Below are 72,089 nucleotides of genomic sequence, written 5' to 3' on the forward strand. Positions count from 1 at the left end.
ATATAACAATAGCTACCTAATGAAATAAAAACGAATCAGTTTTTCTGCCAAGTCTGGAGTTACTCCTGGCCTGACATGGTATCAGACCCAGTTCTTAAAATAGTTGTAACTCCCTTCATTTCTGTTGTTGTCCTCTGTCGTTCTGCCCTGAGCTCTGTCCTCAAACGCCTTTGTCATTCTGCCACACCTGCGCTGCCCTGAATTCACTCAGAATCCAAAATCGTTCCAGCGCCTCTGGGCTCTGTCCATTAACGCATCTGTCCACTGAGCTTTCGATGCCAAAGATCTGTTGTGGCGGTTGAAGGGAAAGCGACTGCTGTTTGAGGGGACTCGAAAAGATGGTGTTGAGAGTGGGATAGAGCCATTGTAACCTGGAAGCCATTGTTATCACTGTATTGCCTGTATTGACAGTGATTCCGTTCCGTGGACGTTTGGGCAGACCCATGAGCTAGGCCGGTGTATTACCCGCCATCCTTACTGGATGCTATATTCTTCCGAGTGACCGCACGATGAACTTGCAGTTCGTGCAACACCATGAAGTAGTACCTTCCGCCATTCAGATCGATCCTTTTGACGGCAACACGCTCATTATTGGAAGTGTCCAGAGCCATGCAGACAGTTCCAAATCCGCCATATCCCAGAACTTCAATAACCTTGTACTTCTCGTCTAATTCGAACAATTTCACTTGCGTCGGACGTATATCTTCTCCACGATATTCCACTTGTACTATGAATTTTCTCTTTCCTGGAGATAAATTCATAAATTGTTCTGTAATTGTTGTGTAAATTGTTCTGAGAGGACCCTCCTTGGGAAATGCAAGCTTCTGAAGGGCTTCTTCAAAGACAGGCTGCAATACGTGGAAGACATTCCTCTGTCTGTCGGAGTTTTCGGCGTAACATGCATCGCCATTGCCGGAGTACATGTGAAGAACTCCCTGCAGATTAATGCCGCCTCTGTGAACAATTTTCACATGTTGTAGAGTGCCCTTATCCATTGCCATTTTTGCAACTTCATCTGAATTGGGTAGCGTTTAACACAAGCGCTCAATTTTTATGTGATATATATATGCGGTGATATATGTTACAGTAGCAGCGTTTAACACAAGCGCTCAATTTTTATGTGATATATATATGCGGTGATATATGTTACAGTAGTAGCGTTTAACACAAGCGCTCAATTTTTATGTGATATATATGCTGTGATATATGGTACGGTGATAGCGTTCAACACAGTGCTCATATTTTACAGTGGCAGCATTTAACACAAGGGCTCAAATTGTTTATGCGGTGATATATATGTGGTGATATATGTTACAGTGGTAGCATGTTATTAGCATTTGTTTCAATAGTCAATAATATATAAATGGCGTAGCAGAATCAGAATCATTCTTTTAAAGCAAAAGTTTTTTTTCTCCACAAAAGCACATTCTTGTTGCCATTAGAAGTATTATTCTATCAACAGAAGTTATTTTTTTTTCACAGAATGCATTCATTCATCTCTATGGTAGGAATAGTTCTCACTGGCAAGGAGAACTATCCTGAATGGTCCCGGATGATAAAACACACCCTCATCTTCAATGAGTTGTGGAAAGGAGTCTGTGTCAGAGAAGGAGAAAATGACCCAGTGCAGCCTACATCAGACAAAGAGCTTGTCATTTGGGAAAACAAGAACAGCAAAGCCTATGCATTAATCACAGCATCTGTAAATGAAGAAGTAAGTCGCAATATTTCATCATATTCAACTGCCTTTGAAGCTTTACAAAAGCTGAAAGAACTCTATGACTCACATTCTGCACTTGAAGTTGTTCAGCTCATGATTAAACTCTTCACTCTTGAACTGAAAAATAATGATCCTCTTGCTCTTGCATCTGAAGTAAAGTATATAATGCATGATATTAAATTCACTAAGGTTGAGCTGGATATCCCTCTTATTGCTTTTCTCAAGGCACTCTATCCTACCTACTCCAATTATCTTGAGTCTTTACAAGCAAATGGAAATCTTAAAGATATAACCTTTGACTCTCTTGTGAAAAAGTTTGCTAAAAGAGAGAAAGCCTTTGGAAAGAAGACAGTCCCTGAATCTTCTGAAGAGAATGTTTTCCTTGCTCATAAAGAAAATCATCCTGCTCAAGATTCTACAAGAGGAAGAGGTGGACGAAGAGGAAGAGGAAGATACTTCAGAGGCAGGGGGGCAGACATTCTCAAGCAGAAGAAGCAGATCTGCATTGCATTCGCTGCAAACGAAATGGATCACATGATGCTTCTACATGCAAGCTACCATGGGACAAAATTGAGCAGAAAAGAAACCAGCAGAAAGGTAAAACTGATGATACAGACAAAGGTAAAGCACCTGAATCTGCTCACTATATTGAGGCACAATGTAACATTGGAGTAAATGAAGATTTTTTTAATGCTTCACTTGCTTCTTCGAAAAATGATTGGTTGCTTGATTCAGGAGCAACCTGTCATATGACTCATAGGAAAGATTTTTTTGAAGATTTCACTGACAATGTTGATGGAGCAGTATACTTTGCAGATCAGTCAAAAATCAAGCCATCAGGGCTTGGCACAATCAGGCTTAAACTGCCTGGTCTTCCAGACTTTCTTCTGGATCATGTTCTATATCTCCCACAGCTCAAGAGAAACTTGCTGTCCTTGGTCCACATCCGCCAGCAAGGTCACTCCATTCATATGTTTGATGGCAAGCTTGAGGTAAGAAAAGCATCTGACCTCTCACTTGTCATGAGGGGAATAGAAGAAGAAAGGCTTCTCAAACTGCAAGGAACCTCTGCTCATGCACAACATTTCTCATATATTTCTCATCATGAAGAAGGTACACTTCCATCAAGTTTATTATGGCATGCTAGATTTGGACATTTAAACTATGACAGTCTCCGCTTATTGAAGAAAAATGGTGTTGCTGGTTTGCCTACAATTCCTAGGAAACATAAGCAATGTGATGCTTGCATTCTAGGAAAGCATAGTAAACAGTCTTTTCATGACTCACATTCAAGAGCACATAGGAAGCTTGAACTTATTCATTCAGATTTATGTGGTCCAATGCCTCTTTCTTCTGCAAATGGAAATAAATATATCATGACATTTATTGATGATTACACCAGAATGTGTTGGGTTTATTTATTGAAGAACAAATCTGATGCTTTTCAAACATTCAAGAATTTTCATAAATGGATTGAAAATGATGCACAATCTCATATTGGGTCTACTCGCACTGATAATGGAAAAGAATATACATCAAATGAATTTGAAAACTATCTTCGCCAACATGGGATTAAACATCAAACAACTGTGCCTTATAATCCCCAACAGAATGGTGTAGCTGAAAGAATGAATAGAACAATCTTGAATATGGTACGATCCATGCTCTTTTTCAAAAATGTAAAGATAATGTTTTGGGCTGATGCTGTTCTATGTGCTGCATATATAAAGAATAGATGTCCATCTAATGCTATAAGAAACAAGACTCCTTATGAATTGTGGTATGGACATGTTCCTTCGGTAAAACATCTCAAGATCTTTGGTTCCACTTGTTATGCTTTGATACCAAAGGTACATAGAAACAAACTTGGTGCTAGAAGTCGTAAGTGTATCTTCCCGGGGTATTCAAACACCTCTAAATCATACACCTCTATGATGAAGTAAATAAAAAGTTTGTTGTATCTAGAGATGTCATTTTTCTGGAATCATCCAAATCTGACAATGTTGTTGAGCGGCAACTTGATCGCTTGGATAGATTCGCAAAAACAAAATCATTTCAAGAATTTGATAATCAGATTCCACATCTTGAAGGGGGGATTCCTATACTAGATCAACATGTGGAATCTTCTTCTGAAGAACAATCTCCCCTGCATGAAACTCCAACAACGGATGATGCTTTAAGTGATGTAATTGATAGAATTGGGAGACTCAATCTTGATTCAGTCCCAACTCAATCAACAGAACAGCCTGGACCATCTCAGAAAGGTCCCCCAAAGTGGCTGACAAAGACACTTGAAAGTGTTCATCCTGATGAAATTGGAAAAACAGGAACCAGAAATTCAAACCGACAAAATGGAGGTGATGTAGATGACTCTAATTCACCTGTTGATATGGATGTTACTTATGATTGTGAATTGAACTTGTCTATAGATTTTGAACCAACTTCCTTCAAAGAAGCTGCTTCTCATAATGAATGGAAAGAAGCGATGAAAAAGGAGTATGATGCCCTCATAAAGAATGGCACTTGGAAGCTGATTGATCCTCCATTTGGAACCAAACCAATTGGCTGCAAGTGGGTCTACAAGAACAAATACAAAGCTGATGGCTCACTTGACAAGCACAAAGCTAGGCTTGTGGCAAAAGGCTTTGCACAGAAGGAAGGGGTCGATTATGAGGAAACTTTTGCCCCCACAGCAAAATGGGCCACCATCCGGACACTCTTTGCACTAGCTGCTCAGAACGGTTGGAAAGTCCATCAAATGGATGTAAAAAATGCATTTGTGAATGGAGATCTAAAAGAGAATGTTTTTATGTCCCAACCTGAAGGATTTGCTGTGAAAGGACATGAACATAAAGTATGCAAACTTGTGAAGTCCTTGTATGGCCTCAAACAAGCACCACGAGCCTGGTATGAAAAACTAACTGAGCATCTTCTGAAACTCAACTTCAATCATTTTGATCTTGATGATGCAACTTTATTTGTCAAGAAAGTTGGAAAAACAGTTGTATATCTTGTGGTATATGTAGATGATCTTTTAATGACAGGGAACAATGAAAGCTATATTGCATCCATAAAGAAAGAATTAGGAAAAAGTTTTGAAATGACTGATTTGGGCTATGTTCATTACTATCTTGGCATTGAAGTAATCGAACATCCAAAATCCATATTTCTTTCTCAAAAGAAATACATTGGAGATTTGTTAAACAGATTTGGCATGACAGAGTGCAATCCTCTTTCTACTCCAATGGAACAAAACTTAAAGCTCACATCTATTGAAGGAAAAGAATTTGAGGATGCAACAAAGTATAGACAGCTTGTAGGAAGTCTCATCTACCTCACTACTACCAGACCAGACATTTCATTTACTGTTGGAATCCTCTCCAGGTTCATGCAAAAGCCTTGTGAGGGACATTGGTCTGCTGCAAAAAGAGTTCTAAGGTACTTGAAGGGAACTCAAGACCTTGGAATCAAGTATACACAGGTGGACGACTTCAGCTTGATTGGATACTCTGATTCAGACTTCGATGGAGACAAAGAAACTGGAGTATCTACTTCAGGATATGCTATGAGTCTTGGATCAGGAGCTATCTCTTGGAGATCACGCAAACAATCAGTTCCAGCAGGTTCCACAACAGAAGCAGAATACGTGGCAGCAGCTGAAGCAACGAAAGAAATTGTGTGGCTCAGGAAATTCTTGAAGATTTGTAGGTAAAACAAGTACAATCAACTCCACTCATGATTGACAACACCTCTGCAATAAAGTTGGCCAAGAACCCAAAGTTCCATGATTGTACAAAGCACATCAATACTAAATATCATCTGATCCGACATCATGTTGAGGCCAAAACAATCCATCTCCGTCATTGTTCCACAAATGAGCAAATTGCAGACATCTTCACCAAAGCGCTTGGAAGAGAAAAGCTTGAAAGATTCAGAACGACGCTTGGACTCACCAACATCCCTTCAGATTAAGGGGGGGAATGTTGACACCTAATCCTCTACGATTGGGTGAATTTGGAATGTGAACAGTCATCAAGAAGATGAACTGATCAGTCACATTCATGTATATAACAATAGCTACCTAATGAAATAAACGAATCAGTTTTTCTGCCAAGTTTGGAGTTACTCCTGGCCTGACAATACGACTACTAGTCTTGGCCTAGCGCATGGAACATGAAGAAGATAATACAAATGTGAGGTTTATAATCACTCCCTATCAACTAGAGAGGAGATCCCTATTCCCACTTGATTTAGGGAATAGATCCTTCCTCCTTCAAAAATATTAAGGAGACTTCATACTCCCTCTAAAGCATATAGAGGAGATTCTTTCACTTCCTTTCAATTTGGAAGTAATAATCACAAGCCTTATATCTTGTCTTCATAAATGTATCAAGTAACAATTATTCATGGGGATAGTTGCATGGCTCCCTCTTTCCTTTGCATCTCATCATGTTGAGCTTCTTTCTTCTAAGATTTTTTGGAACCATTCTTCCTTCAATATTGTGATAGGGTTTAGGCCATCAATCTTGCATATCAATTTCCTGTATATATCATCAATGGAGGCATTATATTGAGCCTTTCAGAAATATAGTTAACCATAACTTCCCTTAAACATGAAAGTGATATTCATGAACATCAGGTTATCCTCTTATATTGCTACCTTTAAATCCCAAGGTGATGATGTGAACACCTTGACTATAAAATTTCCAAAACTATATTCAATCCATATGTTCTCTGAATTGATTTCAACATCCACAGTTGAATTTGCATCATTTGTCATAATGTATTCCTGCAATATCCTTCTAGATAGAAAACTATTTTGTTAAATAGATAACCAATATCAAAATATTAATATCATAATTACCTTATCATGATGGACTTCCCATTAAAGCATCAACTTACTTGAGTTCTTTGATATCAACATCCTTTCACATGGTTCATATACACATGAATATTTCTTCATGCATTTATTTTAGTCAGAGTATCGATGGATCGAACTATATTACCAAGCTACAATATCTTCCTTGGAGTTGTTATTGTTAACTCCCTTTCTTTCTTTTGAAGACTATCTGATGTTGATCAATGTCCTATGCAATGTTGTGAGAGAGTCTTGATCTCTATCCATTCCAAAGTATGTCAAATTCCTTCTTTCAAGCATCATGTAACCATATGGAAGACTTGCCAAGAAAATTCTCACAACCAACTCTTCTTGTATGATTCTTGTAGATATGAACCTTACCCTAGAGAAGATTCAAAATATGCATACCTTTGCTTCCAAACAACTATCTAGCCATCCTTTCTTGAATGAGCCTGCTTCTTATACTTGTTGAAGATAGTTTCTTTATCTAGGATTAGAAAGAATTTCATTATGCCCTTCATACTGCGACTTGACCATATTCATTCCTTCATCATTCAAGAGTATTGTTTCCATACTAGATGGAATATATACTAGTCATGTCATAATGCACCTTTAAGAACCTTCCAAAAATGATGGTTCTTATAGGATCTTGATGATCCTTCTTAGCAAAATGACTACCTCTAACATTATGTTAGAAATTACTTGGATGAATAATATGAAACATGGCCCCAATATTCTCATTCTTTGACAGTTAGATGACTCTTCAAAGCAACTCTAATATTATACCATCACATGCTTCTATCTATGATGCCATGCTTTTACAAAAATTGAGACTTTTCTATAGTATACAACAATGCATGCTACTCAACTTTGTAAATACGAGGAAATACAAATAAAGAAACTTGTAGGGATGAAGCTTCCTTCAATAGTAAATATCCTTGGGATCTTCTCCTTTCAACTTCTTCTCAGGTTCTCCCTTCTCTTTAGCTATGTGAGCTTCACTTCTTTTCTTTCTTTTGTTGTTCTGCTTGTTTGGATAACCCCTCTTAAAGTGGCCATACTCGTTGCATCCAAAACATTGAACCATGGACACATTAGTTTTCTTCTTGGAATTTCCAAACTTCCCCTTCTTCAGCTTCTTGGTCCTAGTAATAAAGGCTTGAGACCTTTCATTTGATTCAGTTTCATCCTTTGCCTTGATCCTATATTCTTCCAAGATACATTGAGCCCATAATTCATCAAAATGTTTAGTATCCTTCGTAGAGTAGATACTAGTTAAAATTGCTTAATACACAAATGGTCATTTCAAAGTTGGAAACATTCTCCCCAAGCCCTTGCAACTAATCTCTTATTTTTTAGATATCCATAAGATAGGTCTCCATGTCTTCATCATTTGATTTCATTATTCTATATAGTTGATTCCTCAAGGAAATCTTTTGACCTAATGTATAACATTACCAACTTATCATACATAGCCTTCTATGTCTTCAAATCAGCAACAAAGGGAACAAGATGATATTTTATGGATTCAACATTGATCCTTTGTGCTCTTACTTTTATTTTTTATTTTTCAAACTCTTGAGTCTCCTCTTTATCTAGTACAACTACATCACGAAGGACATATTCCATGACCTCATTTTCTGTGAGTGCCAAGTCAATCCTCTTCTTCCATGCTAGGAAGTTTTTTGATCTAACAATCTTGTTACTTTCCTTGAAAAATGTAGCCATATGATCTGAAGATTGAGATAGAGAAGAAAAAATAATACTTGATTTTTAACCAAGAGTCCTTCTCCCTAATGATGTCTCCAACTATCTTCATGTTTTCAAGACCTTCAAGCAGACTTCAAAAATGCCCTAGAATGATGACTTCTAGGATGCCATTCAATAATGGTGTCCTTGAATAGCTTCAAAGAGTGAATGATGATCCCAAGATTCTTTGATGCTTCTTATTCTTCAAGATGATGGAGTGTACTACAAGAATTTCAACGAGAACTTGTCCTTCGTCCCTTCAATGATAACTTGAACCTTCTTGAGATGATAAAACCATTGATGTAGTGTCCTTCCTTCAAGGTAAATAAGACTTCTTCTTCTTTCTTTGTGTCCTTTTGAAAATGATTCCCTTAGCAAGAAAACCCTTTGACATGATCTTCCTAGCTGCCTTCTCTTGCTCACCTTATCTTTCCTACCATGTTGGAGAATGCAGTGGGGAAACTATTAATTCAAATTCTAATTAACCTTAATAATTTCTTGGGAAATTTACTTATCTTCTTATGTTTCTTTATTAAATCTTTGCATTAAACAATTATCAAGAACAAAAAACAATAAAGACAATGGACACAATTATTAGGCTCTAAGACAGGGTAAAAACCCCTCCACAGGGAAGACATCTCCTCTTCTTATAGAATTTTTTTCAAATGAGAAAACCAAGACCCAAACCCTAGAACAAATCCTCTTCCAGGCACTAAGTTAGTCCTCCTACAAAACCCTTCCAAGATGACAAAAATCAACTTCTAGTCAACCCTCTTCAAACCTGCTTCAATCACAGGTTTCGACCCTCTATATTAGAAATTCGGACCTGCAGTAACTTCATAATTTCAACCTGCAATTTTTGACATCCTTTTTGTAGAACAAAAACTATAATTCATCCATTTGGGAGAGCATTAGCCCAAAATCAAAGTCTTCCTCCTTTGCTTGGTTTTTCTTCTTCTTTTCCTCGTCTCTTTGCTCTTATTTCGTCCTCCTTCTATTATAGATCAAACTTTTTGTGTGTGTACCAAATGAGGTCGAAGTTCCTTCAATATATATATAGCCTTTACAAGAGGCTGAATAGCCCTCTCTAGGTTGACTTGTCCTTGACTAAGTCGACTTGTGCTTGGAGGACCATCTAGACTCAAAATCATTAACTTTTACATGTTACAACTTGCCCAATAGGGTCTTATAAAATATAACGACTCTCTTTACTCAAGAAAAATATTCTTTTGACATGACAAACTCGGAAGCATAAACAACATGCTTTACCTAGATGGTCATCAAAATGAAGCATGAAACCCATGCTTTAAATAATATTTTTCATTCTTATTTTTCTTGTAACATAAAATACACGTAATGATTTGAGTACATTAACAATTATGAAGATGGCTCTAGTTACATTTTCCAACAGCTAAAAAGCTGCTTCTGGCCCCCCATACCCCCTCGCAGCAGTAGTAGGGGGCAAGCCCCCCCACACAACCCGTTATGGATTTAGATCCAAATGAAGGTAAAACAAGACCTCTGAATTAAGAAGATAAGCAAGCTCCACACCCAACAGAAAAATGTTTTCCTAAAGTTATCTACCCAAGTGTAACTCATAATAAATAAATATTTCATCTTATTAATTATATTTTGATAAGCTTATTCTTGTGGTTGTTATTGTGAATGAGTAATATACTCTTATTTCATAAAATTACAAGGTCGAAAATTAATATTGGCCCAAGAATACGATTTTGTGTTATTTGGTAGTTATTTATATATTGACGAGAGAGATTGTTACAACCGTACATGTCATTTAGAGGGCATAATTATGGCTCCATTTTGTAAATTAATCTTTAAATATGTAAAATTAATATAATTAGCTTTCAAGTACATTGACGTAATTATCCATGCATCAACTATAATAATTCACATATAATAAAAAACTAGGTTTCAAGTTCATGGGTAATCGAGCAGATAATTTTAATTCCAATATTATATTTTTAATTACCTATGTAATTATGTTCATTACAACTTATTTAGGTTACTAGGTATATTATATCCAAGATTTTGAAATAATTGTTCTATATCCTAACTAAAGAGGGTTGACTAGTCCTTAGTAAAAGTTGGCTTTGGCTAGGTTGATTTATAATTTAATGGTGTTACTTATTATAGAGTTAATAATTTCACCTTATATTGAATTTCCTCTTAATTGTCATTCGGTTGAACTAATCAAATCAATGTCCTATCATTTAACTTCATTTTTCTTAATCTCTCTATTACAATAGATATTTCTATTAATACCTATATTAGCTAAGAATTATTATGAACTTAATATCACTTGGCTATATTTTTCTTCAAACATATAGTACTATATTAGCTAAGAATTATTATGAACTTAATATCACTTGGCTATATTTTTCTTCAAACATATAGTTTCTATTTTGGATTGTATAATAACATTAATATCTCTTTATTCAGTTAGATATTGTCATTAATCCTTTTATTAACTGAAAACCATTATGAACTATAAATCACATTATATTTTTTTTGTAAGCTTGGTAGTACTACATATTCATCGTGTCCAACTTCTCACCCCAATCGGGGGATAGCACAAGATTTGAACCTAAGACTTTTGGTTTGGTGAGACTTCATTTCCATGGCCTTTGCCAATTAAACTACCCCAAGTGGACCACATTACAATATTTGAATTCAAACATTATACATTTTATTTTAACTTACATTATTTTATTATTAAATGACTTCATTTAAATTAAAAGTATATTTAGTGATTTCAAAATTACTTATATTTTAAGATATATTTACATTAATTTTATTTAAATTATAGAATTTATATTAGCATAACTTTATAAATTAAATGATAGACATCAATAGGCATGCCATCCATAGTTCCCCTGATGGGTGTATTATGATGGAGGGAGTGGGGTTTGGGGCAAGTGTCACCACCCTTCAGTTAGTACTTGTGCATTGATGAGGAAAGGATGCACATGGCATCTCACATGTACGTGCCTACAATGTTTCAGCTCGCAGAGGTTCTATGAAATGGTAGGGTTGGGTGGTAAATCCTTTTGCGAAGGTTAAGTTTGAAGAGGGGAAAGTCCTACGATGCCATGGAATTGTTTGAATTCAAGCTCTAGTTGTGGTGAGGTTTTGGTGCAATGGGACACATCGATATGGCATGAAGGAAGGAAAGGGAATTCATCAAACTGCTCCAATTTGGGAACTGTTAATGATATTTTTTCCTCTTGGCATGGTTTGGCTAGAAGACGGTGTCTTTTGATCGGAGGTATTTGTTGACATCTGAACTTGGTAATCTCTATGAGATTTTATTGATCTTGTCTTGGTTATATTCAAATTCCTTACCAAGTCGTTTCAAAAGTGTTTGTTTTCTCCGGTTCAGTGTCTTAGTCTCTAGGTGTGGGTTTTGTTCTTGGGGTTGGGGAAATCGTTGGGTTTGTGAAAGTGGTTCCGTGTCAAGCATTGGGTTAGCCTCTTCTCTTGGGAGTGGGTAGCTAGTTTTCTTTATGAAGTGTGGATTGGGTAGTTTTAATTGTGAGGTTGTTCAAGTACAATGGGTTGGGTTTGGTTAATATTTTGTGGGTTGTAGAATGCAAAGGCTTCTAGGGTTTGGGGTGGTGTCATGTGTGCTCAATAGTTAAGGGATAGAGTCTCTGGTAGAGGAATTGTTGTCCTCATTTCTCTCTGATGGTTCTTCATCAAAATTAGGTCATTTTCCTAGTGCTTCTATGACGAGGTTATTTGTTGGTATCTTGGTTTTGTAGTGGAAAGGTCGAGTTTTTTCCTTTTGCAAGAAGAGGCAACCCATGTAGAGAAATTGAGGAACCCTATTGTGACTCTTCGATGTCGCCAAGGCAGAGGGGGAGGAGCAGGAGGGGAGGAGGAGGCAGATCCCATCGCAGGCAGCAAGGGGAAAATATCTTTTACGGTTTACCATGACTCTATGGTGACTTATTTTAATGTTATTCCATTTGAGACTCATGAGAAGATCTGTGAGCTTGAGATAAAAGTTGGGGAAGATAGACAATCCCCATCAGACTCAGAACTACTGGAATACATGTCTAGTTGGGTGCCATACCCTGGGCACACTAGGGGAAGGCATAAACAATATCTAAATTCAGTAGTGTTCCACTGGGAGATGAAGGTGTCACTGGGTTTGGTTTTGAGAGATAAGCAGGTGGAAGAGTATAGTATTTTTTCCTCCTTAGAGGACGTGAAGAGAATGCTAAGGAACCTGAGGTTTGGAGTGGATAAAATTGAGGCTCGACTGATGCATGTGGAGAGTTGTGTAGCATGTGACTCGGATGGTGGGAAGCAATTTGATAAGATTAGCTCTACTACAAGGGTTCTAGCCAATATTTCCTCCTTCAATGTACTCTATTTTTTTTTGAAGTAATATAAAGTATTTTAATTCACAAAAAAAGGGCATGAATCCATAGTATGCATCAAGACACTTAATTCATTTCATGATGCATCTCACATTGTTAAATTTAAATTAAAAAATAAATCATAAAAATTAACTAAATTATAAATTTATTCTAAATCTTTATTATTGTTCTTATTATTTATTATAAAAAGAATTAACACGAGTTAAACTGATATACATTTAGAAAAAAAATATGTAAAAAGAAAAATATAGCAAAGCTAAAATAAATAACAAACATTACTAGATGTAGTGTAGTCTCTATCAATCACACACACACATATAGCCTGTGAAACACGATCTTCAATATTTTTGTACATAATTTTCATATTTGCAACAATAAATCAACTAAATCATAATACTAAATCCTTATACTAGAGAGAAAATAAACAACTATCTATAATAAATCAACTAAATCATAACACTAAATCCTTATACTAGAGAGAAAATAAACAATTATATATAAATATAATACAAATAAAAATAAAAAATTACGATTTAGAAAATGACATTGGATATGTATGTAGTGTTAGGTTGTTAGTTCTGTCGAATCATGTTATTTGTTGCGAGCACTTTTTTTGTGGCAAGAATTGTCAAACAAATAGATACAATACCATTTCCTATAATACAAATAAAAATAAAAAATTACTATTTAGAAGTTGACATTGGATATGTATGTAGTGTTAGGTTTTCATTTATGTTGAATCATGTTATTTGTTGCGAGCACTTTTTATGTGGCAAGAATTGTCAAACAAATAGATACAAGACCATTGAAAAGGTAGTTCAAAGCCCACTTGGAACCCATCTCCTTTGCAACAGTTGTCATGAATTAGTGTTTGTCTGTATAATTCAAAGCAGAATAAGTAGAGGTCAAATCTTCCTATGTTGTACACCCAATAAAAAAAACAATACAAAATAATCTTGTAGAACACTTCACTTGCATTATTTCTACTAATTTAAAATCATAGTCTCCATTTTGGTGCTCAATAATGAATGAAATCCAATTATTTTGGGCACGAGGGTAGAGGTGAACTACAATATTCATCTCATATTGGCAAGGAAACCTAAGAAAAAAGAAAGCTATTCTAGAAAATTGTTTTTAGGATTTTATCAAATTCCAAAATATTTTCAAAATTTAAAATGAAATGAAATTTATTCAAATTTATCATAATTTTTTTGTATCAAATCTCATAAGTGGTATTCTGGTAAATGAATACTATTGGTATAAAAGAGATACATCTCTAGAGTTTTGTAGAGCATCATCTTTACTAGGAGCTACAGTTGCTAATGGTAAGGCCACTCAGATCAATGGGTGGTTTTCTAGGTTCACAAATTCTAACTAGGCACAAATCTGTAATAGTTAGAGTCACACATTGGGCTACACAAATTCTTCCTTGTGCATTTTACCTACTTATACATGACTTATAAGCCTCTGTGTGTTCTTGGCCTAATGGAAAAGAACAATGGTATTCTAACTTGAGGTTATTCCCATGTAGTTAGGTCAATTATGAGATAGTCGATAAAATGTTAGAAAAAAATCAGTTTGGGGAGAAATGCATCAAATAGCTAGGCTAGTAACAAATTTGTAGTGAGTGAATTGATGGATGATGACCAATATTGTTTAATGATACATATTAATTAGAAGTATTAACATGTCAAAATCTAGGTCAATTATGAGATAGTCGATAGAACCTTGGAAAAAACCAGTTCCATCTTTTCATGGAGAGAAATGCATCAAATAGCCAGGGGAGTAAACAAATTTGTACTGAGTGAATTTATGGTTGATGATCAATATTCTTTAATGATACATATTAATTGGAAGTATTAACATGTCAAAATGTAAAGCATGATGGTATACATTGGCCTTGAATACCACCAACATTTCAGAGTTAGGAGAGTTTATTGATAAGATTGAGACAGATGGAGTTAAGGGCTGTAATATGACATCAATTTTTTTGTCAAATAAAATGTTTACAAATTAATTTTTGTAATTATAATGAAAAATGCATTATTTATTTTTAAAGTTTAATATTAAGTTTTGCATAAGTTAAAATTAAACTAATAACAATCAAATTGCTAGTGAATTGCTAAAATTTGCATTACCAAACACTAATAAAAATTTAATGTTATAAATAAAAGCGAAATAAAAACTAAATCTAATAAAAGAAAATTGCATAACTAACTTTATAAAAATCTCAACCTTATATTTTTATTGCTATTATTGAATTAAATCCTACACTTTAATTAATAATTATTAATAATTAAAATAAAATTATAAAAATATTATTTTAAAATAAACAAATTTATCAACCTAATTATATATATTTATAAAACCTAAAGCATGGAGAACCATATCCTTATTTATATATATTTATAAAATAGAAAGAATGGAGAACCATACCCTTATTGGCTATTTGGGGCATATGGAAATGGAGAAATGGAAAAAATTTCAGCTCAAAGGTGGAAACATGCTCTTCTGTAACTGCTTCTATAATAGCTCTATACAGTGCCCTCGACATATCCGGGAAGAACAACAACGGTAATGGAAGGAATTATGACTCAACAATCTACAGGTATGAGAGTGGAAGAAGAACCATGAAAATGACTGCTTCGGCAACACCATGTGCATATTTCGACAGTGCAGCTCGACAAGGAATTTGTGCATGTGGTGTTTACATCAGAACATCAAATAGACAAGCTATAGAAATCTATTGGAATGTTGTTCCGGGGACAAACAACAGAGCTGAAGCAGTGGCTTTAGCGGGTCTTCTCTCCTTCAGCAATTTTCTTGATATTTCGAACTTGCAAATCTATGGAGATTCCAAGGTAATTACGGACCATGTTTTGTCAAAGCAACACATAAAAAACATTCATCTTGCTGGATGGTTGGACAGGATTGCAGCGTTATGGAACAACAGGTGGGACTATTCTATTTCTCATATTGACAGGAACAGAAACAAAAAGGCTGATGCTTTATCTAAAATGGGTCTAACCTCGCCCCAAGGTTTATGGAGAATGCAAATAAAGATGGACAACAATAGCTACCAGATCCAGGATTTCAATTTTCAAGGCATATAGCATTAAAGAATGGTAGAAAATTTAGGTTTTTTTATAAATGTCTTATCCATACATGATAGTTCTAGCAGTGTAGGTACTTCTTCCAAAGTGAGATATGTTTTTAATCTACCGTTTATCATCAAATAATAACATAGACATTATATGTATATCAATCATGAATTATAATACAAATATATAGTTTTTTTCGTGGTAAAAAAATAACATCTATATTATAGATCAATTATAAATCTATTTATCAAAACACTAAACCATTTATAAATCCTTATAATCTTTATGGTTGTGGAGAGAGCTCGCATCATTTAATTTCAATGCATATTAAACATACAAAATGAAGCATTCCTTGACCGCTTTGATCCAGATGTAAACTGTACATGTTTTTTTTTTTATTATATTGAGTTTCAAGGTTGCAAAACTTGAAACTTAAAAAGTTACTACTATATATATAATTCATTTGTGTGAAGTTAGATATTCGTCTTTGAGTTTCTCAATCTTGGATAAGTGAATATTAACAAACATGTTCCATACACATTTAAACACAATCGTAATATATATAAATAAATAAACACATCATATAATTATATTTAAATAAATATTAATCACTCTGTGATAAATTAATTATTGAGGTAAATATTAATCACTATGTGATAAATTAATTATTGAGTTATTTCTTTTTTAATAAGATGGATGATAGATAAATGGAATAAAGATAAATAAAATGAAAAAACAGTCAGCTCGTAGTTAATTTACTGTTTAAGATTTGCTCAATTATTTAATATTTGCATTTAATTTAAAAGATGTGAACAAATAAAAGTAATTATTTGTTGGAAATAGTTTGTTGGAAATAATGCGTCTATGTCATGTGTAAGTTATTATTATGAATTTTTAATTGTAAATTTAGAAATAATCGGTTTCTTATGTGTGAATTTAAAATTTAAAATTTATGTGTGAATTTAGAAATTTAGAAATAATCAGTTTGGATTGTAAACACCATGTCTATTTTTAACATTAAATAAGCTTAGTTTTCGAGTCTATTATTGGACCTACTTTTGGTGCTGCCGATGCTCGGGAAGCAATTACGGGCCCCGAGGCTGGTTGGATTTCAATATAAATAGAGTGCTATTTATTTCTGACTCCTAGCACTTATGAGCGGCGTTGAAGATTTAAATGCAGCTTGAAGTCCGATGTGGGTTTCACGCCCTAGCTTTTAGTGTAATGAAATTTAAAATTTTCCTAGTTTATGTTCGGATAATGATATGCGATTTTACTTATCTTTATGGATAAGTTCGAAAGTTAAAAGCATTTTTATTAAAAGTGTGTAATTTTTTGCGACGACGACGACGACGACGACGACGACGACGACGACGACGACGACGACGACGACGACGACGACGACGACGACGACGACGACGCGACGAGACTTTATTCCTATGTTCAAAAAGCTTGGAGAGAAGCCCCCCGAGCTCACTATAATTTTGACATTGTAAAAGGCTAGGAAGGTCAGTATTGTATTAACCAAGTAGGGGTGTTTGGCTATTAAGAGTAAATAAGAAATTTATTAATTAGTTGTTCAAAGTTTTTTCTTTCAACTTTAGGGGATGAGGATCGGTTGATTTGTATTTTAATTTTTTAATTGAGGGTTTAGATTGGTTCTCAAGGGAATATGCTCAGTATATGCTTAGTCTTAATTCTTATCAACAATTATAGTGTATTAAAGGATTTGTTAGGTTGCATTAATCTTAATAAACCCACCAATTTCTTAGGGATTTGAGATTATTCCAATTCTCATAAATTCTTCCATGATAAATTTGAAAGTTAAAGCATTTTTGCTAAAAGTATGTAATCTTTTGTATTAATTAAGTATGGGTGTTTCACTAGTTAGGTTCACTATTAATGGTTAGATAAGAAATTTGTTAATTAGTTTCGAAAGTTTCTCATTTCAACTTATCTTTATGGATAACTTTGAATTTACTTATCTTTATAGATAACTTCTAAAGTTAAAGCATCTTTGTTAAAAGTATGTAATCTTTTGTATTAACTAAGTGTGTGTGTTTAGCTAGTTGGGTTTGCTATTAATGGTTAGATAGATAAGAAATTTGTTAATTAGTTGCTAAAAGTTTCTTATTTCAACTTTAGGCGGACGAGGATCTTTTTTTTTGTTTTTTTGTTTATTCAATAGAGGGCCTAGATTGATTCTCAAGAGAGTATGCTTAGCATATGCTTAGTCTTAATGCTTATCAATGGTTATAGTGTATTAAAGAGTTTGTTAGGTTCCATTGATTTTAATAAACCTACCAATTTCCTAGGGATTTGAGATTATTCCAATTCTAATAGGTTCCTCCATGATAAGTTCCTCATTATTATTTATAAGATTCATTTATATATAAGCAAATTTTATTTAGCAAAATGGTCCATTAGTTTTAATAAATTTAAAAAATTAGATATGTGCCACGCTCCCCACCAACCAGTTATTCCAATTCTAATAAGTTCTTCCATGATAATTTTGTCATTATTATTTATAACATTCATTTATAATTCAGTTTTTTCGTAAGTTAAAGTTGACCCATAACATTTTTATACATGGTTAATCAAGGAAATGTGAGCATTAGTAAGACATTCCTCGGGTCACAATAGTTTTTTTGGTTATATTTATGAAGTCTTGGCTATATCAACCACATTAATATTTTGAATATCGTTTTTTTAGTTACATGGTTGTTAGAATTTGAATGTCTCACATCTTTTAGAATTTGAATGTCTCACATCTTTGTTCATGTTGTATAAGTTTGAGCCAAGTTCCACCGGTTTTCCAATGTTTTTCTTCCTATGTAATTTTATCTAGCCTCAAAACAAGTTGATACTGCTCGTCCCATAGTGAAGGAAAAATGGATCCCGAAGAGCTAAAGTAGCACATAATGTTTGGATAGCCATAACCGTCATTCAATGAGATGTCATGAACCCACTCTCAGTCATTGTGTATTTTTTTTTATTATAAACAAAGGCAATACCCTATGGCAACACCTTATGTCCTTTATATCACTTACTATTACCTTAACTTCGAACTATCATATTATGTTTAACGCTTGTTGTTTCATCGACTCTAAATGGTTTTATTATTACTAGAGTTGTGAAGCTAAATAAATGTCATAGTCCCCTTTCGATCTAGGTGTATGTTTAATTTTATTGTCACCTTGGATTATGATGTTTTCATTTTTTTTAAGGGTATTGTGCTCCATTTAAATGATGGTGCTAAAGTCTTTCTTGGAATGGTGTAACAAACCAAGGTGGATCACTACCAAGGTATCACTGGGGCTCATGTACCGTACCTTTATGACGCTTGAAATGGCTCGTATAGGTTTGGATTGGTGGAACAATCTGTCGTGGACACGTATACCATGCCCATGTGAAGTGCACCAGGGTGTGTGAGTTCCTCCTGCACGAATGATGGGATGAGAGTCTTGTGGATCGACGGTGGTTGTCTCTCTTCAATAACCCTAACAGCCAATTCCTCCTTGCCAGTTTCAATTTCATTCATCTTTTTCATGGATGGTCCGGCCATTTCGCTTGAAACCATGGCACAAGTTTCCCGAAGAATGGCAGTTGAGCCACTGCCTGAGCCATGGCAACCAAATCAATCCCACCACCGCCAGGTATGTTCGTTCCCAGGTGGTTAGTAATGTTATGGTCAACCCTTATTTCACTAATGGAGCGTTCACTACTTTTCTCATTCTTTTAATTTTTGTTCTCATTCTGAAACTCAATTAAGGGTTTTTAATTTCTATGGTTCACTGCTAGAGAGCATCGTTGCATTTTTAAGGGTTTCTGGTGCACCCCTCTTTGTTCCTATGGGTGCGCCATAATTGTTCCAGCGACTTCATCAGTTCACAAGTAGTATGATTGTTCCAAGTATGTTTTATGGCAGTTCTACCGTAGTCGAATGTGACCCCTAGCAAATTCATGTTGTCTTTCTTTTGTTCCCGGTTCTAAATTTTTTTGCCTAATTGTCATATGTTTTCTGTTATAGTCCTAGGTTTTCATCACCATTCTCTATAAACTTAGGCCCATTTCGATGTACGAGGGATTTTGCCATTCATATGCTAGGGTTTACAGTTATACTTCTCCCTTCAACACGTGAGGCTATGAAATTCTTCCAAATTAAATTTACTTTCCTTGTACATAATCTTTTATGCGTTTTTACTTGTATCAACATATCGTGGCTTGTTGACTTCCTAACACTTCCTCCTTGGTGTTCTAGTGTTCCAATGGTCAAGGAAGCCTACTTTCTTTTTTCTCAAATTGTCTCAAATACAAGTAAACTCTTCTTACCTTTTAACATTGGGTTATTACAATTTGTCCAGTGTCTTCTCTTAGGTATCTTCCTTACCTAATATTTGTGGTTGACTTGTCTTATACGTATTTTCCCTCTCTACTCCTGTGTATAAGCTTTACTTCACGTTCGCTATGTACACCAAGTCGGTTCCCTCCTTCCTAGTTGCCATATAATTTTCTGCCTACCACGGGATATGGGGTCTCGATACCAAGCCTAACTCACCAAATCGGTGTGTAGCTTGGTGACTCATGAAATCTCCTTCTGAAAATGTAGAGTTTGAACATAACTTATTTTTCTCTGTGGATGAGTGAAATCAATTCACCATTGACTTGTTGCATTGATCCAGGAGGATCTTGGAGTATTGATCCAGGTGGATCTCAGAAAAGTACCAGTGGCATGGTAAAAGACTCAAAACTCAAAGTGGAATAATCTGGATAAACTTAGCATTGGATCGAAGTGCCCATCACTCTGATTCCAACGGTGTGAACGACACTCAAATCCGAGTTCATGTGAAGAAGTTAGATCAAGTCAAAGTTCAAGATTGACTTGTCCAGGTGGCAGGAGGAGATGATGTGACAAAAGTCTCATGGAATGGGGGAGTGCCAAATGGCACGCTGCCATTGGCCCCACATATCGCATGTCGCAGCAAGGAGATGAAGCGGCTTAAGGGAAAATCAGCTCTAGGCAAATTGTGATGCGATAATCACATATCACACTTGCAAAAAAATAAAGTGGTTAAGAATCAGCCCCAACAGGATCCCGGTTGTGATTTCGACATCGCACATCACGGATCGGAGGAACAGGTGTTAAGGATCAGCCCTTGGCAGAGCCTATTTGCGATGCAATATATCGCATATCGCAATCGCATAAGGGCAAGTGGATGCGAAGCGGCCTGGTTAGTAATCGTCCATTGCGATAGGACTGCAAGATGTGATGTTTTATACATTGAGATTTATAATCCTGACAGGTCTGTGTTATCACAAAACGTAAGTTGGGTTGATATGCCGATGGTTTAAGCGCCGATTGCGATTGCGATGGTGTCCCCGGATGCGATATGTTATATATTATGTTGTATAAGCCCGACGGGTCCGCTGTATCAGAGGTCGCGTGATATAAGGGTTGCTTTGTACGCCGATGGAACGTCGATTGCGAAGAACCACTGATAGCATCAACCGACGAGTTCAACACGCAATCAAAGAGGTTTCATGCCATATTTAAAAAGGGTTTCACCATACTTGTAAAGGTTTGTTGCATGTATCATTTAGGCCCGAGATCCCTGGTCTTAAGACAATCCCGCATGCCTAACTTGGCCTATGGTTAAAACTGTCCGGGAGTTGAGGAATTGCCGCCATGATTGTATAAAAGACCTTTTAGTGTTGGAAGAAGGCGGGGAGGGCTGATCGATTAATTTAGAATCCATTGTACAACAGACCCTAACCCTGGCCGCAGGTCGGGACCTCGTCTTGAGCAGCAAGGAGGTTCCGAGAAGTTGCAGAAAGCTCGATTATCCAAATTAGGAGCTTGGATAGGTGTTTTTGCACGATTTTTCACTAGGAGTTCAGTGGTACTCTCTGTTTATGAAGCTGGGCTCTCTATTCTTTGTCCATCTTCCAGCGTGAAGGTATAAGGATTGTAAAGGCTCTTTCTTGTACTTTTATCTCTTTTTTTATGTCACTTAATGAATGAAGGCCTCCCCACTATTGAGCAGGACCTGAATGTTAGGATATTCCGACACATAGGATATAGTTAAGTTCAACTTGGTCTAGTATAGAGTTAGGTTAGAGTTAGGTAAAGTGTGTTTCTTTACCGTTGTACATTTTGTAACTTACAATCCGACGGTCACGATATGTAGTGATCCGACGGTTCACTCTCACCTCGGTATTACCGACACTTGATCCGTGGCTTGACACCCGATTGGTCCATGAGTTCTATTTAAAGCGCATGGAGGGTCATTGTTCGGGTAATCCGTGCATGAGAGAAGCTTATGTAAATTTTCATTCTTTGATTAATAAATTGCCTGTAGTACCCACGTTGGGACAGGCCGTGGACTGTTTCCCTCCTTGCACTTTGAGGGTTTTAACCACGTCAAAAATACTGGTGTATTGATTTGAGATCTGGTTGTGAGCGGTGTCCTTTTGGTATTCTTTCTGTGGAACTTACCCTGTAAATTCCTACATGGTATCAGAGCTATTTGAGGGCCGCGTCCGTTGGTGATCCAAATCTGAAGCCGGTAGAACTGCATGCGGCTGTCGTTTCCTAGATCTGCTGTTTCTGACTGCTTTCGGGCCGAGAGGACTGCTCTGTTGCGTTCGGAGCATCTGTTCCAGTGAGGAACCCCTTTCGTTTCACGCGAAAAGGTTTCCGGTAGCCCTAGCTGCGTCATTTTTCAGATCGGGAGGTATACAGTGTTTCTTTTGCAGTTTACTGTTATTTTCTCTCTGCTTATTTCGGTCTCAGTTTATTTAGCCTTTTTTTTTAACCGGATCTATACCTTTCATTTCTGCGTATGCTCTTTGCCCTGCGACTCTGTGCGATCTGGGCAAATCAGAAACAGAAAGGAAGGATTTTTCTCATGCGTATGCTCTTTTCCCTGCACCTTAGTGTGATCTCGGAAAATCAGAAACATTGAGAAAAATATTTAGTTTTTCGGCTAAAGCTAACTTTGAGATTTTTTTTAAAAAATTTCTAGTTTTTTGGCTAAAGCTAACTTCGAGCCGCAAGGTTCGTTTTTCTTTGCATATTCGTGTTGGGTTTTGTGTTTTGTGTTTTGTAGGGAAAAAGAGCTTTCTCAAGGCAAGCACGCAAATCAAGGCCCCCCCCTCTCTCTCTCTCTCTCTCTCTCTCAAATTTTTTGTATAGATCAATTGGTTCAAAGCTATTTTAAGAGAGTAGAGGTCTTGGGTTCAAGTCTCCATTTTGTGGGGGCGGATTTTTTCATTCCCGCACATTCGCGCACTTTGCCGGCAACGTCAACAATTTTTTTTCAAAAAGCCATAACTTCTTCATCCGGAAGCCTTTTTCAGAGCCGTTTTTTTTTAAAACCGCCTATTTTTTCGAGATCTATCCGTTGGAACACTTACTTTCAGCATCTTCAGCTTCAGTTTTTTTTAAAATGGAAAGTCCATGCCAAGTCATTCTTGACAGCACTAACTACTTCCAATGGGTAGAATACATGGAAGATTTACTTAGAAGTAAAGGTCTCTTCAGAATAGCCACAAACCAAGAGAAGAAACCAAAAGATGAAGACAAGGCAGCAAAATGGGAAAATAGACAAGATCAAGCACGTGGTTTGATAGGGATGTCTATTTCTCCTGATCTTAGATTCCACATTGCAGGACTTGAGACTCCTCATGAAGCATTAGAAAAACTTGCTAAAGTTTTTGGGATTAAAAATGAAATTAGAGCCCATCAACTTGAAAATGAGCTGCTTACTTTGGATCCTAATAATTTTTCTTGCATTGAAGATTTCTTGTCCAAATTCAAGACCCTTAGATATCTCTTGGAAGGTGTTAAAGTTAAGAAAGAAGATGGTAACCTTATTTATTCCATCCTTACTAAGTTGGGACCAGCCTACTCTGTATTTGTTTCCACTTTCCATTCTACAAGGGAAGCTTTCATTTGTCAAGGACAAGACTACAAGGCCCCTTCCTTTGACTCCTTTTGTGATTCCTTAATAAGAGAACAAGAAAAACTCTTACACCTTGGTCTTCTTAATCTTGGAAACTCTTCCACGAAAGCGTTAGCCGCCCAGCAGCAACCAAATTCAAAGAATCCTAAGAAGTCATATCCTCAAAAGAATGGTCCTAAACCATCTCAGCCTCAAAATGAAAGATCATTTCAGCAAAATGATAAGACCAATAAAAACAAATGGAAGAAGACTGATAGACATTGTAACTTTTGTAATCGAGATGGCCACTTAGAATCTAAATGCTTTAAGAAGATGGAAGCCTTGGAAGCCGCAATGAAGAAACATAACATCCATGTGGAGCCTACTTCAACTTCAACTTCCGGAATGGCACTTTCTGCATCTCATTGTCAATCATCTCAGTCTGGTTATGCATTAAATGTATCTTCTTCTTCTTCTCATTCTCATGAGTGGCTCATTGATTCTGGAGCCTCTTGTCACATGGCCAAAAACCAAGCCATGTTTTCTTCTTTAAATGATTGTAACACCAAAAATATATATATTGGTGATGATAGATCTCTTAATGTTGTAGGGACTGGAACTGTTCATCTAGACAATGGTCAGTTTAATGATGTATTATGTGTTCCAACCTTATCCTGCAACCTTCTATCTGTCTATCAGATAACTCACTCAGGTGAAGGTAAAATTGTTGAATTTTCACCTCATGATGTTGTAATCAAGGATCTAAAAGATCCTAAACAGATTCTAGCTACTGGTCTTGCTGATGATTCCAAAAGGTTGTATAAGTTTCACAACTTTGGGTCATCCAATCTTCCCTCAGTATTTGTTGCTCATAATGATGAAGTGAGCAAACTTTGGCATGAGCGATTTGGTCACTTAAACTATCGCTCCCTTCAGCATCTATGTAAAGAAAATATGGTGACAGGTCTTCCTATGGTATCTTGCAGAGATGGTGTTTGTTCCGGATGTGTACTCGGAAAACATCATCGGGACAGTTTTGACAAACGTGCCTCTTGGCACGCCTCAGCCCCTTTACAGCTTGTGCACAGTGATTTATGTGGTCCTCTTCCTGTTGCTTCATTCTCTGGCTGCAAGTACTTCTTAACTTTCATTGATGATTTCTCCAGACGCACTTGGGTATACTTCTTAAAACTCAAGAGCGAAGTATTTAACACTTTTTTGGCCTTCAAAGCCTTTGTTGAAAAACAATCTGGACATCAAATTCTTAAGCTAAGAACTGATAATGGTGGAGAATATGTTAAAAACACATTCATCAACTTTTGCACCGAAAATGGAATTCAAATGCAACATACTGTTCCATACACTCCACAACAAAATGGTGTAGCTGAAAGGAAAAATCGCACCTTAAAGGAAATGGCTAATTGTATGCTGCAATCTAAAGGACTCAGTCTTAGTTTTTGGGCCGAAGCAATTAATTGTGCAAATTATATAATCAATCGCACTCCTACTAAGGTTCTAGAGAATATCACTCCAGAAGAAGCTTGGAGTTCCATTAAACCAGATGTAAGTCACTTTCGTGTGTTTGGAAGTGAAGCATGGGCCCATATTCCAGATGAAAAGCATAAAGCTTTAGAACCTAAGAGTGAGAAATGTACTTTTGTTGGATATTCTGAAGATGTAAAAGGTTATAGACTTATTCCATTTAAGTCCAAAAATGTTATCATTAGAAGAGATGTAAAATTTGATGAAAATAAATCGGCCTGCGAGCCTAGTCCGGCGGATGTGCCACCTCTTCCTATCTCTTCTACTTTTGAAAACCTTTCTTCTTCAGATGATGAAAGCGAGGATGATAATCCTCCCCCACCTTCTCAGGATCCTCAACTTCCAAGATGGGTCCGTGCTACTCGGGATGCAGCAGGTGATCTTGCCGGTGATCCTACAGATCAGCGACGTACACGTTCTCAGTTTGAAAGAGCCTCTTCTTTACTGGCTCAAGCTCCAGTAAATCATGATCCTGACACTTTTGCAGAAGCTTCAGGCCATCCACATTGGGAAGCAGCTATGAATGAAGAATATCATTCATTAATGACAAATGATACATGGGATCTTGTTCCTCTACCAAAGGGACGCAAACTTGTTAGATGTAAATGGGTTTACAGAACCAAGTATGGACCAGATGGGAAAGTTGATAAACATAAAGCTCGTCTCGTTGCTAAGGGCTTTTCACAGGTTGAAGGCATTGACTACACTGAAACCTTCTCCCCTGTTGCCAAAATGAACTCTATCCGCCTTGTTCTTTCCCTTGCTGCCTCTTTAAAATGGGAAGTCCATCAGATGGATGTTAAATCTGCCTTCTTGCATGGGGACTTGCAGGAAGAAATCTATATGGAACAACCCATTGGCTTCATACAAACAGACTCCAGCCTTGTTTGTTGACTTAAGAAATCCCTTTATGGCCTCAAGCAAGCTCCTCGGGCTTGGTATGCCAAAATGGATAACTTTCTTTTAGAATCTGGCTTTTCTAGGTGTCATTCTGACAATACTGTCTACACCAAGAAAGTGGGCAACTCTCTTATCATCCTTGTTCTTTATGTTGATGATCTTATTCTTACTGGTAGTGATCCCAACCTTATAAACCATGTGAAGTCCAGCCTTAAAAAGAAATTTGAAATGACAGACTTAGGACATTTACACTATTTTCTCGGTCTTCAAGTCTTGCAATCCCAAGAGGGTATTTTCCTTTCCCAGTCCAAGTATGCTTGTGATATTCTTCGTCATTTTCACATGGAAGACTGTAAGCCAGCCCCTTCTCCCTTTCAGTCTGGAGTCAAACTTTCAGTCTCTTGTACTTCTCCTGAAGTTGATGCTACCTTATACCGTCAACTTGTCGGAAAACTCTTGTATTTAACCCATACTCGTCCTGATCTTTCCTTTGCTGTTGGCCTTGTTGCTCGTTTTATGCAAAACCCCCGTGAAAGTCATTGGAAAGCAGCTAAAAGAATACTTCGTTATGTTCGAGGTACAGTACAGTTTGGGATTCATTACAGTGCCAAAGCAGCTCCTCTGTTAGTTGGTTTCACTGATTCTGATTGGGCTGGTGACCCTGATGATCGGAAGTCTACTGCCGGTTATGTCTTCACTCTTGGTTCAGGACCTATTACATGGGCTTGTAAGAAACAGGCTGCCATTTCTCTTTCGTCAGCAGAAGCAGAGTATCGTGGTGCCGTGGAAGCTAGTAAGGAAGCCTTGTGGCTTCGTCAGATCCTATCAGAGTTTGGCTTTGAGCAGCAGCATCCAACCACACTTTGGTGTGATAATCAAAGTGCCATTCAGCTATGCAAAGATCCAGTCCAGCATCAGCGCAGCAAACACATTGAACTACACATGCACTTCATCAGAAAGCTCATTCATGACCATGTTCTTGAAGTGCAATATTGTCCAACAGATGATCAGGTTGCAGACATCTTCACAAAGGCTCTCACAGAGGCGAAGTTCACTAAACTTCGATATATGCTTGGAGTTCAGGAAGTTGTCACTAAGGGGGGATAGGCTCTAGTGCCTCCTTCCTTCTCCTATTGTGTCATATTTGTAAATCCTTCAATCCTATCCCAAGTTGTTCTTAAGGGGGGATGTTAGGATATTCCGACACATAGGATATAGTTAAGTTCAACTTGGTCTAGTATAGAGTTAGGTTAGAGTTAGGTAAAGTGTGTTTCTTTACCGTTGTACATTTTGTAACTTACAATCCGACGGTCACGATATGTAGTGATCCGACGGTTCACTCTCACCTCGGTATTACCGACACTTGATCCGTGGCTTGACACCCGATTGGTCCATGAGTTCTATTTAAAGCGCATGGAGGGTCATTGTTCGGGTAATCCGTGCATGAGAGAAGCTTATGTAAATTTTCATTCTTTGATTAATAAATTGCCTGTAGTACCCACGTTGGGACAGGCCGTGGACTGTTTCCCTCCTTGCACTCTGAGGGTTTTAACCACGTCAAAAATACTGGTGTATTGATTTGAGATTTGGTTGTGAGCGGTGTCCTTTTGGTATTCTTTCTGTGGAACTTACCCTGTAAATTCCTACACTGAAGACATAGTCCAAATTGGATGAACTTCGTAATCAAATCTTTGTGTCACGGTTTTCATGTTCTTCTAGTTATTTCTGCATTGTTTATGTGTGTTTAAGTTCTATGGTTAAGAAGCTTTGTTTTATGTAATTCTGATGCATCTGTAGGTACAAGATCTTGGATCAATTTTGGTATTAGAGCAGGTCTTTGTAGATGTGAATTGCAGGGTTTTATGCTAACCCGAAACAATCTGTGAAAAGGAGAAGGAACACTTCAGTCCTTTGATCCTGAAGTAGGATGTGCACAACGAAGAAGAAACATGGCCAATGAAGAATCTCGTTGGGAAGAGGAGCAAAATTACCACAAGGTATTCTACAATATGGCAGGAAAAGTGGACAAGCTATTCGCAGAGTATGAGGAGGCCACTGCAATTATCGGTGGTCTCCGTTAACAAAGGAGATAATCGAGGCAAGGAAGCGAGATTATTTTCCAGGTTTAATTATCTACCTGGGCTAAGAAAAGGAGGAAGATTGTAGGAAGCCAACAATCTAACGCAAGAAATGCTTGTCTGGCTAACTGATTTTGTTATGGCTCGATTACTAATGGATATTGTAAGCAAGAAAAAACGTGTTGCCATCAACGTTACAAAATGATTTAGAATTTTGGGCCTTACTCCAGAATCCTTATTTATCATGGCAAAGCTTTTGGTATTTTGGATAAAACACCATTTGATGGAGTACCTCTTAGATCATTTCAAATTCAAGTCCACTTATTAGGAATAATCACGTGTTGAAATGCATTATTTATTTCCAAGGAAATGACTCTATAAATATGAGAACAAGATCCTTCCCAATGTGATTTGCAAAGGTTGGTTGAGGATGCTTAAATTGAAATGAAAACACTGCCATTAATGTTTGAACAAAGATAGATGTTGGTAGTTCTTTCAGGATTTGTTGTGAACATTTTGAAGCTTGGGAAAAAACATGAAGAGTCCACATGCTTTAACAACACTATGGCAAAAAAAAGACTATAAAGGGGTCCAAATTCATATCTCTCTTTTAATCAATTTATTTTGTTTTAACATCATTTTTTTAGTCAATTTATTTTGTTTTAATATCATTCTTTGTTTGTAAATATGTATGATCGATGTGTCTTTCTTGTCGGTAGAAGGAGGGGAGTGAGAACTTTGACCATATGGAGGGAGCTAGGGTTTCTCAAAGAAGTTACAAGATGGTAAGATGGTTCCACGCAAGTTTTAGGAACTAGTTAGCCATATCAAAGGAACAACATCAAAAGGTTGTTGGATGCAATTAAAGCGCAATATCTCATGTAAAAGCCCCATTGTGTGTGTAGGAACTAGTTAGCCATATCAAAGGAAAAACATCAAAAGGTTGATGGATGCAAGTAAAGTGCAATATCTCTTGTAAGAGCCCCATCCTGTATGTAGGCGCGACTACCATCATGTTGGTTTTCACTCCTCATTTTCAAATGAGATGTCATGTTGATTTTCACTCCTCGTTGTCAAATGAGAAGATGTCATGCTGGTTTTCACTCCTAGTTGTCAAATGAAGAGATGTTAAAGTCACGCCTACATACAGGATAGGGCTCTTATCCCTATCAATGTGAGCTCTAATTGGGACTTCACATTGGGGAGACCCCCTAATTGTTGGTGGCATCTAATACCATCAACATAATGGTAATATTTATATTCAATTTTATAGATTTAAAGATCAACTAGAATATATCTTCACGAAACCATTGAGAGTAATTATTTTATAGTTTCAAAAACAATGTTTAAACATTGTCAATACTAAAGAATATAAAATTTAAATAAAATTATTAAACCATATAACCGTGGGTGTTAAAGAAAATTTAATTAATTAATTATTTTACTATTAGTAATTAGTTAACATTACTATTAATAATTAACATATCAAAAATTTGTTATTATCATTTATATTTATTTAATAAATAGGAAAAAAATTAAGCCCTAGTACAGAATTAAAAGAGCAAACTAAACCCACATTTAATTACCATTCTCTCTTTTAATTTATATAGTCAAACATTAAACTAGCTCGAATCCTTTTAATTTCCACCATCAAACATTAAACTCTCACAAACTCCGCCATCAAACATTAAACTCCCACAAGCTGTATCACTTGAAGAGTTGCGGATATTGCTTGCAGAAAAAGGCAAACAAACAGAAACCTACAATTGCTTCCGAGTGCTTCATAAAGTTTGGTGGGCTTTGTTTATCATTGGGAATAGCTTTGTTTATCATTGGGAATATATTTTTTTAAGAGTTTGGCAGTTTTTGGATCCTAAAATGTTAAAGATGTTAAATTTTTAATGTTTTAATAATAATTTTAATATTAAAAATAAATTCAGTATTATCAAAAAAAATTTAAAATTTTAAAGTATTTTAAATTTTACAATTTAATAATTATAATTTGATTTTTTAAATTAGAAATAAAATTCACATCATCAAATTTTTTAAAATATTACAAATGTAATTGTTTTTAGTGTGATTTTTTGGAATTTTTTTGGTGGATTTCGGTATATTTTTCAGGTTTAATTTCTCTAAAATCTGGCCGGAATTCATTGAAATCACAAGATTGATGGGTAAACCCTGCACAATAGAAGTGCCCTAGCTCTTTAGTGCGACTTTTTGGAATCTTTTCCGGTGGATTTCTGGTTTAATTGCTCTAAAATCCAACGGGAATTCATTGAAATCACGAGATTGATGGGTAACTCTTGCATAAGAGAAGTACCCTAGGAGTTTTTAATGTTGCTGAATCCATATATAGAATGAAAAAATTATTTTAAATAATACAAATCAAGATTTCACTTCAAATTTTTCCACCTAATTTCGACACAAAAACTCCAAAAAATCATTATAAACAACTCCATTACAAATTCCATAACTTAATAACTATAATTTTTTAAAATTCCACTAAAAACCAAGATTTTCCCACCAAAATTAAATTACTGAATTTATTCTGATTACTAATTTCAGAAGTATTCCAGAAATTGATAGAGATACTTTTCCCCACCGAAAATCCTACTTTGCTTTGGAAGGCATAACTTTGGAAACGTCTAAACGATGGAAGAACCATCTGATGGAGTAAGAGGACGCCCTTTCAACTCCGCCAAATCAAGCCGAGATTGCACGGGGTAAGGCAACGGGCGGTCAGTGAGATCCTGGGCTGTTGTCTTAGCGTTGGCAGAATCAAGTGCATTGCCATAGTTGGAATTTTGAATTTTTTAGTCAGTTTTAATCTGTTTTTTTACTTACTATTACAATAAGTAGTGTACTCAATGAAATTTGAATTTTGGTTTTTTAAACTTTGCCTCAAATCACGCTGTACTTGGAATCTTTTATTAAAGACGTTTAACAAAAAAATTTAAAGTCAATTCTGATTCCACGGGGATATTTATAACCTTTGTTCCCGATCGCTGCGAATGGGGTAGAAACCCTGATCCCTGCTACCTCTCTTTTCAACGCTCCAGATTCTCTTGAGCGAGAGAATAATCTTTTCAAGCCCATTTCTCCGGGTGCATCAGTGGGCATTGTTCTTTCTTGATATTTATCTTCAAAGTGATAGTAATCACATTGATATTTATATAAATGTAAATATTTACTATATGCATGATGAATAAAAATAAACTATTATTGTTATAGTGATATAAATTAAATATTTAGTAAATAGTTATATTAGAATATTTAATCTTTTCAAGTCTATTTCTCCTGTGCATCAGTGAGCATTGTTTGTTCTTGATATTTATTTTTAAAGTGATAGTAATTATATTGATATTTATATAAATATAAATATTTACAATAATGTAGGATGAATAAAAATAAAATATAATTGTCATAGTCATATAAATTAAATATTTGGTAAATAGTTATATTAAAATATTTACTACAAGATAAATTTAAAAGATTTATTGATGATGATGATGATGATGGTTAACGTCCGTTGAGACCAAATAATGGTCTATCGGACCTAAAGAAATAAATTATCTATTTTGATTTAAGATTTTATTCCTATGCTCAAAAAGCTTGGAAAGAAGCCTCCCGAGCTCACTATAATTTTGACATTGTAAAAAGCTAGGAACGTCAGTGTTGTAACAAAGATTGTGAAACTGAGATCTAATGTGGTTATACGCGGGGCACTCTTAGAGGAAGTGGTTTTCATCCTCGATGTTCCTATTCTCACATATATGGCAGATCCTTTCCGTCTATGGCGTTTTAGGAACTGCCCAACGACCAACGACCTGTTTCACTATGGAGCTCATGAGAATTCGTTCTAATCTTTGCTATATTAATTTTCTTCTTTGAGCTAGTTAAAATAGAGAGATACTTTTGATCTTCTAGGGTGGGGTTGATGACCTTCTTATAATAACTTAATTTTCTTTTAGCCGCTAAGTCTTTCTCACACCACATTTTTCTTTGAACTTAGAAGTAACAATATCTTTAATGTTATTTATGTTTTGCAATGCATCATTTTCATTGATCTCCCAATAGTTTAACCAGGCCCTTGTGTCTTTATGCCACCCTCGATTGACCTTAGGTGGTTTTGGCTAGAATTTAAAGCTAGCTTAGGAAGTCTATGATCGTCTATGTTACTGATTTTGTGCTTGTACAACAAAAACCTAAGCATAGCTAGGCTCTCAATAGGGGAAAGACCTGCTTCTATAAGGAGAATAGGATAGGGTGTATTACTTTTAATTTTCAGGTTATAAGTTATAAAACGCTTTTGGATTTTCTCAATCTTTCTCCATGATTCTCTGGAGATGCTGCAACCCCAAACCTCACAGCCATATAAGATAACAGGAGTGACTAAAGTTTCAAAGAGGAACTTCTTTTTATCCCACATTACAAGGTTTGCTATTTTACAATTATTTTCAAGACCAAAGTAAGCTTTCCACCCCCCATTAATCCTTTTCTCAATGCTATGGTTCCAGTTGAGCTTCTGATGAATATCAATTCCTAGGTACTTGTAAGAATACACTTCCTCCAAGTTATTATTGTCATACATAAAATTAGCGTAAGTGTCCTTCTTGGATTTGATAATCATAACTTTTGTTTTGTCAGTGTTAACAGTCATACCCATGGTAGAGCAGAAATCCTTAAGAAGCCTGAGTTGCTTATTAAGATCAGATGGGCACCTTGCCAAAAGAACAATATCGTCAGCATAAAGAAGAAGGATGACGACTATCCCAGCTAAGATCGTGCCATCACATCCTGCTTCCTCTAAATAGCCTTCGAGCTTATCGATGTAAATGCCAAATAGGGTAGGGGAGAGGGGGCAACCTTGTTTAACTCCGATGTTACACTTAATATCTTTCGACCACCCTTCATCGCTCTTTAGCTTGGCAATTACATTCTCGTATAACCTTATAGCGACAGCTCTCAACTCGAGAGGAACCTTTAGCTCTTCTAATCTATTCCAAAGGTTGTATCTAGGAACCGTATCGAAAGCCTTTCTAAAGTCCACAAAGCAACAAAATAAATTGGATTTATCATTACGACATTCCTCCGCAATGATCCTAAGCGTAACAAGGTGGTCTGTTGTTAAGTGATGCCTTCTGAAACCTGCTAGGCCTTTAGCCCGCTTACCTTCACTTTCAAGCCATATGCTTAACTTCTTTTCCAAAATACTACCATATAACTTGGCTAAGAGAGGGTTGATCATAATTGTTCGATAATTAGAGGGGTTATTTGTATCCCCACTTTTAAAAATAGGGATAATGAGGCTCTCAGTCCAAGGTTTAGGGAACCCTTGCTTGACTACTTGATTGAAAAGCTTGTGGATGTGGGGGATGAGGACAGGACCTCCAATTTTTAAGATTTCCGCTTGGTAACCTTCAATGTCCTTAGCTTTCCCATTAGCGAGGCGATTAACCCCAAACTTAATGTCTTCTAAAGAGAAAACTTCTTTCGTTGTGAGAAGGGTTTCCAAATTATCCATGACATTTGGAGATTCATAAAGCTTTTTAAGATAGGAATTCCAATCGTGAAGAGCAATTTTATTATTATCCTTAGTCTTCCTAGTTAGAATCTGCCTCCAAAATTTCTTAGGAGCTACCTTAGAGAGGTGTAAGAGATTCTCCTGTCTTTGACGAATGTACTGCCTCTTTTTCCTTTTAGTTAGGGCTTTGTATATTTTTATCTTGTCCATTTTAAGAGATTCATCAACAGCTTCCTTAATTGCTCTCCTTGCACTTTTACAATCTTTGTCATACCATGGATTGGTTTTGCTATTTCTTTTATTATTTGAAACTTCAATTGAAAACTTGTTAATAGAATATGAGAGGGTTGTAGTAAAATTATGATAGAGGTCTTCAATGTTGTCTATATTAGATAAAGGAAGCAAATTAGTTTTTAATTCATTTAGAAAGAGATCATTTTTATTTCTATCAAATATTAAGTTCTTTTGGCTATAAGTATTATTTTCTATGGGAACTCTATGCATGACAAAATTGAGAGTTATAAGTAAAGGCCTATGATCAGAGTCAGGTTCGTGGTCGTTTAAGATGTCAAAATTTATTATTTCGTTGTATAATGGGAGATCGGAAATAACGTAGTCTACCACGCTGCTACCAAGTCCATGGATGCAGGTCATCTTGCTAGAATTGGGCCACTTCTTTAGACCGTTGCAAATTATGAGATCCTGAGCACTAAAGAGCTTGACTAGCTCCGACCCAAACAAATTTTCCCCGAGATCTTCAGAGTTCCTTTTGTACCTGCTAGCCAGAGTAGGGTCTTCGTCTAACCAAAGAGGATTAGGGTTGGAATGATTGCTTAGAATAATAGCTTGGTTGTTTGAAGTTCGAGCATTAAAGTCACCTATTAAAAGGATATTATCGTCATTCCTTAGGCTAGAAATATCATTCTCTAAACCATTGTAATGGTTAGTTTTATCTAGATTCTTCTTCTTATAGAAGTTAGAATTAATGGGGGGAATAACATATTGCTATGTAGGACTTTTTATTATTAATGTCTTTGATCTCTATCCAACTATATTGGTTGTGAGGGTCGTTTTTATAAATCCTAACATGGGGGGAGATGTTCTTCTTAATGTAACAAGCTATTCACCCAATGCCTCTACGGGAGGATCGCTTGTTCCAGGTAGACCATAGCGTAAAACCATCTATGTTAGGGACCTTAGATTCTTCGTGCTCCCAAGTTTCAACAAGCAAAATAATATCAACATCATTTGAAATCCAACTTAGCTTGGGGCCTTTGTTCCATGGGAAGCCCCGACAATTCCAAGAAAGGATCCGGAGCATGTTTAATTGCTATTGATTACTATCTTTTTGGTTTCTATCTCGAATAAAGGCTTTTTTATTTCTGATTATTGCCCATTTTCCTTCCTTTCTAGCTTCTTTTACCTTTTGAACCTCTTTTCTTAATTTTGCTTGGTCTTCTGGAATGAGATCTTCATTTATGAATATTCCCATTCTTTTTAGACTTGAGGTTTTACTGAGTATGTCATGCTTATGATCAGTGGAGCTCACCTTTATGCGGATTAGTTTTCCTTTATTCTCGGTTAATTTCCCCAACCTTGTTGCTTCTATGAGACACAATGTTTCAATTTGTAATCTATTATGTAGTTCTGTCTGGGCTAAGGCTAAAGTATCCTCATCTACTTCCTCTTTTAAACCGAATATTATAAGGTTTAAGGCCCTTTTGTTACGTTCGTGGTCTAATTCTATTAATTTTTTCATTTCATCTTTAATTGGTTTGATATCTAACTTATCTACCACATTATTTAGGGTGAGGTGGCTATTAACTTTTTCTTCTAGTTCTTTAATCATGTCTTTCATTTTAAGACTCTCTAAAGTATCAGCATCTCCTTGCTGGGATGGTTGGTTAGTATCTTGGTTATGTTTTTCTATAACCTGCAGTCTAGTCTCCATTGTCTCTATTTTATTCTCTAGTATTTCTATTTTATTTTCTATTTATTTTTGGATTGTGTCTTCAAGAGATGCAAATTTATTTTCCAAAGCATGGCTTCTAGCTCTTTTTGTAGCTTGGCTTCTCTTTCTTCTCTACGTTTCTCTAAAGACTCTATATACTCATAAAGGCCTTGTAGAGTAACTGTGCTAGGTCTTCCCTTGGTAATCTTTGGTAACTGTGTTGAAATATTCATACTTGAAATTATATGAGCAAATATGTATTAGAAAAAGAAAAAGATAAGGAACGTGTGCACCTGATATTAGAAAACCTGACTGCAGATTGCCCGTCTGCCCTTGGTAATCTTTGGTAACTGACTGCAGATCGCCCGTGCCCACCGCAACCCGCAGACTCTTTCACCGAGCCTCAGAACACTTTCACCGAAGAATATATAGAGTATGTTTTTAACTCTTTCACCGAGCCTCAGAACTCTTTCACCGAAGAATATATGCGAAGAATATATAGAGTAAGAATATATGCCAAGAATATAATACATGTTATATTAGTAAAATTAGAAAAAAATTATTTAGAACAAATAACTAAATTATAATTTAATTTAAATTATTATTATTAAAGAATTATTATATAATTAAAATTAAGGAACAATATTCTTAATTATTTTAGTGGAGATTTTTATTTTGTAAATAGATTTATTAGAATATCATGGCTTATTAATACCACATGTCTAAACAACCATAATTCAATTTATCAATTTAATTAAAAAAATGAATAATTATATAATTAAAATTATGGAACAAGATTCTTAACCATTTTAGTGGAGAATTTTAATTTGTAAATAGATTTTATTAAAATATCATGACTTATTAATACCACATGTCTAAAAAACGATAATTCAATTTAACAATTTAATTAAAAAAAACAAAAAATACATAACTACTTTGAAAATAAATGTCAACTTTTCATATAAATGCTACTACTAAATTAAATATCTACAATCATAATTAAATTAAAATTCTGAAAAATTTATTTCATAGTAAACATACTTATAAACATAAAAATAATAATCATATTACTAATACCACAATAAAATAAAATATAATAAAAAAATTAATTATTTTTTTTTACTAATAATCAATGAAATCAATTTACCATTATCTATAAGAAAATATTTATTCTTCCAAAGACTACAATCAAATATGTTGAATCTTGTTACTTACCGTAATGCATAAATATTATATATGTGATTTCAGAATTTTGTAAATTGGTTGTCTAGTATTTAAATTTAATCATTTGAATATGGTGTCTTATATATTTTATTAATTTTTTAATGGTAAACATAACAACATGTATATATTTTTTAATAAAAATATAAATAAATTTAATAATTAAGAATTTGGTTACAAATTCAATTTCAAAATAATAAAATGAATATAATTTTTCAAACTTTAAATAATTTCATATTTATTTTTATCCTTCCTTTTACTCTCTTTTTTCTATTATATTTCTTATTTTAATGGCCAATCCCAACAAATCCTACTCCATTCATATCTAACATGCTGGGAACGACATAAAGATGCATTACCAATTCCAACAAAACCCTATAAATTCAAAGGTGTTTGAAAATTTAAACTCCATTCATCATCTCACATGCATCACTGTCAAGCATCAAATCATTTATTGAAATTAGTGAAGGGATCAAATATCAAACAATGTCAACGACAACAATTTTATTATCAATGCTCCATGTACTTAACTTCAATGAAGTTATTACATATTTTCGTTGAAAAAATAATGGAAACTTTGACATTATTTTAATAAAGTATGAGTGGAAATTTTTGAGATTTGAATTACAATTATTAATTTTGAAGATTTCGTATTCCCTAAGTTTTTATGTACTTTTATGGTATTAACCTATTTCCATAGTTTAAAAAGAAATAAATTATTCAAACATTTTTAATTTTTTATTCTAACTAAAACTCATTCAAATACAAATAACATAACATAAAATAAAATAAAATAAAAAAACTAAATTCCAACGAAAACCCAAATTAAAATATCAAACAATGTTAACAACAACATGGATAAACAGATAACCATAGCAAGTGAACAGGAGAATAGTCAGAGGGGAATGGACGGCTCTGGCAAAAACAACAGGAAAAGAGGACGGAAAACGTTGAGTGAAGCCATTCAGACTGTTGGAGAAACGCTGATAAATTCAGTTAAAGTGATACCTCTGTCAGAGGTATTCTTCCCCCTCTCTCAAAAGTTTTAAATGATTATCATCAGCTGGAATATTAGGGGTCTGAATAGTAAAGGAAAACAGAGGTACATGAAAGAGAAATTGAAAAAGGATAAACCGAGTATTATGATTCTTCAGGAAACGAAAATTATAGTGCAGCAGTTGGAAGAAATAATCAACAAAAATAAGCTTCAATACGAAGTTATGGGGCAAGATGCTATTGGATCTGCGGGAGGAATTGCAATTTTGTGGAACCCAAACGACATAATCCTAGAAGGTTGGACCAGTATGACCAGAATCCTTACATGCATTGGTAGAATAGTAGGAACGAAAGAAAAGGTAGTTATTTCAGGGGTTTACGGCCCACATACCCCAGGAGAAAAAGAAAGCTTTATAAAAAACATGAAAGTAATTCGTAGAATTTATTCAGAGTCTGCATGGATTATAGGAGGCGATTTTAACTGAATTTGATCCCTAGAGGAGAAAAAGGGAGGGATAAGAAAATCAGATCAATACATGGAAATGTTCAATGATATGATAGATGATTTAAGACTTGTAGACATTCAAACTATCAATGGAATCTGCACCTGGAACAATAGGAGGGGGGGCAAGAATCAGATAGCATCGAGACTTGATCGCTTCCTAGTATCAGAAACTATTATGAACAAGGACGTTTTCGTTGAAGCTAAGATCATGCCATCTCTTGGATCTGACCATTGGCCTATCAGACTGGAGGTGGATATTAAACGGAATCTTGGAAGGAGACCCTTCAGATTTGAAACCTTTTGGTTAAGGGACCCGGGATTCATAAAGAAAATGGAAGAATGGTGGACGCAAAGTACAGTTCAGGGTAAAGGAAAGATACATACATTCCAACTGAAACTTAAAGAGTTGAAAGGGAGAATCAAGACATGGAATAAGGAGGAATTTGGTAACATTATGGAGGACAAACAAAAACTAGAGGGAGAAATGGAATCAGTGCAACAAAAGATAATAACAGAAGGCAGGACAGAGGAGAGCATTAGAGAAGAAGGGATAATTCTTGGAAAACTAGAGGAAAGGCGAAAGCAAGAAGAAATTCTATGGAGGCAGAAGTCAAGAATAAAATGGTTAAGGGAAGGGGAAAGGAACACAAAATTCTTCCATCAGGCAATGATTCAACACAGACAAAGAAACAAGATATTATCCATTAAAGACCAGAATGGCGAAAGAGTAGTTGAGCAAGAAGGAATCGAGCAAGTGTTGGTGGAACATCACAAAGATATCCTAGCTGAGCCTCTAGTGGACAGATTGGAAGCAATAAAGGAAATATGCTCGGCCATTCCACGATTAGTTACAGAAGACCAAAATAACGCTCTGATGAGAGCTGCCAACTTAGAGGAGATAGAAGAAGTAGTAAAATCCATAAAAAAGGTACAGCTCCAGGTCCAGATGGTTTCACGATCGAATTATACCAAGCGGGATGGCATTTTATGGGAAGAGAAATCCTAGAATTGATAGAAGAATCTCGGATGAACCAGAAGGTATGGCCTGCCATTAACTCTACCTTCTATGCTTTGATTCCTAAGAATGATAATTTAGAAGATGCCAAGGGTTTTAGACCCCTGGCATTGTGTAATGTTATTTACAAGATAATAACAACCTTGATTGCCAAAAGATTGAAACCCCTGTTGGACAAGTTAATATCTACTGAACAAACGGGTTTTGTAGAAGGTAGACAAATCCTAGATGGTCTAGTAGTAACCCAAGAGGTTATCCACTCATTAAAAATGAAAAAACAAAAGGGCATGATGATTAAATTAGATCTGTCGAAAGCATATGATAGATTGAATTGGAAATACTTGGAAGAAGTTCTGGAAAGTTTTGGCTTCAGTAAGAGATGGGTAAAATGGATTCATAGTCTAATTACAACTCCGAACTTCTCCATACTTGTTAATGGAACCCCCTCAAAAACTTTTAATGCGTCTAGAGGAATTAGACAGGGAGGAGACACATTATCTCCGTTTCTTTTCATATTGGCAGCAGAGGGCCTTGGTAGATATATTAAAAAAGAACGAGCAGCGAACAAAATCAAGGGCTTGAAGCTATGGGGTAATGATCTGCCCTTAACCCATCAGCAATTCGTTGACGATATTATGTTATTTGGGGAACCAACTGTAAAAGAAGTGAGACAGCTGAAGAGGATTTTGGACTTATTCGCTAAAGCCTCCAGACTGGAAATTAATAGAGACAAATCCTGTGTATTTATATTTAACACTATGGAACAGATTAAAACTCATCTTACAAGATTGATGGGCTTTAAACGAGGAGAGCTGCCTACGAAATACCTGGGGAATTTACTGGACTTCACATCCAAAAAATTGAAAAACTGGCAAGGAGTTTTGGACAAATTGAGAAACAGAGTAGCGAACTGGGCTTTTAGAACTTTAAACATGGCAGGAAGGGTAGTGCTGGCAAAATCAGTCCTCCAAGCTATTCCCATATATCCTCTGTCGATAATGGCGGCGCTTTTAGGAGTCTGTTCAAAGATTAGAGAGATCATGAGAAAATTTATCTGGGGAGGGGCGAATCAACAGAAAAAATGGGCCCTAGTTTCTTGGAAACACCTAACAGAGAGGAAGGAAAAAGGAGGATTGGGTTTACGCGACCCGGAAAAACTCAACAAAGTGTTAGGAGCGAAGCTCTGGTGGCGATGGTTAAGAGAGGGTAATGACCTGTGGAAAGCCATTTGGAGACTCAAATACAATATGCCAGACACAACAGTGGACATTTTGAGACAGAGAGAAACCCCCAAGGGTTCAACAATCCGGGATCTAGCTCGACAGAACAGAGATATAGTAGAAAACCATACATTCTGGGAAATTCGAGGAGGTGAGGAAGCCAACTTCTGGGATGAAAAATGGTAGCAGAAGGAAAAAATGAACAGAATTCAGACGGTCCAACAGCTACAGGAAAGAATAGGGGGAAATCGAAAATGTGTCAAAGATTATTGGAAAGATAATGAATTGGATGGAATCTGGAGAAAATGGACATAACCAATTGAATGGGACTGCGAACTAAATCAAGAGCAACAAGAAACTTATATGAAAGAGGTGGATTCCAGGAAAATTAGAGCTCGAACAGGAAGGGACATTCTTAGATGGGGAAACTCCATGAAAGGATCTTTCACCGTCAAAGAGGCATACTACTTAGCGGACACACAGGCTATAAATGAGGAGAATCTCGAATGGAAAATTATTTGGGGAAGCAACTGGTGGCCGAAAGTTTCCCTATTCATATGGCTTGCAGCTAAGAACAAGATCCTAACTTGGGACAGAATTAAAAAAAAAGGCTTCAGTGGACCCTCAAGATGTTGTCTCTGTAAAAACGAAGAAAGGATACCCGAAATCACCTCCTAATTAATTGTTCGTTCACTAAGAAATTATGGGTGGATACAAGAAAGATATTCGGCAAATCTGAGATAGTTCCCAGAGACATTAACGCAATAATTTTCCAATGGAACAAGGAGAAATTCCAATGTAAAGTTGTTAGCAGAGCTTGGGATCTTATTGCAGGCTTCGTGCTATGGATGATATGGAAAGAAAGGAACCGTCGGATATTCCAGGACAAAATAAAATATTCGGAAACTATATGGAGACGAGCGGTTAGTCTAATGAGGGAAACAATCTTGGTGGAGAAATGGGACGTGGAGGACTGGAAGGCTAATCAAACAGAGGAGTTGATCCTGAACAGTTTAAACTTAAAGTATGAGATGGTGTATCATAAGCAGGACATCAGGCATAGCGCGCGAGCCCAAAATTCAGATAAATTTATCTACCCCAGAGATAACTTCATCAAATTAAACTTTGATGGAGCATCGAAAGGGAATCCTGGAAATGCTGGTTTCGGAGGCATATTTCACGATAGTCAGAAGAAGGTAAGGTGGATTTATGCTGAATGGGGCGGGGAAATGACGAATAATGAGGCTGAACTTTGGGCGATCCACCAGGGGCTGAGAATCGCAATCAGAAATGGTTATACAAACTTGGAAATAGTTGGTGACTCTCAGATTGCGATTGAAATATTGAAGAAACTTAGCAATGGAAGAGATTGGGAACGAATTATCAGCAGTTGGAGAACTGCCGGAATTGTCCAAGAGATAGCGGGTCTGCTAAAAAGGATAGAATACAAATTATTTAACCATGTAAGGCGGAATGGGAACCGCGCGGCCGACTTCCTGGCGAATTGGGGTTGTAAAGGATGAGGCAGCATTGTAGACAGCCAATGGACAGTGGTGCGAGCCAGCAGAGATTGGGTAGACTTGGCAACGATTATTAATGAGGATCATGATCAGGCAACGAGCGAGAACGCCAGGACTAATGAGTTGGATAGGTGAGTGGGACTGGAGATCTCGGCTAATTAATGCAGGTCAGTATGGACAGAGGAATGATATGATGAAAACGCACAGTGCAGTACACCGGCGGCGTGTGTGGAAGGCATCACACGATCGCTCCCACCGCGAAATAATTAATGCATGCGATCGGAGAGGATGGTGGAGCGGCATGTTAGAACTTCAAACGGTAAATGATAAACAAGGAATGATGGCCAGGAGAGGCAACATCCCGGATAATAAATGGCGGCAATGCATCGCCGATATAGTGGCATACATTGATGGAAGAAAGGTAATAAGTACCCAGTTTGGTAAGGGAAGGCAGCAGGTTAGTTTCTTTTCAATACAGCGTGCAGAGGTTAGGACAGTAGCGAGACAGCGAGACAGGAAAACTTTTATCCTGCACCAGAACATACCCCGTGACATAATTGGAGATAGCATGGAAACCAGGATGAGGTCAAGGGTGGCGGAGGAGCTGACTATTGCAGCTGACAAGAACAGGGACAGGAAAGGCAAGGCTGCTGCGAAAGAGGAGTTCCCGGCAGAAATTTTTGAGATTGAGGACGATTTTGAGGATGAAGAACCCCGTCGCGAAGCTAACAGGAAGTATAAAGCACAGGGCAAAGCAACAGGCGGTTGGGTCAACCCGCAGTCGAAAGAGGATCAGCCAGCACCGCAGGTGGAACGCGTAAGAAGATACGGCAGGAGAAGAAGTGGTAGGGGAGCGGGAAGCAGGACGGATACGGGCGGCAAGAGAGGTCAGGGGCAGAGCAGGAATGAAGGTGACAAAGGCGAGAATCTGAAGCAGGAAGCGGGACCAGCCAAAAAAACAAGGAGATCGATGGAGCAGAGAATTCACCAGGCTGAGAGGGCCTATCAGCAGAATACAAATCCAGAGGTCAGAAGAATTATGCAGCATTTGGAGGAGGAGTCTTTACAAGGCCAATCTGACGCAGAAATGAAGGATTGGGAATTCTTACTGCATGACCCAGGCAACACCAGAGGCAGAATGTCTCTGTTCAAGCAATCTCTCCACATTTACTGGGTAATGAAAAGGTTATTGGCAAAAGCATTAGAGCAAGTTGCTACTGAGATGGTGGAAATAGCGCAGGGAGGCCCTGAATTGAGTAGGGAACTGAGGTTCATCCACATTGCTTTAGAGAGGCAAGAGAAGAAACTGGATGAATTACAACAGCTATTGAAGGGAGAACATCAGGGAGCAGACGGAGGAGCAAACCAACAACCTACAACTGAATATGTCTGAGAAAACATATGTATATGAAAGTACATAGTCTAGATAAATATAGTTTTTTGCATGTTCTAGATAAGGAAAAATACTTTATGCAGACCAGTAGGATTAGGAATTCTCAGGACTGTTTAGTTCATCTTGCAAGGATAATCAGACTTTGGGCTTTCTATTTTTGGTCGGCCATTAAAAACTTTTGATGGCTAAAATACTCGGTTTCCCCATGAGAGCGAGTTAATATGTTTTGATACTATGTACTGTTTTATTTTCTATATAGTAATAGAAAGAGTCCCATCTCAGCTTACAAAAAAAAAAAAAAACATTTTTAAAGACATTCTGTACTTTACCATCATAAATATACGAAATTAGATTTTAAAAAAAACCTAAATTCCAACCAAAACCAAAATTAAAATATCAAACAATGTTAATGACAACATTTTTGAAGATATTCTGTCCTTTACCATCACAAGTATACGAGTGTCATGCAGAAAACAACTAGGATCAGGCTTCGTTTAAACTCCATTGATCATCTAGTATGCTGTGATCAGCAAAATGTGAACAATTTGTCAGTGAGGGTGTTATTTAATTAGGTTTTGAGTTTTTTAATTAGTAATTTTTTTGTTTAATATTTTAAAAATTAGTTAGAAATTTATTGAAATCACAAGCTTAGTAATCCCTGTACAATCGAAGTATTTTAGGGTTTTTCAAAGTGCTGAATTTATATATAGTCAAAAAACTAATTTAAATAACACAAATCAAAATTTCACCTCAATCTTTTCCTACACTAGAAAAATCCCAAAAATCACACAAAAAATAACTTGGTTTATTAAAATCATCTTATATAAAATGTATTTTAATTATATCATAGAAGTCACCCACATGAAACACCTAAAAGAATAACTGCTTAATAAAAATTAAGAAAAACCTAAAAGAAGAACTGCTTATAAAAATTAATTTTTTTATTAAAAATATATCCAAAAAAAAGCTGCAAAACGCAGGATAGTTAGAGTACTGCCAACCCTACAATAACTCGTTGAACTTATAAATGCTCGACTTCAATGAGATAAGTGAGGGGATTAAATGTGACATTTTTAATGCCACAACGAAAACCCACCGTAAGGAAAACCGATAGGATTCTCCTCTGTATATGTTTGATGCAATTTGTCCTTAAAAGGGCCAAACTACGTTTGTTATAGCGGAGTTTCAACATGACAACGCTGCGCGCTGCACCGTTCTCGAATGAAGTCAAGTCCTTCACAAGGACCTGTTTTTCGCAATATGAAGGCTTGAGAGGGATAGAACCCGTGGAGCGTTATCGACGATATTTTCATAAGCTGAGAGGTGGAACGTTAATTATACTTGCAATTTGTTATGATTTCGTTTGTGGGTGATCAATACGATGGAATTGAAATTGTGGGTTCTCGTCTGCAGGTGGTAGAAATGGCAAAACAAGGGCCATAAAGGCGTCGGCTCCCAAACGAGAAAAGGATCCGAAGAAGCGGATCGTTATAACGGGAATGGGGCTCGTCTCTGCTTTCGGAAGCGACGTCGATACGTTTTATGATAAGCTTTTGGAGGGAGAGAGCGGTATTGGGTTCATAGATCGATTCGATGCCTCGAGTTGTAAAGTTAGATTTGCAGGCCAAATACGTGGGTTTTCTGCAAATGGGTACATTGATGGGAAGAACGACCGCCGGCTTGACGATTGCTGGAGATACGGTTTGGTCAGTGGGAAGACGGCTCTTGAAAACGCTGATCTAGGCCCGCAACAGTTGGAGAAGGTATTTATTTGTTTTCACAAAAGTTTACATCCTGAAAATTTCTTATTAATACTGAATATTGAATTTTTCACTCTATTCACAATATTTATCCTCTTAATCCGAGTAAATTAAATCATAGATTTAGATTCAAAGAAAAATTGTCCTATAAACTTAATACTGATATTTCTTCACTGAATGTACTGATCTATATAAGAATTTTTTTATTTTTTAATTTAAGAGCTAGAGTGAGGCTGTTACTGTTAGCACTGGGTCAATTTATAGATATAACATTAGAAACTAGTACAATAATATTTAGGTATTATAGTTTAATATGTTATTAACTGAGACCGAGATTAAAATCTGGATAACACCAATTCACAAGTATTTTTCAGGTTGACAACACCAAAATCCTATGATTTTTGTAAGTTATTGATTTAGTAGAGGTTACTAGTGGAATTTCTAACAATAACACATCACACACTAACACTCTTCCTACACGAAAGCCTTGGTAAAATGAATCAAGAAGGGGATGCGTGTAAAGAAGGGGATGCGTGAGCCTAAAAGGGCGAGTGTGGAAAGAAAGAGACAACTTAAATGAATCTATGAGAAATAGTCATGTGGAATCTTTGCTAGGATCAAGGATGGGTGTGTTAAAAAAGATGATAGGACGAACTCATGCCATTGACAAAATTGTGAAGTAGATAAACATACATTCATATAAGTATTAGATTAGTATTGCATATTTATTTTTATGTTATGAATATACATGTATATATTATGTATTAAAAATTTGTTGTGACTAGGTTAATAGATACATAAAAATGGATATAGCATGCATATTTAAATTTGGAGTTATATTTCCCTAGGAGCAAGCCAATGAGAGAGGAAATAGGAATGAGTTCAATAAGTTTCTTTATTTGAATGGACAAGTGTTTAATTTGGTAACCCTTCCCTTTATTATGTATTATATGCCTATATGTTTTATTTCTCAAATTTATATATGAACATATGTCATATATTTTCCTTGCAAATTTAAAGTGCATGCAAGTCTTAGAGAGGGTATTTTTCTAGTCTTAATAAAAAGAAAAATATAATAAAGCAACACTAAATAATAAGAAAAATTGATTTTCATAATAAAACTCAAAAAAATAAAAACAAAAAATACATAACCACTTTTAAAAAATCTCATCCTTATATTCTTTACTACTGATATAAATATTTAGTAAATTAAATTCCCACCCTCCACTTGATAATTAAAATAAAATTATAAAAATATTATTCCAACAAAACTATATATATATATTAACACCAACCTATCCTATATTAAATTAACATGCAACATTTACTTAACAGCATCCATATTGTAGATAAATTATAAATCCTTTTGTCAAAACACTAAACCATTGATATGTGCTTATGGAGAGATCTCATTACGATGCATCATTTAAATTCAAATTAAATACAATTTATAAATGCTGGTGGAAAGTGCCCATTACAATGCATCATTTAATTTCTGGGAAATTTAAACGCACAAAATGAAGCATTCATTGCCCACTTAGACCCAGATTGTAAAACCTGAGCTGGGATAAAACTAAATATCAACTTTCTGAATTAACCTGAGCACGCTTCCACTCTGCACAGGTAGACAAGAGCCGTGTAGGGGTGCTGTTGGGAAGCGGGATTGGGGGTGTTACAACCTACTCTGCTGGAATTGAAGCTGTTTTGCGGAAGGGCTACCATAGGATCACGCCATTTTTCATTCCTTATACAATTCCAAACATGGGATCTGCATTGTTGGCAATTGATACGGGATTTATGGGTCCAACCTACTCAATTTCGACAGCGTGTGCAACGGGAAATTACTGCTTATATGCCGCTGCAAACCATATTCGCAGAGGTGAAGCAGACATCATGCTTGCAGGTGGCGCAGATGCTGGTATTGTGCCGGCAATAGTTGGTGGATTTATTTCCCTTAGGGTTCTTTCACAGAGGAATGATGACCCACAGACAGCATCAAGACCGTGGGACAAAGATCGTGATGGATTTGTCATGGGTGAAGGTGCTGGCGTGCTGGTGAGCTTAACCTGAACTTAACAGCTATGTATTTTTCTTCTATGCTACTGATTGCAAAAAATATAACATAAACAATACTAATCACAGTGGAGCCTCAGATTTACAATGAACTGCTACCCTGATCATTGATCCCATTGACTAATCTGAATGATTTAGCCTGTTGGGTTAAAATTGTTAGCTTGATTTCAGTTTCAAGTGACTGTGTATCTGAATTGCATTGCCTATTTTATGAAATAACTTTTTCAAATATCATTTCTTGTGGCGAATTTGAGTTTGATTTAGATACAAATGATATTTAAAATATCGTTTCAGACTTTGAACAGTTTAGATAATAAGAACATTGGCTTTTCTCCAAAAGCAGGTTATGGAAAGTCTTGAACATGCAATAAAGCGAGGGGCTCCCATAGTAGCCGAGTACCTTGGTGGGGCTGTCACTTGTGATGCTTATCACATGACCGATCCACGCTCTGATGGGCTTGGAGTTTCAATGTGCATTCGGAAAGCTCTGGAAGATGCAGGAATTTCACCAGAGGAGGTAAGTGGTTTTGATTTTTTATTCAAGGTTTATCAATGGTGTAGAATTACTACAGTTTCAATATTGGCTTAAATACCAATTATACAGTTTCAATATTGGCTTAATTACCAATTATCGTATGCTCAATAACAATGCAGGTCAACTATATCAATGCTCATGCAACCTCAACTCGGGTAGGAGATCTGGCAGAGATTAATGCTATCAAGAAGGTTTTCAAGGATACTTCTAGCATCAAAATAAATGGAACAAAGGTGAAGAATTCATTGGAGATTAGATCCTTGGGTTAACTGTTATGTTTCGTTTGTCATCTGTACATATAATGTGTGCTGATTAGTGTTGATTAGTTATTAAGAATTAAAACATGTTACCTCCAACCAAGATTTTACGATGCTGTTCAATTTGCAAGTATCTTGAATTCACCAAAATGATTCTCAACCAGTGCTTTCTGATCTTAGCCGAATGCATTTAGCCTATAGTTCAATAATTTGCTGCGCTTCAGAATGTTCTTGTGCCATTCTTCGATTGCAAACACCATCTCTGTTTCTGACATTAAATATGACTTACTTTTCCAGTCTATGATTGGGCATACTTTTGCTGCTGCCGGTGCACTGGAAGCAATTGCCACCATAAAGGCTATCACTACCGGGTGGCTTCACCCCACAATAAATCAGTTTGTAAGTTGCTTACATGCATTGCAGTTTTTTTTGCTAATAACTAGATGGAAATGACCAACTCGTTGCCTTTTGATGTACAAATAACATTTAAGCTATCGTTTTATCAAAAAACAATTTACATGTGGAGACTCTTGGCAGGATACCGAGCCTGATGTTACTATCGACACAGTGCCAAATATAAAGAAGCAGCATGAAGTACACGTTGGTAAGTAAATTTGATTAAATTTAGGGTACAGCATCAATTCTCCTGAAGAATTTAATGAACAACGATATGAGAATGATCTTGGTTCCCTTGATAACATAGCTTGTGGTTAATCTCAGCGAATTCCTTGTCATAATCAAACACTGCAATGCTTATATGTGATATAAATGCTGGTTTCTCTTACATAGTGTTTTACATGTGTTCACCTGTCGTTATTAAAGCTAGCGTTGTTATTTGGAATTTAGTATTCCTAGGCATTACATTACTATCTGACAATTTGCATAAATGTGGCACGCTGTTGATCTATGAGGTTTATCTAGGACACCAAGCACTTTTTATTAAGTGGCTATTGCTAGCATATCTTTAATGATATCTAGATAATTTGGATAGATTTTTGGATATATTATTTTTATGTGGTAAGATCCTAACATTATTTATGATACAGGTTGAGAATGTAAAGTTTTATTGATCAAAGAAAGTTATAATTATCTGTCTTTTCCATTTATTTGCCATCACTGTTTTGGTAAATGTCTTTTCCATCTTCTTTGCCATCACTGTTTTGGTAAATGTCTTTCCATCTTCTTTGCCATCACTATGTGGGTCTTGAGTTATATCATTTTATTAGGTTTGGTTTTGTAATATTTTCTTGTTTATTATATCATTTTATTAGGTTAGGTTTTGTAATATTTTTGTGTTTACACCATTTAGATTAAGTTTAGTTTTTGCATTGAGTTTAAAGTGAAAAGGAAAACTATTAAAGTGGGAAGGAAACTATTAAAATACCAATAGGTAATCTGTCTAATAATTATTCTTAAATTATTATTCATAAAGTTTATTTATTTTTAATCTAAAATTTACCCAAAAAAATCTAAAATAAATTAAATAATAAAGATGCAACAAACTAATAACAGACTCTCAAATATTTTAATTAATTGGCTTTGCATCTTTTATTGCATAACAGGAGTATAACGGACTAGGGACTAATTTAATTGGGTAGGAAATAGATTTCATTTAACTAGTCAAAATTAGAAGGCTAATTTGATATTTAATTGATATCTGTCAAAATCAAATTTTTATGTATTATAAAACCTTTGAAATTTTTAAAATTTATTAAATATTAAAATTTATTAATAAATAAAAAATTAATTTAATAAATTAATAAATTTTATATTAATAAATTTTGAATTTATAAATTATATTATTATTTTTTTAAAATTTAAAAATTATATTTATATGTATGTGAAATTATGTTCATTTATTTGTGAATTTTGTAAATAAATCCAATTAATTACATATTTAAGATTAAAGTTTAGTTATTTATGAATTTTGTAAATTTATATTTATAATAAATATTGGAGAATTTAAATTTTTAATAATTAATAACACAAAATTATGTTGATAGATAGGTTTATTCTGGAATAAGGATTTTAGAATTTTTATTTAATTATAAATAATTATTAAATGAATGGTAGGGATTTAATCTTTAGAATATTTTCAAATAATTTTATTACTAATTTTAATTTCAGATAAAATTTTGAGATTTATCTCAAAAGTAGTTATGCTCTTTTAGTTTTTTTAATTAAATTAATTAATTAAAAAAAATCGTGTATATGAGTTATGGTTTTTTGGCATGTATTATTAGTAAGCCATGGTATTGCAACAAAACTTATTTATAAGTTAAGAATCTATTAAATTGGTTAACTAAAAAAAGTCGTGCATATGAGTTATTAGTAAGCCATGGTATTGCAACAAAACTTATTTATAAGTTGAGAATCTTCATGGCAAAGTGAGAGTAAATCTTCACAATTGGGAATCTTGTTACATGTTTTGTGATTTTTTAATCTTGGAAATGTGGGATGTGTTATGCGGAAACTCTTTGACTAATAGTGTTACATGTTTTATGATTTTCTAAAATTTTGAAAATATAAGATATATTATGAAGTAAGTATTTTGAGACCTACATATGTTTACCACCATTTAATTTTATACAAATTTTAATTTATTTTAATTGTTTAACTTGTATTAACTTGTTTAACAAATCTTGTTACACCTTTCGTGATTTTTTTAATTTTAAAAATATGAAATATATTATGATGTAAGTATTTTGAGAACTATATATATTTACCACCATTTAATTTTAAACAAATTTATTTTATTTTAATTACTTAATTTATATTAAGTCATGTCTATTGAAAACTACAAAAAAAAATTGAAACTTTTGATAATAAGATAAGCACTCGGAAGTTTTCAGAATATGAAAAGAAAAATAAAACTAATTAAATTTGTAAAGAAATTTTCCAACTCCACTTCTCATGAAGTTTGATAACTTTGTGAAAAATAGATAGTAGAGATTAGATAAATTTTATTTTTTAATTAAATAAAGTATTTAATTTTAAAAAAAATATTAATAATTCATTAATCACAATATTTATCATTTAAAATAAATTATTTTATCAAATAGATAATAGTTAATCGTTCATTAATTATAATATTTATAATTAAAATATTTTTTAATAAATAAAATAATATATTAGAGTGACTATAATATAATTGTAATTAAGTTTGTAATTGTTAGATAATTTCAATTATGTTGATAGGAGTGTCTATTTTGAAATAAGGATTTTTTTTTGTAAGTTTGGGAAGGCTACATCTTCAATATGTCCAATATATCACCCTCATGGGCCGGGAATTGAACCAGTGACTTCACATCAAGGAGTGCACCATCTATCCAAGACCTCGCAGACTTTGAAATAGGTCTTTTATTAAAGAGAAACTAAACTTATTTTTGGATTAGTGAGTTTTGAAAGGGAGTTATCTTTAGTGTGATTTTTTGGACGGGGGGAAATATTTGAGGTGAAACCTTGATTTGTCTCACTTAAACTGGTTTTTTTACTGTATCCAGGGAAATTTTTTTAGGCGAAACCTTGATTTGTGTCACTTAAACTGGTTTTTTGACTGTATATATGGATGGATTCAACACCCTAAAAACCCTAGGGCACTTATATTAAAAATATTAATTTTAACTCCATTATAAATTAAGGGTAATCTAAATTATCATGTATAAAGATGTATATTATGTAAAAATTAAAACGTTTAGCTGAGTGATTTCTGTTTGGGAAGGACTGCTCGTGGTGTTGCGGTTCCGCACCACGTTCTGGCAACACAGGTAGGAAAGTTTCTGAAGGTTTTTGTTTATAATGACGATAGGAGACCGCAGGTTCATACCCTTAGTAATTTGGATGTTATTTCTATCCCACACATTTTAGTGTTGTTATTTTAAAACTTCACATGTGGTTGATATGTTCATTTTATAAATTCGAGATATTAAAAAATATTTTTTATTTTATTAATTACTAATAAATATTTGTAAGGGAAAATAAAATAAATTATTAGTATAGACCATTAAAAAAAAATGTAATTAGAGGATATGCATGCTTAGATTTATTTGTATAGGTTCATTTTATAAATCTGTAATATGGTATGCGTGTTTTCGAGATATTAAAATATATTTTTTATTTTATTAATTATTAATAAATATTTTTAAGGGAAAATAAAATAAATTATTAGTATAGACCATTAAAAAAATGTAATTAGAGGATATGCATGCTTAGATTTATTTGTATTTTTTTTGATATCTAGTATATTTTAACTAAACCTTGCATAGGTTTGCAGTGCATTCAATGGTCAGAAAAAACTTATTTTTCTCCATCTTTGATTTTATTGTTTTTTGATTTAACAAATTTTATGGACATAATATATTTTTTTTCCCATAAAATAAAACCCATTACTAAACAAATTCAAACCCATTATCACTGTTCTTTAATTTCTATTACTCCATTTCATATTTCTTTTTATTGTCTTAAACTTTTAGATGTTGAGTTTGGATTTTGTTACCCTATTCCAAGTTATATTATTTTTGTAGGTATTTCAAAGTTCTGACTTGTTATGTTAAAGCGAAGCTTCACATCTTGGCCACTGCCAGAGTTTGGTTTTGTTACTTTTCCAACTTATTCCATGAATTATACTTGATTTTTGTAATTATTTTCAGAGCTCTGATTCTATGGCCATTTGTCTACCATAAAAATCAAGATAAACACTTGTGACTATTGTGGTCTAGGATTAAATGTTCAAGTTCTAAAAGATCAAGCATTGGGGATGTAATTCTGTTGCAAAAGATAAGTGAAAATTCTTTTAAAGATTCTGACTCTAAGTTTACACCGTCAATGGCAGGTATCTCAAACTCTTTTGGATTTGGTGGACACAACTCAGTGGTGGCTTTTGCTCCATTCAATCCTTAAGACAGGCTATCTACTTCATTATTTTAAATCATTGGTGTTTTTCATTGAGTTACCATGAATTGATGCATTGCAGAAAATTCTGATCATGTTAAATTTGGTTCAAAGAATAAGAACTGCTTTCATTATTTTAAATCATTGGTGTTTTTCATTGAGTTACCATGAATTGATGCATTACAGAAAATTCTGATCATGTTAAATTTGGTTCAAAGAATAAGAACTGCTTTCAACAGTGTCATTTTATCCAATATTAATCACTTGCAGAAGAAATGCTTTGAATCGGATTTTTGGTGACTTCTTTAGACATGAATTTCAAGACTATGGTAGCATTCCCTTTTCAGTGCAATGGGCAAAGGCATTTGAATGCCTGGACTCAACATTGGTGTCATAGGTTAGAAGTAGAATCAAACTTTCAATTTGCTTCTGAGTAGGGTATTTTCATGGAGCTGATAAATTAGTCTTGATGTTCGAGAACATATTGCTGTGTTTCTCCTCTCCTTATGTGATAAAGAATTTAAACACTTGTTTCTTGTGGTAGGGATTCTATCAAACAAATGCAAAGCCTCAGAATATTGAATTTCATTTCTTGTGGTAGGGATTCTATCAAACAAATGCAGAGCCTCAGAATATTGAATTTCACATATTTATTGATTATAGCACGTGCTTTTAAATACCTGAACTTTGATTTAATTATAAATTCATGAATCTCGATATTTTTGAAGAAATATAGTTTCCCGGTTTCTGATGATGGATCGTAGTAACAATCAGTTAAAACATCATAAACTTTTTGCATGACATTTACTATAGTAATGGAGGTAACCGCTGAGGCTTTTTGAACTCCAGTGCAGATAAGGTGTTATTTATTTCTCAGACAACTTGCCCCTATGAGCAACGTTCAAGATTTAAAGGCAGCTTAAAATCCGATGTGGCTTTCGAGCACTGGCTTTAGTGTGCTATAGTCTAAAGAGATTGTTTTTTGCCTTTAAAGTTATGGAAATTCAAGTCATATTTTGAAAACATTTACATTGATTTTTATAAAATCAATTAAAAGCTGTCAAATTTCATAATTCTAGGTACCCCAGAAATTTTTAATAGTGCTAAATCTATTTCCATTATAAAAAACATGATTCTAGAAATTTGTTTGTCCCGATTCTAACCACACTTTTCACAATCTGGACTTCCATAGACTGCTTCGCTACTCCACATAGACTACTCCACTGCTCCACTTTAGTGTAATAAAATTGGAAAATTTTCCACCTATGCCCCGACTAATGGTATACGATCTGACTTGTCTATACGGATAACTTTGAAAGTTAAGCATTTTGTTAAAGGTGCGCAATCCTTTGTATTGATTAAGTATGGATGATTAGTTAGTTAGTTTTGCTACTAATGATTAGAAAATAAATCCGTTAATTAGTCACATTGTCGTTAGAAATTTGAAAGTCTTCGTTCATGTTAACTATTTAATAACGAGAAGGATAAGCGAAAGTTTTAAATCTTTGTTCATGTTATTTATTTAGTAACGAGAAGGACGAACTAAGTTCCAATGTTTTTTTCCATATCTATTTTTGTATGTAATTTAATATGGAATCACATAAGTTTCATAAGAATTTTCCTAGAATAGATGTTAAAGAGCTAAGGAGTACGATTAATGGGATATGAGTTGAAAATAATGGAGAAACTCTATTTCACGGTCTTTTATTTTAGACTTAGTTCTTATTTTTAAGGAGATAGTTTTGATATCCCTAAATTGAATGTGAACTTATATATTTTTGATTTGATGATTAATTCAATTTGTAAGTTTCATTCAAATTTGTCTTTCCATTTTTTTAACATGGTATAAGAGCACAAAGAAGGAGCTCTTTGTGAGTTGGGTCTGTGGTGAGTTGAGCCTTTGTGGCTGAGATCCCTGGTGGCTGAGATTGGAGAGCGAGTAAGCCTCCTTTGTTGGTGAGCGCAGGTGAAGCTGTTGTTGGAGGCGATAGAGGATCGCAAGAGGATTGCACAGGGAGAGGTATGTTGGTACAATTTTTTTTGTGACAGAGCGTTGATCTTTCTGGATAAACCTAATCAACGTGACCCCAACAAAGAGAGGTTGTGTTGATCAGCGCTGGCAGTTCATAGGGAAAGAATGTTGATCAACGCTGATGGTCAGTTCTACGCCCACACTGATGCTAAAAACTTATAGTAAATTTACTCAGCGTGACCTGCAGCAAGGTGGAATGGTGTTGATATTTTATTCATGTTAGAGGCGGCCTGAGACTAGATGTACCTGTATTGGTGGTCATGTCCAATGTTTTTTGTATATTGGAGGATCTGGAGTTCGATTCATAGATCGACTATTGGAGGATCTGGAGTTCGATCTCGAGATCGACTATTGGAGGATTTGGAGTTCGATCCGTAGATCGACTGTTGGAGGATCTGGAGTTTGATCCCTAGATTGATTGGTGGAGGATCTCGTGTTGGATCCGTAGATTAGTTGCTAGATTACTGGATCTGTAGATTGGACCAGTGGATCTGTTATTGGAGTTGTGCATCTATTTGATCAGACAAGCTACTGGTGGTGCTTGTGAATTAAAAGCTGGGCACTGTTGAAATTGTTCTGTCACAATGAATAATCACATTGCAGAGACATACCTTAATGAGAGAAATAAGCTCGATGTGTCAAATTATGCCAACTGAAAGTTCAAGTTGCAAACATTTCTTGAGGGTCCCTGTGCATGGAAAATTGCAAACGAAGATTAAGCAAAGCCGACTATAGTTGGTTGTGCCACAACCGCATCAGTTCGAGATTGAGAAAAGAGGGGAAATAAAGCAAAGGTGTTGTTGAATATGTCGCTAAAAGACAACGTAATTCCTCATATCCAAGAATGAAAAACCACTAATGATATTTGGGTGACACTCAAGGATTTGAATGAAATGAAAAATACAAAATGTGTGTTGTTTTTGAAGAGTAAGATTATCTCCATTAGAATGGAGGAGAATGAATATGTTGATGCATTCATCTCACGGATTAAAGAACTAAGAGACAAATTGGGCGACATAGGGGAGAAAGTGTCTAACACTGATCTTGTCACGGTTACCTTAAATAGCATGATAGAGGATTATCAAATGTTCATTACAGGGTTTGCAGTAAGGGAGAAAGCTCCCACCTTTGAAGAGTTGACATGGATTTTGATGCAAGAAGAAGAGAGACGTAAGGATCTGAAGCCACATATTAAAAGCTGGGCACTGTTGAAATTTTTCTGTCAGAATGAATAATTACATTGCAGAGACATACCTTAATGAGAGAAATAAGCTTGATGTGTCAAATTATGCCAACTGGAAGTTCAAGTTGCAAACATTTCTTGAGGGTTCCTATGCATGGAAAATTGCAAACGAAAATTAAGCAAAGCCGACTACCGCTGGTGGTGCCACAATCGCATCAGTTCGAGATTGAGAAAAGAGGGAAAATAAAGCGAAGTTGTTGTTGAATATGTCGCTAAAAGACATCGTAATTCCTCATATCCAAGAATGAAAAATCACTAATGATATTTGGGTGACACTCGAGGATTTGTATGAAACGAAAAATACAAAATGTGTGTTGTTTTTTAAGAGTAAGATTATCTCCATTAGAATGGAGGAGAATGAATATGTTGATGCATTCATCTCACGGATTAAAGAACTAAGAGACAAGTTGGGTGACATAGGGGAGAAAGTGTCTAACACTGATCTCATCACGGTTACCTTATAGCATGACAGAGGATTATCAAATGTTCATTACAGGGTTTGCAGCAAGGGAGAAAGCTCCCACCTTTGAAGAGTTGACATGGATTTTGGTTCAGGAAGAAGAGAGACGTAAGGATCTGAAGCCACAGAATGCAGATCTGGCGTTGGTGGCAAAGAAAAAGTTATTTAAAGGGAAACCAGGAGGATGACATAAAAGTGGTAGTCCATCTCAGAAAAATCCATTTTAAGGTATGTCATTCGCGAAAACTGATTTAAGAATTAGGTGTTTTTATTGTGGCAGAACTGGTAATATTGCTAGAGACTATTATAAAAAGAAGAATGATGAAAACATGCATAGACACAAGAGGCATACAGGGCATTTTGTTGGCAAAGGTCTGAATCATGATCTTAAATTATTTGTGTCTGATGCTGCTATTTTTGCTGAGACCGATGAGGTCGGAACTTGGTTTGTGGATTCTGGAGCATCCACTCATATGACATGTAATAAACACTGGTATGAAAATTTCAAGGAGACAAACAATGGTGCGAACATCTACCTGGGAGATGACAGAGCATATCAGATTAAAGGGTATGGAGATATTCTTGTAATACTACCTAATGGTATTATCAGGCACAATGGTATTATCAGGTGCATCTAGAATGTCATGTATGTGCCTAGTATTAAAAATAATTTGATCTTTGTCTCCATGATTACATATCATAATTTAAAGGTAGAATTTGTCAAAACTTACTGTGTTGTAAAGGATTTTTTGGATCATCAAAAGATGGTTGCATCAGGAGTACGAGTTGGAGGCCTATATAAGTTGAATGTTACAAGCATGTCACATCAAGCTTTAACTTCAATGACTATGACAACAGATAACCTTTGGCATGAAAGGTTTGGTCACATCAACCTTCATGACTTATTGCTGCTACAGAAACAAGGTATAGTTGACGAACTTCTTATTTTAAGAAATGAACATATTGATTGTGAAGGATGTGCACTTGGAAAATGCACAAGGATGAATTTCTCTCTAGCTTAAATTGGAGAAAGAAAGATATACTTGAACTTGTGCATACTGATATTTATGGACCTATGCAGACAAGGTCCTTAGGTGGAGCTTACTATTTCTTGTTATTTATTGATGACTGCACAAGGTATACCCGGGTATACTTTCTTAGAAGGAAAAGTGATGCTTTCGAGTATTTTAAAGAATTTAGAAATATGGTTGAAAAGAAAACAGGGAAAGTCATTAAAATTCTCTTCTCATATCAAGGGGGAGAATAAAGGCTTGGAAACTTCATCAAATATTGTAGAGATCATGGAATACTACCACTGTTTACAATACCTCGCACTCCACAACATAATGGAGTTCCGAGAGAAAGAACAAAACTCTGGTGGAGTGTGCACGTAGCATGATGAAAGGTAAGAACCTATCCAAAGGTTTTTGGGCAGAAGCAATTAGTACTGCAGTTTATTTAAAGAACAGAAGTCCAACTATGTGTCTTGATCTCAAGACTCCATTTGAGGCTTTGTATGGTTTTAAACTTGTAGTCCATCACTTGAGAGTATTTGGTTCTAGAGCTTTTGGAAGTGGATGCTAAAGCCATAAAATGCATATTTGTAGGGTATTGTTCTCATTTCAAAGCATATAAGATGTTTAATCCATCTACTCACAAGGTATTTGCGAGTAGAGATGTTATCTTCCATGAACATGTTCATGAAGGGAATATTAAGGACAAAATTTATGAGGAGTGGCAGATGATTTTACTGATTGATGATAGCAATGATGAAGCCAAAGAGAGACATTTACAGTAGCAAAAACAAAAGAGAGGAATCTAGTGATGTGGATACATTCAGAGTATCCGGCAGTAATGCCAACCCTCCACCCACTGACTGAAGTATTAAATGCTGAAACTGGTGAGGGGGTTAAATGTCAAACAGTTTTAATGCTACAACTAAAGCCCCATCGTAAGGACAATTGATAATATGGTCCTCTGCAGAAGTCGGATGCAATTTGTTCGAAAATAGGTCAAACTAGGTTGTTATGGCGAGTCTCAATATGTCACTCCTGCTCTTTGCTCCGTACTCAAATGAAGTAAACTCCTTCACAAGGACCTCTTTTAGGCAATACGAAGGCTTGGCTCGAATCGATCCAGCCATGCATTCTCGACGATTTTTTCATAAACTGAGAGCTGGAATGTTACTTATACTTTGCAATTTGTTATGATTTGGTTTGTGGGTGATCAATACAGTGGAATTGAAATCTTGGGTCTTGTCTGCAGGTGCGTCAGCTCCCAAACGAGAAACGGATACGAAGAAGAGGATCGTTGTAACGGGAATGGGACTCATCTCTGTATTCGGGAACGACGTCGATACGTTTTATGATAAACTTTTGGAGGGAGAGAGCGGTATTGGGTTCATAGATCGATTCGATGCCTCGAGTTATAATGTTAGATTTGCAGGGCAAATACGTGGGTTTTCTGCAAATGGGTACATTGATGGGAAGAACGATCGCCGGTTTGACAATTACTGGAGATACGGTTTGGTTAGTGGGAAGATGGCTCTTGAAAATGCTCATCTCTGCCAGAAACAGCTGGAGAAGGTATTTATTTGTTTTTCATAAAAATTCCTATTAATTTTGAACAGGTTTTTGATTTTTCTTTGCGATTACATTTTTCTTCATATTTTCATTAATAAAAAGTAGTTACATTTTCTGGAATCTCGGATTCTTGTGCTCACATCTATAATCTTCATATATAGTTCTTCAGCAAAGGAAGAAGCTAAAGACATCAAAGAAACTCTATTTTCAAACAAAAACTTTTCATCCTTATGTCTCCTATTACATTTAAAAAAAAATTGTTTAATTTTGTTTTTGTTTTTTTTTTTTAAATCTAAAAGATCTGCATGAGAAAGTGATTGATAAAAATTGAAGAGAACAAAATGTTGAGAGGGCTTGCTTTGCTTATTATTACAAATCACTTAAATAAGATTACATTGGAAACATTAGTAATAAATCACTGAAGTTAAACTCAGACTTAAACTCAAACTGAACTGTGACACTTGGAGGGACAGTGTTGACAACTAACAGGTGGTTGGAATTAGATTCTCCAACACTCCCCCTTAATTACAACCACATAAAAATTCAATTAAGATACTCGCTGGTCTATGTCTCAGCTAAGTTTACAATTTAAAAATTGATTTCAAGTTTTCTTCTTCTCTTTTTCCAAATCCTATAGCCTCTAAATTGTTTTAGCTTTTTCTCTTTGTTCTATCCTTCAAACCTCAGTGTCTTCAATTGCTGGTGCAGGTCTTCCATTCTTCCACGTTGCCTAAGCATACCATGGGCTTCTTCAAAAACTAACTTGTATGTGGGCTGCTGCCACATATTATCTTCTGTAGAGCGCTTTTCATCTTCAATTTGCTGCAACATTAGACTATAATATAATTTCATCTCTTCACGACTCCAATACTTGAAAATTTCATTAATTTGTTCATCATGCATGTTGTCTTCAAGGTTTATTTCTGAACCTTCTATGCAGACTTCATCAAGGCATGGTGTTGCACATTTCAAATCAATGGTAAGTTTAAAAACATCTACATAACCACATTGGCTCTATTCTTTCTTCTTTGCAATGAGAGCGTTTTCCTGTTGTACTTCCAGTTGTGCTTCTGCATCTGTCTCTGTTTTCTCTTTCTCGGGTTCCTTCTTTGCTTTTGCCTCTATCTCTGTGTTTATCTGTTTGACTTCTGTACTAACTTGTGGTCGTCTTCAACTGTCTCACCAAATAACATCATGTCAATATCATGTTTTTGTTGCATCACCTGCAACCATTCATCATTAGTCAAATTCTCTTCATCAAATTTTACATCAGTAATATTAATTGCTTGATTCACCTTAACATAGACTGCTCCAATGGAAATTTCATTGTCTTCAGCAAGCTTTGTTGTTGGATTCACCAAACTTTCATCAGCAAGCTTTGTTGCTGGATTTACCAAACTTTCATCAGCAAGCTCGCTCTGTTGTTGCTGGATTCACCAAACCTTCATCAGCAAGCTTTGTTGCTGGAATCACCAAATTTGTCTCCACCTGTGGCTATGCACAGTGGGGTTCTTGAGCATCTATGTGCTCCTTCTCTCTTGCTTCTGCAGCTTCTTCATAGACATCATCCACATGTGACTGAGTACAGTGGGTTTCAACAATCCATTCATTTGGATGTAGATTTGCTGCTATAGATCCACTTTCATGTTCAACTTTAATACTCCCCATTGGACCAAAACACCTCTCAAGGTTATCCCAAGCCTCCTTGGCTGTCTTGGCTTATGAAATCAAGGGTAGAATGATGTCATCGATAGATTCTTTTATGCAATTCAATGCAAAGGCATCCTTTTCCCTATCTACTTCCATATCTAAAAAAAAATTCAAACATCTCATGTAGTGGTTTTGACTTTCTTAACCTCTTGGTTTTTCCCATTTGATCGCTAACAAATATGACTCAACAAAGAAATCAAACTTGAAATATAGCAACTATACCTCTTCAATAAACCTTCTTTAAAAAAAAAATCAAATAATACCCTTCCTTTAAATAAAAAAAAACTCTTCAAATATAAACCATAATTCCCTTTTATATCTCTTTGGTTGAAAACATTATTTTAATTTAAAAAAAAGAAAATAAAGCCTCTTTTACACCATGTAATGCCCTTTTCAAAATAATACCATCGCACTTCAAATTATGAAGCTTTTAACACACGTAGGCTTTTAATAAAATGCTTTTGCACCCAAGTTCTTTTACATATTAACTTTTTAATATGACACAAGCCCTTTTTAAAAAAAAATTGACTTTTCACCTTATGCCTTCGATTTCCTTTTCACGATGAATGAACCATGGACGAGAATGGAACGTGCTTTTAACGTAATTAAAAAAATTACCTTTGACCGTTCGCCTTGGAATATTAAACCAGATTCCGTTGGAGACCAAAACTTAAGCATTTCGCTTTACTTTTCAGAGAGAATGATGGCTGCGGAATTTTGACATTTCGGAATTTTGGTGCCTTAACGCTCTGTCCGTTGAACAGAGCCCCATGCTAGCTCTTCTGTCGACTTTGAAGGGTAGCGTTAGCGCTCTAACGTACTGTCCATCATAACTAGCCCGTGCCAAATGAAAATCGATGCAAGGAATTCTCGATTAGCGCACCTTTTCCTGTGATTGCTTAGCCTTAGTGGAGTTATTAACACACTGGTTTTAACACACGGAAAGCGTTAATTTCCAAAAAAAAAAAAAAAAAATTCAATTTGTTTCCTTAGCCTTATTGTAGCTGGCTTTTTGGTTTTCTTCATAGGCTTTTTCAAACTTCAGCTGCTCTCTCAAAGAGGCTTACGTTAAACTTCTGCTGTTCTCTCAAAGAGGCTTACGCTTTCTACTCACTCAAGTCGCTGCTCTCTCATGGTGTTTTATGTAAACTCATTTCTCTTTATTGCTTTCAAGGAGTCTTACACACACTGAGGTCATACCATGACAAAAATTGAAGAGAACAAAATGTTGAGGAGATTATTTGCTCTTACTATTACAAATCACTTAAATAAGATTTCGTTGGAAACATCGGTAATAAATGACTAGGGTTAAACTCGACTTAAACTCAAACTGCACTGGGACACTTGGAGGGACAGTTTTGACATCTAACAGGTGGTTGGAATTAGATTTTCTAACAATGATAAACAAAAAACTATTGAAACATTCATGTTCATACCAAAACCATTAAAAAAACAAACCTAACAGGTGGTTGGAATTAGATTCTCCAACAATGATAAACATAAAACTATTGGAACATTCATGTTCATATCAAAACCATTAAAAAAACAAACCTAACAAGTGGTTGGAATTAGATTCTCCAACGGTGATAAACAACAGAAAACTATTGGAACATTCATGTTCATATCAAAACCGGTAAAAAAAGCAATCAAAGCCAACCCGTTATAATTTAATAATCTCTACACTGTGCAGGGATCCATTGTCATATGCTCAATAGAAAATCATACCTTCTTACATCCCCTTTTTGATAGGAGATATGCTACTTTGTTTTGTTTACATCCCTTTTTTGATATGAGATTTGCGACTTTGTTTTGTTTACATCTCTTTTTTGATAGGAGATTTGCTACTTTGTTTTGTTTACATCTTTTTTTTATTCTTCTACTTTGTTTTGTTTACATCTCTTTTTTGATAGGATATTTGCTACTTTGTTTTGTTTTCTATAAACATGTGTGAAAGTTATACTCTAGAAAGACCTCATCAAAATTTTGATAAGCTACATCCAATATGTTAGTGAAGGTGGTCCAAAGTTGGATTTCATTAGAACCTAATCAAGGATCACTTTGGATTAGCCAAGACAGCTAAAGCCTCTATTGCAAACCAATTTGCCCATAGAAGCGCCCCCAAAGATCAATAAGGCATGTTCAGTTGTTAGTCCCTTCCTCGCTAAACCAACTGAAATGATGGTAATTGCCTGGCCTTATCACTAAATATGCCCCACTACCGCATACCCCGTCCGGTGATGTCCCCTCAAAAGTTACTATTAGAAAATGTATCCATAGCTATTTAAAGTGAAAATCTCCTAGCCCCATAGTATTGATCTGAAAATCACTCGTGAGTGATCTCAGTTAATTTATTAATGAAGGTATTACAGACTCATGTGCTGGTGTGTGTCTATGTTACCTTAGGCAATGGATCGATAAGATTGCAAAATACATAGACACTGGAAAACAGTAAGAGAAACATAGCAAGCAAAACAGAACACAACAAAATTTAATAAGGAGTTCACCCAATCCTCCTGGGCTACATCTCCGATCCAGCTTTCAGTGGTGGCCTTCTTTTATTGTGTCTTTAAGTAGAGTTTTTACAATGAGGAGCTCAATTTGAGTCTCCTGAAATAGATGATGCTTAGTAGGGTGGTTCTTGGATTCCCCAAGCCACTAGAGTGCACAGACTCCCCCTTACCAAGTCTCGACCTCAACTGGTCTTAATGGGATGAGTCCAATTTGGTACTCAGTTCCCCGACAGATATCCTCACAGGGATTGCTTGAACCTCTCAAGCCTGGTTCTGTCTGCTTGATGTTGCCTTAGCTCTGCAGGTCAACTCGCTTCTCTGCTTCTGTCTCTCTGTCTCACTGTCTCTTTTCCTCACTGTCTTCTGTTCTCTATCTGTTCATGGCTTAAAGCCAATCCGTCCCTTGACTGTTCACTTCCTCTTCCGTCTCTTCGGATCACCTGTTGTTGTCCGCTTGGAATTCCCTACCTCTGCGTCATCGCCACTGTGTAATGTTTCATAGGGAGGTGGGCACTTGTCTTTTCACGAACTGAGCGCCAGCTCTTCTTCGATGGTTTGTTGTTTCGGTTACTCTGTGAAATGATTCATCCGCTAGGTCAACGGTCAAATCGGACTTCAAACATTATGCGCTGTAGCTTATTTTCTCCCTCCGAATTCGGTTTCCCATCGGGCGCAATCTCCGCTGTTAGATCTGGGGCCTCTAGACCCTACAGTTATCGCTCTTATTGCGCGGTTGACTTGCTCGAACGTTAGCCCGTGATGAGAGCGGTTTTCTCTCTCATCCGTCAGACACGCGTCGTCTAATGTATGGAATCACTCGTTCTCTTGACAAACCCGCTTACTACCCGAAACACCTCCGATATCCTGCCAGTTTTAGAGCGCAAGACCCGCCTTCGTTTTTAGCACTTTTCCCACGGTTCTCCGGCTTCCCTTGTGACCGTGCGCTCAGGGTTTTTCCTTCTCGAGGGGTTTTGTCCAGCGATGCGCGATTAGTGTTAATCGCGCATCATAAACGGCCTCTGTTTTCTAATTTGGATTTCCCAATTGCTAGTTTGCGCCACTGCGCTGTCTCCATGGGCCTCGGTCAGCGCGCTTTGACCGAGGTCCTCGCCATTCCGTGCTTGCTACAAACTACCACTGTCCAGAGGTCTTTCCTGATAGCTCATTGTTCACAAGTTTTTGAAGTCTCTCATGATTTGATGCAGTCTTAGAACTTTGATAATTTTCATGGATCCAATTCAGATCACAGCCTTCCCACTGAACAAGCTTTTGGACCACCAAAAGTTTTTTTTCAAGCATCGACTAAGTGAGGATACAATTGTTTCACTTGTCCAATCTCTATCCATTTTGCACTGCTCGGCTTTGAACCCTTGAGCCCAACTCTGAGGTACTCAACATCTCCCCTACGTGTCGTCCTCACCTTCCTGTCCAGAACTGTGTCTTCCTGCAATTCATTAAGATACACAAGTAGCAGGTCATCAATAGAAGGCAATTGACTATGCTCTTCGGGATCCTCAATTAGTGAAGGTCCGAATAATCTCAAGCTATCTGCATTTACAACTGAGTAGATGTGCATGTAAGCTGGTAGATCAAGGTGAAAAACATTCTCACCAATTTGCTCAAGTATCTTGAAGGGTCCATACCTAATAGGTTTTAGCTTTTTACCTTCACCTTGCATCCTGTCCTTGCTGATATACAGCCAGACTTGGTCACCAACTTGGAAACTATGCTCCATTCGATTCTTGTCATGCCTTGCCTTGTATTTGGCCTAGCTCTTTTCTAGCTGTTTCTGTAGAAATTTTGAATAATATGACACATATTCAACAGAGATTATCCTGATCATACAATTTAAGCGGAACATGTATAATACATAATCTCCTCTACGTTGATCATCAAATTACAGAAGTAGAAACATCCACAGGCACACATAGAAGCATCAATCAAACTCATAAACACAGTATGTATCCCGGGGAAAGCATCTCGCTAAAAACCCCACACTATCTGTATATTATATTGATTGAATCATGTAACAATACAAAGCATAATACTTCTCACAAGTATCTCCACCTGTTACACACAATACAACTCAGATTTGATCTCCAAATCTCTCCCGCTGCTTGCCTGCCTCCACTGCTCAAACCTGCTCGAGAACTGATGAGAATTGCTTCCCAAACTCGATTTTACACTGCAAAATAGTCACCCACACTATGTTGGACGTGAGCAACAGCTATAATATCATGAAGATACGTGAGCAAACTCATTGGCATACTCAATCCTTTGATTGTGCAAATCATCACGCACAGCTATAGTCACAACTGATAGCAATCTGATCCTCTAACACCTGTCCCTGCTGAACTGAACATGCACTGACATGCAACTGAGTTAACTGATGTATTCTGTAGTTGCATTATGAGTTAATAACTTGTGAATTAATTAATAACTAATTCACCCAACTCATCTTTAGTCTATTGATCAGTTAGACTAAATACAACTAGTTTAACAAAGCTAAACTAAACACAACTCCATCAACTGTACCTCCAGTCCACTAAACTCAACTCACTTGAGTTCTAACTGAAGTCATGCATGCAACAACTCAACTGACTCATAAGAAAAACGAATTTCCTTCTGACAGCTGCATGTGCCACTTCCGTAGCTCAAACTGAAGTGCTCCAAGAGAATAAGATTAAGTTTATAGTCCAAATATTATTGTGAGATAATAATATTTGACTTTTCTATTTTTGACTTTGATCACTCACACTGTGATCACTCACACTGTAATCACTCACACTGTGATCACTCACACTTTCATCAAAAATAGAAGTCCATCTATTTTTCCCAACTTGATCAATCATCCATAGACATGATCCATATGTCTAAAAATAGACATAGTCTAAAAATAGACTTGCGCCAAAAATAGCCTGCGGGCCCACTTAGTGAAGGCAACTCTTTTCACTAAGCTCCATCATCTTGTTGCACTCTCAACAAGCATTTCTTGTTGCACACTTTTCAACACTCCCTCTCAACAAGAAAGGCTTCCTCTCAAACCCGATCCTGTAACTCTGGAATGTTCTCCATGCAACACATTTGGCCGGTCCACTTGCTCTGTCATCAAAGTCTCTGACGCTATTGCCTCTGTCAACTGAAACTCTGCATCTCTGTGCTCTTCAGTATCTGACTGCTCTAGCCTCTGTCACTTTGATCTCTGACTGCATCCGTGCTGCTGCTGGTTCTATCTCCCAGCATTGCATCCGCACTGCACCTCCCAACTGACCTCCCTGTTGGGATAGAAACATCCTTTGATGCTGAAGCTCTACCTGCTGCTGACAAGTGCTCCCTCTCTGACATCTGTGCTACTGCAACATCTCCATGCATCTCGCACCATTGCACACCTCTCTGTGCCACCTAACACTGTGCAAAACACTTGTGCCTCTCGCATTGCTACAGCCTGCTAGCTATGCGCTGTCCTTGGGATTCCCTGCATTGTCGCTCTCTCTGCCGCTCCATCCGCATCTGTCTCTACCCAATCAGTCAGTTCCTGCTACTACGCATCGGGGCTCCTGTAGCAAGGTCTCATCCAAGAGGTTGGGTACCTCAAGGATCTTGCCCCTCCTCCTTGGGATGATCAATCCACATCACCCCACCTCCTACCTGGAGGTATGGCTGCATGCGATCCCTCAGCCCACCTGGCTTGAAGTTTCCCCCTACTGGAGGTCTCTGGATGAGTAGATGTCTCTACTCGATCTCCTCTCAGCTTCCCTTGTTGTGGCTGCTCCACAACCTCCTGAAGCTGCTGCACCAATCGTGGCTCCTCCACAATCGTTTGAGACTTCTTCTGGCTCTGCATGTTGAGAGGTAATATACGCTCCCTCTCAACCACCAAGTCTCCATCAGTTGCCTCACTGCTCAAGGCTTCGCATGCATCTTGAACCTCAAGAGCATACAGGTTCTTGACCCGTGAACCAATCTGCTTCACCTGTCTAGTGATGATGTGTCTAAGGAAAACCTTTCCCTTAGTAAAGACCACATCATATCCTCTGTCTTCCAACATCGCGATCGACACCAAGTTTCTCTTCAGTCCTGGTACATACTTGACATCGGTCAAGGTAAGGCGAGCTCCATGCTCCCTCTGAAAAATAACCGTGCCTACACCTGAGACACTATACTTCTCATCATTACCCATCCCTATGAGTATCTGGAGATCTTTCTCCTCCAAAGTACTGAACAAACTTTTGTCACCGTCATGTGGAAAGAAGCTCCACTGTCAAGAAACCAACCACTTCCCATCATGGATGAAACCATGCATGCGAAGAGTGTGAAGTCCAACTCAAACTGTGAAGCAAGTGAGGCTGCCTCACCTTCAGATCCTTCCCCGGATCCCTTCTTGGACTTCTTCTTTGGGCAATTAGTAGCATAATGACCCAACTCATGACAACGAAAGCATCTCACCTTCGCCTTTTCAACCTTCTTCCCATCATTGGAAGAACTGGATTCGGAAAGAGAAACCTTCCCCTTCCCCTTCCTCGCCTTACTCGCTAAGGCACAGTTCTCCTCATCCTGCATGGATGAAGAACCGTCTCTAGTGCTCCGTCTAATCTCCTCCTGCATCAAATCCGACCATGGTCGTTCCCAATTTGGCAGTTTCTCCCTTCCATTCACCGAGTCCTGGTAGCTATGCCAACTCTTAGGAAGGTCAAGGAGTCCTAGACTCACCATCCTCATCATCAACAGTAACCCCCACACTTCCCAGCTCATCTCGACACTGAGTGAACCTCGTGAGATACTGGGGCATACTATCTCCATTCTCGAACTGAATGTTTCTGAGTTTTATCTCTTGCTTTGGAATTAAATTCGAATTCCACCAGCACAAAAACTCAACTGCTTCCGATCTAGAATTCGTGACTGAATAGTAGATCTGATGATCAATCCTCGCTTGATATCCTGTAAAAATCTCTTCTACAAATCAAGCTGCTCCGATACCATGTAGAAACTTTTTCTACAATTATCTAGCTCCGATACCATGTAGAAATTTTGAATAATATGACACATATTCAACAGAGATTATCCTGATCATACAATTTAAGCGGAACATGTATAATACATAATCTCCTCTACGTTGATCATCAAATTACAGAAGCAGAAACATCCACAGGCACACATAGAAGCATCAATCAAACTCATAAACACAGTATGTATCCCGGGGAAAGCATCTCGCTAAAAACCCCACACTGTCTGTATATTATATTGATTGAATCATGTAACAATACAAAGCATAATACTTCTCACAAGTATCTCCACCTGTTACACACAATACAGCTTAGATTTGATCTCCAAATCTCTCCCGCTGCTTGCCTGCCTCCACTGCTCAAACCTGCTCGAGAACTGATGAGAATTGCTTCCCAAACTCGATTTTACACTGCAAAATAGTCACCCACACTATGTTGGACGTGAGCAACAACTATAATATCATGAAGATACGTGAGCAAACTCATTGGCATACTCAATCCTTTGATTGTGCAAATCATCATGCACAGCTATAGTCACAACTGATAGCAATCTGATCCTCTAACACCTGTCCCTGCTGAACTGAACATGCACTGACATGCAACTGAGTTAACTGATGTATTCTATAGTTGCATTATGAGTTAATAACTTGTGAATTAATTAATAACTAATTCACCCAACTCATCTTTAGTCTATTGATCAGTTAGACTAAATACAACCAGTTTAACAAAGCTAAACTGAACACAACTCCATCAACTGTACCTCCAGTCCACTAAACTCAACTCACTTGAGTTCTAACTGAAGTCATGCATGCAACAACTCAACTGACTCATAAGAAAAACGAATTTCCTTCTGACAGCTGCATGTGCCACTTCCGTAGCTCAAACTGAAGTGCTCCAAGAGAATAAGATTAAGTTTATAGTCCAAATATTATTGTGAGATAATAATATTTGACTTTTCTATTTTTGACTTTGATCACTCACACTGTGATCACTCACACTGTAATCACTCACACTGTGATCACTCACACTTTCATCAAAAATAGAAGTCCATCTATTTTTCCCAACTTGATCAATCATCCATAGACTTGATCCATATGTCTAAAAATAGACATAGTCTAAAAATAGACTTGCGCCAAAAATAGCCTGCGGGCCCACTTAGTGAAGGCAACTCTTTTCACTAAGCTCCATCATCTTGTTGCACTCTCAACAAGCATTTCTTGTTGCACACTTTTCAACAGTTTCTGTACTACCTGGTGGATCTCTTGGATTTGTTCAATGAACCTAGTTGCCCTGTCCACATCACTGTGTCTGTTGTGTCCTTACCAAAGACAAAATCCAAAGGAGACCTTGGTGTGAAACCGAAACAGGTCTCAAAAGGAGATCTCTGTGTAGAAGAATGTTTGGCTCTGTTGTAATGACACTGCACATAACACAAATGTTCATCCCAAAGCTTAGGATGTTTGCTGCAATATCCTCTGAGTAACTAGATTACTGTCCTGTTGATTACTTCTGTCTAGCCATCGGTTTGTGGATAGAAAGCTGTGCTTTTCTTCAGTTTGGTGTCCATCAGTTTCCACAGACTTGACCAAAACTTTCTCACAAATTGGGTGTCTTGATCAGATATAATGGAAGTGGGTAATCCAAAATGAACCCATACATGTTGAAAAAAAGTTTTGCAGTTTGTTCAGCTGTAATCTGTTTATTACAAGGTATCAAAATACACATTTCGCTGAATCTATTCACAACAACATACAGATAATCATGACCTTTCCTAGATTTGGGCAGTCCTCCAACAAAGTCCATGGAAACACTTTCCCAAGGATGAGAAGGTACTGGTAATGGAGTGTACAAGCCTAGTTTTCTATTGCTGGGGTTGCTTTTAGCACAAATAGTACAACCTTTTACATATCTAGAAACTGTCTCGTTCATTTTTGGCCAATAACAAAACCTTTGCAGCTGTGTAACTGTTTTACTTACCCCAAAGTGACCTAATATTAGAGAAGTGTGTGCTTCTCGAATTATCTTTACTCTTTCATTTTGTGGTATGCATAGCTTCCCACAATGATATAGGATTCGGTCCTTAATATGATAGTCCAATCCTTCTATTCGTTTGCCTTGACTTAAAGTTGCATATACACCTTTAAAGTCCATATGTTGAGCATATTGTTCCATGTAGTCCTCATGTAACACAGAATTATGCTTAAGTATAGTAGATGCATTTATAATGGGTCTAGATAACACATCTGAAACTTTATTGTGTATGCCCTTTTTATATCTGATGACTAAATGAAACTGTTGTAGAAAACCCATCCATCTATAGTGTCTTGATTGCTGCAACTTAGTTTGGGAGTGTAGATATTGAAGTGGTTGATGATCAGTATGTATTACTGGCTCTTTGCCCATTAAGTAATGTTTCCACTTTTTCACACTCTGTACTAATGCATACAATTCTTTATCATATGTAGGATAATTAACTACTATAGAATTAAATGTTTCAGAATGATAACATATGGGTTCACTGTGCTGTATCAACACTGCTCCCATGGCATAGTCACTGGCATCTGTTTGGATCTCAAAGGGTCTTTGAAGATCAGGCAGTGCTAGTACTGGTGTTGTACTAATCTTTTCTTTCAAGGTGTCGAAGGTTTTTTGTTGTTTGCCTCCCCACTGAAACACCTTGTTCAATCCTGTTGAAGCATGTAAGGGAGTTGCAATTAAGGAAAAGTTAGAAATGAACTTTCTCCAATACTGTGTTGCTCCTAAGAAGCTCCTAACTTCTGTAGCAGATTTGGGTTTAGGCCAGTTTACAATGACTGCCACCTTAGAGGGACCTATCTTCAATTCACCACCCCCTACTATATGTCCCAAATAATTCAAAGATGTTTTTCCAAATTCACATTTTGAGAGTTTAACATAAAGTTTTTCTCTTTTCAAAACATCTAGTGTCTGCTTAATATGCTTTAAATGTTTTTCCCATGTTTTGCTAAATATTAAAATGTCATCCAGATATACAATAACAAAATCATCGAGAAAAGGTTTGAGAACATCATTCATTATTCTCATGAAAGTAGCATGAGCATTAATTAAGCCAAAAGGCATAACCAACCACTCATACAATCCCTTCTTTGTTTTGAAAGCAGCCTTCTATGCATCTTGTTCTGCAACTCTGACCTGATGATATCCACTATGCAAGTCTAACTTGGAAAAATAAACTGCTTCTTTTAATTGATCTAATAGATCATCTATGCGAGGAAAGGGATAACAATTTTTTATTGTTATCTTATTTAGTGCTCGGTAATCAATGCATATTCTCCACTAGCCATCTTTCTTTCTCACCAAAACAATTCGAGATCCACATGGTGATGTGCTAGGTCTGATGAACCCCTTCT

The 72,089-nt window shown here is 36.1% G+C and overlaps 1 protein-coding gene across 2 annotated transcripts; it reads left to right on the plus strand.

Annotated features, from left to right (window-relative positions):
- Positions 1-19,365: 19,365 nt before the first annotated feature.
- LOC149184627 (3-oxoacyl-[acyl-carrier-protein] synthase I, chloroplastic-like) lies at positions 19,366-53,713 on the plus strand. 2 transcript variants are annotated; one of them, XM_089418961.1, is made up of 8 exons: positions 19,366-19,490; positions 45,059-45,408; positions 47,029-47,460; positions 47,822-47,995; positions 48,133-48,246; positions 48,568-48,669; positions 48,808-48,874; positions 53,102-53,713. In XM_089418961.1, exons 1-8 carry the CDS (start codon positions 19,460-19,462, stop codon positions 53,167-53,169), a joined length of 1,338 nt encoding a protein of 445 aa, XP_089275087.1. In that variant the 5' UTR covers positions 19,366-19,459; the 3' UTR covers positions 53,170-53,713. The 2 variants fall into 2 exon arrangements, with proteins under 2 accessions (XP_089275087.1, XP_089275086.1); XM_089418960.1 differs by lacking the exon at positions 19,366-19,490 and adding an exon at positions 44,829-44,968.
- Positions 53,714-72,089: the final 18,376 nt, after the last annotated feature.

This window comes from Pinus tabuliformis, chromosome 3_2 (genome assembly GCF_031772625.1).
Source record: "Pinus tabuliformis cultivar Carrire ecotype Pingquan chromosome 3_2, CPIR1, whole genome shotgun sequence".
Classification (NCBI taxonomy): Eukaryota; Viridiplantae; Streptophyta; class Pinopsida; order Pinales; family Pinaceae; genus Pinus; species Pinus tabuliformis.

Bases quoted from the DNA above. Each gene is read 5' to 3' on its own strand.
- LOC149184627 (XM_089418960.1), top strand. From the start codon at position 44,836: ATGACAACGCTGCGCGCTGCACCGTTCTCGAATGAAGTCAAGTCCTTC. The intron at 48,247-48,567 runs GTGAAGAATTCA...TTACTTTTCCAG, and splicing joins TCAAAATAAATGGAACAAAG to TCTATGATTGGGCATACTTT. The intron at 48,875-53,101 runs GTAAGTAAATTT...CGTCAATGGCAG, and splicing joins GCAGCATGAAGTACACGTTG to GTATCTCAAACTCTTTTGGA.